The following is a 72,089-nucleotide window of genomic DNA, read 5'->3' as shown; positions in this document are numbered from 1 at the left end:
CGTTGCTCTACCTTTCTCTTTATCTGGGAGGTAGGGGTTCCGAAGCACCTCTACTAGTTGATGCTTGAGAATAAATCCCCCTTTCCCCAAAAGTCCGGTGTAACTCTTGCATGGACAAGGGTTTGACCAGAATCAGATCCCCGCTTAAAATTCCATGTCCGTATCAAGTGAGGGACCAGAATCAAGTATTGAAGATCAATAGAATTGTTTTAATAATATTGATATCGATTTTGTTTATTAGATTGTGAAAATGAAAATAAATATGATTGTTGAAAAATAGGTGATAATAGGAGGTTATGAAAATAGAATTAATCAAAAAATAAAAATTAATTATAAAAATATAAAAATAAAAAATAATAATATTTTATTATTATCGAGAGTGCGATGACTAATATAATGTAGACTTTAAGTTTTGAATGATTAGCTAAAAGTGATAAAATTATATATTAGTCAAAATTTGAAGAGTAAAATAACTAATCCAATGTCAATGCTCAAACGTTTTATTTTTATATTCGTATTTTCATATACCCGACACGTAAAAGAATTGAAATTCAAAAATTTCTGCGCGAAATAGAGCGAAATGAAGGAGCACCCAACTCCCCGGAAGGAACAGGCCCGTTCCTCAGAGCTCTTGGATCGAAGAACCAAGGACTTCTCGTCGAAGAAGATACGAAAGGCACCAAATCTAAGCTCTTATTTTCTAATTTGTGCGTTCCTCTCCGCCGCATCCGATTTCGATTTCTCATTCTTCTTCTTCTTCTTCTTCTCAAGATCGCGAAGAAGAGCTTGAACTCTGCATTTACGTCCCTTTCCGAAGATGTTACAGAATCACCAAAGGAACCCGTGGATTTATTTTCAGTTTCTGAGATCGCCGACTCTGATCACTTTAGAGAAATCTCAGAAGTAAATCCGGATCCAATTTCATTCTGGTTCTATATATATTTATCGCTGTTTGTAATGAGAGTTTTGATGCTTTTAATTTCTCTAAATTATCTCAGAAAATGGCGTTATGTGTTAATTTTTTTTTTTTTTTTAATTTTTGTATTTTTTATTATTAAGTTATTGGTTATCTGCGAAATGAAAGGTGCAAATGTTGTTTAACATACAAAATCATTCTTCTTCCTTCAAAAATTGTATTGATTTTAATCATTGCGAACGATCAATATGCTGATGCAGTATGTAAGCTTTCTTTCAGTCCACATAATGTACTTGATTGATTAAGCAATCTGTTTCTGAATCCTGTCTCTTTTCTTTAGAGCTTCTTGATGGCGGCGGGTCCGGCTCTTTCTGCTTCATCAGAGTCACTGTTTGCTTCTGACCTTACTCCATCCTCCACGGTCACAGCTGAACCAGGTGGTTCGAAGATCAGTTATGTAGAGGTAGAGACTGCAATCAATTTTCTCAAAAGAAGTCGATCTCAGGTCCTGAAGTCTGCAGATACAGATCCTCGATCTAAGAGGATTATGGATGCCCTAATTGAGATTGTTATTGGCGAGTTCTACCCTCATCCAGAAGAGAGAGACCACATTGGCGAACTCATTTTGATGAAAATTCAAATAGTTCTCCTCTGTTTCTTCTTGTGGATCCTTGCAGTTGCAGTAGCTTTCTTCTTCGGTTCAGCGGTCCAAAACTCTTTCCGAGGACCTCTTCCAACCTGAGCCAACAACTACAAGTGGTAAGAGCTTTTGTCATTCAGCATTCTAGGTCTAATTTTTCTCCAATATGAGATGCTTTGCATTTTCATTTTACTCCCGCAATATTTTCTACATAAGAGTGCAAAGAATTGTACAGTCCTCCTGCATTGACCACGGGTGTAATTTGAAGTGATTTGGTTGAGCACCATCTCACAAAATTGAATATTATGATATGCCTCTGTGTGATCAAGAGAATTTACATCGTTTCTAATGGCTTATGCAGTACACATGAAGAAATTTCTAGACGAACTGATCATAAATTATTTTTTTTCATATTGATTCTAAACTCGTTGAACTATTTCTATGGAATTTACAAATTCAAGCTCTATTGCCATGGCCCCCGATGGTGACCTAAACTGGAAATGAACATCTCTAGGTTTTCTTGAAGCAGCTATTTTGCGTGTGGTGTTGAAGCTTGTGTGGATAGTGAGTTGAGATAAGATGAATTGAGATGATTTGTGAATAGTAGTAAAATTATTAGTTAAAATTAGATGAGATGAAATGAAATTAGATGAAATGAGTAGTTACATACAATGGAGGGGAAATTATATCACATGCTCACCAAGAGATATTTGTGGATGTGTGGAAACTGTAGGCCCTTTCTTATTTAAACACCGTAGGCTGTAGCTCCCAAATTTTGTTTGAGAATATGCAATTAAGTTACGAAGAATGGATAATAACACATACACATACACATACACATACACATACAGAAAGCCCTATATCTTAATTTAACCATCTTGATTTGCAAAAATCTGATCGGGTGTATTCTAGAATACCTTGTTCTTTGCGATGTCTCTTTGAGGCTATAAATACTTCTTTAGTCGCCTTTTATCATTAAGATCTTTGATACAGTTTGGATAGTGAAAGTATTTTATCTCATCTTATTATTACAAATTTTTCAAATTCTTATACAAAATATAATAAACAATTCAACTTTTTCAAATTTTAAAACAATAATAATATTAAAAATTAATATTTTAATAATATTTTATTCAACTTTCAACTTTTATCTTTTATCTAAAATATTTTTATCTCATCTCATTATCTAAACCGCACTAGTTTTTCTGGCAGAAAGAAGTATGAAAAAAAAAAACACCTCTATAAGTTAGCTGCCTCAACTAGAAGCCTCTTTTTCACATCTCTTGTAATTGCTCTGCTATCTGTGCTGTCCCGGGCAAGCTTGTATTGGATATATGCTAGCACCCTCTTAATCCTTGAGTTCACCCTTCATAAAAGATGAGCTGTCTAGCATATTGTTACTAAAACAGCTATCTACCTCAACTCTTGTAACTCCACGAAAGTTTCTCCACTTCCCTCTGAGGATGTCCTTTTCCACTTGGCTAAAACAGCTATTTGGAGATGTTTCACCTAGACATTATGTAACCTCAACCATTCCTGGCATCCATTTATTGAGCTTCCTTTTGGGCCACAAATAGGTTTCGGGTGTGTAGTTTGGGAACCGGAATGGGCCGAAATCGAGAATCCAAAGCTGGCCGAAGTTGAAGTGATTTCATTAGGAACTTTCCTGTCCTGACACGTGTCTTGTTGATTTAACTCCTAATGACAAACGTCTACTTTGCTAAAGTGACCTTTTGGCACATCTCCTTTTTAAAGTCAAGTGAAGCTGTATTAAGTCCATTTATATGTTATATCTCGGGAGGCTTGCTGGCAGAGACATGTGAACCACGTTACATTTGTCCGTTACGGATTTGATGATCCCAATCTGGTCAATAATCTGGGTGAGTGCTGTTTCTTATCGTCCAAAAAAAGCTTTGATTCCCGCAAGCAAACCTGCGGCAGAAACTGTCCACAGAGAATTGTAAGCAAAGAGTCTTTATACGTACACATATATATATAAATCACTAGGAAATACTACAATTTAGATTCTGTAATGATTTAGAATATAAATGTTAATTCTATTCATCATCATTTTTCTTATCATCCTCTCATCTCATGATGTGGTATTAAATGATAGGTTTATAAGTGAAATATAATAAATAGTCTCCAATCATCTAATGCCATATTATGAGATGATGAGAGGATGATGAGAATTTAGATGATGAGTAGTATTATTCATTTCTTGAACGCCGAAGTTAAATTCTTTACGAACTAGATTGTGTGATCACCTATAAATGTAATTCAGCATTTAGAGTGGGTGTGATAGTTTCTATCAAAATGGCCATATGATCAACCCCAATTTAAGTGCAAGTACTTCAAATATAGTGACTGAAGAGACAGAGAGATAGAGAGACACAGTTGGCCTCATTTATTTTTACAAAACTTTTCATCTTATTTCTTATAATCATTACAACTTTATTAAATTTTCATATAAAATAAAATAAATAATTCAACTTTTTTAAATTTTAAAATAGAAATAATATTAAAAAAATATATTCTAATAATATTTTATTTAACTTTTAATTTTTATCTAAACTAATTTTATTTTATCTCTAAAAACAAATCAGGTGGTAAATAAATATTATAAAAGTGATTTCTTCATGGTAGTCAATGATCCAAGCAATCCCATCATGTAGAAATGATACATGGTACTGAAAAGATATCATGGTGGTAATTGGTGGCATGTGATGGAAGGTACAGGTAGAAGTAAAAACAGTCAAACCTAAGCTGTCAAGAGACGATTTTGAAGATAAAGAACACTCTAGCTAGGAAAAGGGCCTTTTATTATAGGCTTATTGTAGGGAAGGGAGAAATGCACTAAGAAAACTTCATGGCGGTCCTTTAGGTACATCATCCCAGTCCTTAAAGAGCTCTGGAGCTACCATTTGATTTATCCTTTAGCTGCTAATCACATAACTTTTAATAATGTTTAGAGCACACCAAGCATGTTCTCATAGGCTCTTTCATGGAAGTAGTTACAACTTACAAGATAAGGATGAGAATAACTATGAATGGATAAAGACACGAGGGAAATCTATAGGCTCTCCTCTGAAAGTGGTTCTTTCAAGGACAGATTGGAATCAAAATTGACAGTTAATCCTCAATGGGTCAATAAAAAAAAGGGCATGACATTCACTAGTAGAAATCAGAGAGAGGTGGGTGGTGGGGTAGCCGTAGTTTAAAAGTGAATGAGTTGGTGCATGCAGCCCATTAAAATATTTTAGTTTATGAATAAGTGAGTGAACATTGGGTTCTAGCTGTACTTAAAGGTAGAGGTTTGGTGTAATCCACAAAATTTGTAGCTTTTCAATGAGATTGTGGAACCTAACAAATGTCCTGTATTTGTGAGGGAGAAAAAGAGAGCATGTTGTTCAGGACACATTTACTGTTGTGCAAAACTGAATAAATTTGATGATTTTTAAGCAGTTAAAGGAAAAAAACTCATCCTCTGAAATGGATATTAGTAAAAATTTAAAGCATGGCTTTTGAAATTTATTCATCAATGGTATAAGTCTTCCCCAAGGACATGGCACTTCTAAGTCGAAATAGGCAGATCAGGAGTGAATTATTCTTCTATTCTTGGTCCCTCAAACATAGGAGTTGAGTTTTCAAGAATCTCTAAAACTAATTAGCTAGAGATGGTTTTACAAGGCAATAGGACATTGCAGTTTGCGATTATTTTTCTTTCTTGTTTTGACACATCGCATTTAAACATTCTAACTGGATTTTCAGAGTAATCTTTGAGCCAGAGTCATAGAAACAGGTAAATATTAAATAAAACTCCATTCATTTATATCTGTATGCACAAAACAAATCTCTAGTACCGATTGAATAGTGAGATAAAATGATATGGTTTTATATGAAAATTGAATAAAATATTGTTAGAATATTATTTTTTAATATTATTCTAGTTTTGAGATTTGAAAAAGTTGAATTGTTTATTATATTTTGTATGAAAATTTGAGAAAGTTATAATGATGAGATGAGATAAGATAAAATACTTTTACTATTTAAACGGGGCTTGTTTCACCCTATGTCCCTATGTTTAGGGAGTGCTTAGTAATAAATAATTGATGATTATGATACCACTTTGAATTGGAATTCAAACCCTCAAAAATAAAAAGAGAGAGAGAGAAAACCGTACACATTTGAGTTTTTTTTTTGAAAAATAGTCTTCATTAAAACTCACGAAAGAGTAGCATACACTGGACTAAAAACCAGTTCAGAAGCATCTTCTTCTAACTCTAAAGATGTTCTAGCAAGGTTATGAGCAAAACCATTACAAACTCTTTTAACAAACAGAACACTCCAACTAGGCAAAGATGTTAGTTTCAATTTTATGTCATCGAGGATCATGCCCACCCTATCCCATATGCAGCATCACCTTCAACCCTTCATGATAGTTTTGAAAAGAAAGTTTGTGAGGATGTAATTGTTCTACCTTGACCCCTTAGACTATATTTTGCTAGAAAACTGTCTTGCCAGCTCATTGCCAACCTAGAAAGCACATAGGAAGCACGCACTGCTCCTTTCTTCCACTGTTACTCGAGGTTGTTCATTTACATGCTGTACGTGACTTTGAATTTTGAATGCTAGATATGGGCATATACTAAACTAATGAAAGGCTGGTTCTGTAAGGAAACCTGGATGCTTAGGTCTGCTGTTCATTATGATTAGGCTGCAAATAGCAGTTTAGTGTGGAGTCAATTCTCCCCATGATATGGGTTTGATGTGGTTTGTTAAAAAAACCAAGATCTGGTCCCTTGGTTTGAGCCTTCCTTCATAAAAGAAAGTCAGTTTTGTTCACATTGGAACTAGCTAGATGCAACTATAAACTGCTAACTGTAACATGAAGAGTTCCACTTAGTACTTACCAAAAAGTAAACCCCAGAGTTGTGTTCCTAATTTAATTTGGTCGAACTGGTCAAATTGGTCAACAAAACCTTTTCTTTCGTGGGACCTAATCACCAGCCCTTACTTTTTTGGGTTAAAATATCAAAACTTGGGTGTTTCTTTTGACATCTCAATGGGGAGGATATCCAGGAATGATATCTATATAAATAACATCATACACCACACCACACCACACCACAGTGAAAAAAGGATTGATTGATTCAGTTTCAGATTTATTGAACCACCCAGGCTTATCCCAAACCACCTTCAATCACCCTTCACCGTCCATATGCAATAAGTGATCACACTTTCCGGTGCCCTTTAATGCTCTCTTCCCCCTTTTTTGATACAAAATGTTTATTGTGTCTCGTGTAAGGGAGGCAATTTCCCTTGAGCATCATAATGTCCACTAGCCCAGTAGTGTCTGTCTCAATTTCTTCACAGAATATATATTTTAAGGTTTCTCAGTAGAATGTCCCTATTGATATGCACATGGAGGTGGCAGCATGATTTTTATGTGAATGGGGGATTAGGTTCATGATTAATCACAATTTTTAGGCAAACCACACCAAAAGAACATAATTTATACTCTTTTTTTAATCTCAAAGTCTGGTTGGCAACCCCTCTTTTTGTTCACTTTGACATGCGTGAAGCTTTCTTTTTTGTTGTCTGAACTTTGTCCAATGACCAAAGGGATCTTGCAGCATTGAGCCTGAGGATTTGTGATCAAGTGATGGTTATCATTGGTGTCGAGTGGGGAAAACCATTCTCTCTGCTTAATTGGTTAGTGTCTTGATAATGATGATATAATTAGGGGGTTTGCAGTGGATAAAAAGCATCTGTTGCAGTGGGGGTAGAGAGAGACAGAGAGAGAGCAGGGGGACCCAATATGGCAGAAAATGTGGAGCTGAACTGTCCACACCTCACAAAAGGAGGAAAATTCCAAAACCCCAACAAATAGGAAACAAGAGCTAGGGATAGAGAAAGTGCCAGAGAAACAGCCCACCTTGCACATGCATTTCGGTTTTTTTTTTTTTTTTTTTTTAAATATTTTTGCTTTTATGGATCATCAACCCCCCATGATCATTGCACGGAATGAAAACAAATATTTGTGCGGGACCCTCTCTCCAGTCAATTAGTGGAAGCCAACACCACAGATCGACCCAATTACACCATGACACGTCCGCAATACCCATTTCTTTTTGTTTTCATTTTGTCTTTATGAGAACCTTTTGTTGCTGCTGATTCTGCAAAATTGTTCCCAATTTCCTCTTTTTTTTGTTTTTGTTTTTATGGAGATTTACAAATTGGGGTTAAACTTGGTCGATTAGACGATTCAAACCCATTTTTGTTGGAATTACACTACTGCTATTGATTCCACGTCAACCTATCATACCCTGAAAACTTTTTTTTTTTTTTTTTTTTTGAGAAAAATTTTTAAATTATTGGTTGCATTGTTCATTTGCTCTATCATCTTTACGCGCGTGTGACCGAAGATGAATGTTCGGAACTCACAGTGCGTTATCATGTAAGGAAAAAAAAAAAAAAAAAAGGGCACCACAAGATTGCGGATATTTGTTAAACGCTGCAAATGTAGATCATCATTTAGATTTCATTTCTTATAGAAGTAAGTTTTAAGGATCACTTGTAACACGTGAAATTTGAGATGAATGATATTGAGCTGCCCAGTTTTATATATTTCAATTTTTAAATCCTCTTGTTATATTTTCTTTAATCATATAATATTACAAAGTTTCTAGAGCAACTATTTTTTTTAACTTTGTTACTTATTATCATACACATCATATTTATTTTTAAATTATTTTTGGTCTCTTCATCATCCGTATATCATGCATTTAATAAGAAAAAAATTAAAAATTAAAAAATTATGTGTAATGTACGATACGAGACTAATGAATATAATTTTCTTTTTCTTTTAAAAGAAAGACCTATGGCCAATTATTTTGTCGCTTTGCTCCTTTCCACCTAAGTTTAATACCAACGGAAAGTTCTAAGTTAATGTAACAAGGGTTTAAAAAATCAAATGAAAAAAACAACCCAATCTACCCATCCTTTTCTTTCTTGTTTTGCTTCTCAAGCAACATAACCAACAAAATATTTAAATCTCGTTTGGATGCTAAGATAAAATAAGATGATAAATTTATAAATAATAGTGAAATGATTTATGAATAATAGTAAAATAATTTGTGTTAAGATGTTTTATGAGACTTTAAGAAATGAGAGAGAATAAATTGAATAAAAATGTTATAAAGTTAAAATATTGTTAAAATATAATTTTTTAATATAATTTTTATTTTGACATTTGAAAATGTTAAATTGTTTTTTATGTTTTATTTAGATGTTTGAAAAAATTATAATGATTAGATGAAAATGTTAAGATTTGAAATTAGAAAGTATTTATATTTGAGTGATGTTTTGGATGTTGAGTTGAGATGAGACGAGACCAACTCAACATTCAAACGGAGCCTATAAACTGCTTCTTTTTCGCGGCCTCACGGGAGTTGCAACATAACATTCTGGTTAAAAATGATTGCGATTTATTTCATGTTAAATTTGGAATTGTGAAGCAGCTCAAATGTATAGAGCCAAGGATGTAAAAGAACACAGAAGACGACAGGTTCAAGTAATCCTTCCTAGATGACAACCAATTACTCAAAAATCTGCACCAGGAGGAACTAGAGGAAGCTATTGTTACTGCTCGACTAATATGTCATAGAAGAAATAATGTTATACATGATCAAGGCTTTTCCCACCCAAATTCAATTATCAGTAAGGCAAAAGAGGAGATTCAATTCTTTAAAAATGTGAAGGGAAGCCAACAAACAAATGTAGCTATTGATGCAAATCTGACATGTGTATGGCAGAAACCTCCCGATGGAATCCACAAAGTGAATTGGGATGCTGCCACTAACAATGCTGAAAGGAAAATTTGGTATAGGTGCTATGATAAGGGACTCAAAAGGCAATGTTATTGGTACACTCAGAGCTCCACGAGACCGACCTGTTAATCCCTTTACTGCAGAGTCCTATGCACTAATGATAACAGTTATTTTTAGTCGAGAGACATGGGCATTATACATCTTATAATTGAAGGTGATGCTCTTCAGGTAGTGAATAACCTCAATAAGACTAATACTAACTGGAACCAAGGAGGCCTGTTGATTGATGGTGCTAAGAACATGCTCAACTCCTTTGCTAGACGGTTTGCTCACCACATTAAGAGATGCTAATAAGGCTGCCAATATTTTAGCTAGAGATGCTCTTAACTTAACTGAAGACTTGTATGATTTGGAAGAAATTTCTTCTTGTATTCAGTCCACTATTTTAAGTGAGATGATGTAAGTCCTCTTTGAGCAATAAAATCTCTATTTATCAAAAAAAGAAAAAGAAAAAAAGAACTCAAAAGATACACAAATCGTTTAAAAAATAATGATATTTTGAAGTGTAAAATATAATTTTTCTGATTATAAAAGGTTTAAGTGGCATACCAAAGTTAGAAATCACGGCACAGGGTGTTGTTGGATTTTGTTAAGCGGAGAAATTATTAAAGAGTAATTCTATATAAAATCATGAAGTATGTATACGCCGTGTAATCGTTTTCAAAAATAGTATAATTTATTATTAAAAAATTAATTCTTTTTTTATGTGGATCTCATGTTTTATTCATTTTTTTCAAAACGATTATGCGATAGTTAGACAATTCACAATTATAAATATTTAAACCGTTCTTCATACTCTTCATCTTTGATAAGATATATAATTAATATTAATTACAAGATCCTCAAATTAAGAGTATATTTTTAAAGAAGTTCATAATTTTATATATAATTTTATTTTATTAATATTTTTTAATTTAAAATTTTTAAAATCTTATTTAAATAAAATTATAAAAAATGATAGTTTTTGGTGCTTTAATGCAGGGAGCACAAAACGGAGCGAAGCAAAATGTTAACAAAAAAAATATTAAAAGGAAAAAAATGCAGTCTCTTAGGAAACCAACGCGTGCTATCCTCTGATTGCTTTGCTTTTATAAGCCTCGTTCCCACGGTTTTTCTCTCCCTTCATCCATCTAGAGAATCAGCAAGCGACACCTCACACCCCGTCTCCCCCAACCCCGTTACGCTCTCTCTCTCTCTCTCTCCGTTCCACCATTTTTCTTTTCCCATTACCTCTAAATTACTTATCAAGAGCCTGATACGCAAGAACACAGCTCTCGTATCATTCGAAAGGTAAGAACTCTCCTACACCTTTCCACGATTTCTGTGATCGATTCTTTGTTTTGTTTTCTTTTTCTTTCCTCTCAAAAATATTTATTAGAGTTTGATACCAGAATTGTGTTTCGATATACGATCCTGAACGATTCTAACGGGACTTTTATCTGATTCCAGAATTAAATGAATCAGATTTGATTATCTCAAAATCAGGTTTAGCTTCAGCTTCTCCCCCTCTCTCTTTCTAATAAATCTCTGAATCTTTTCCAGGTGTTCGTCTTCTCCGCAAACGACAGAGAGATATTGAATCCTTTTGTGACAATCGGAGCGGAGATATACGGAATACCTGTGGATCCATACCATACTGTAAAGCGATGGCGTCGACTCTGCTTTCGAACCCGGTAACGAACTCTGATCGGTCAAGAAAGAAGAAGAAGAAGAAAATCCAAGCTAAGGATCAAAATGATCAGGACCACATCAAATGGAAGTCCGACTCTCAACAACAAATCTACTCTTCGAAGCTCCTCCAGGCTCTGAGCCAAGTCCGGCTCAGCAGTCCTCCACCTCCTCCTTCTTCGGCTGACGCGCCCCGCCGTGGAAGAGCCGTGCGCGAGGCGGCCGATACAGTCCTGGCCGTGGCCGCCAAGGGGAAGAGCAGGTGGAGCCGAGCGATTTTGACTAATCGGCTCAAGCTTAAGTTCCAGAAGAAGCACAAGAAGCAGAGAGTGGTGGCGACGGTGTCTGGTTCTAGCCGATCGTCGTCGAAGAAGCCCAAGGTGACTGTATTGAGGCTGAAGGGGAAGAGTCTACCAGCCGTGCAAAGGAAAGTGCGGGTCCTTGGCCGGTTGGTCCCCGGTTGCCGCAAACAACCGTTGCCGGTTATTCTAGAAGAAGCTACTGATTATATAGCAGCGCTAGAGATGCAGGTCCGAGTCATGACCGCCCTCGCTGAGCGGCTCTCCGACTCCGGCGCCGGCTCCAGTTCAGCGCCGCCCAGCTGATGATGACACCCTTTGGCTATTGCCACGTCCCATTTCATTTCCTTTTCCTTTTGTTTTAATCTTAATTTTTAATCCTTCTTTATTTCTCCTTTTTTTTTTCCCCTGTTAAATACATGCCCCTTTCTCTTGCAAGTAAATCTATCTATCTCACACTTACCTTGGAATCTCAGTCTCTGCCCTCTCCTATATTTCACTCCAAGTTCCTTCTTTTTTTTTCCCCTTCATAACCTATTATTTAAAAATTAAAAAAAAAAAAAAAAACAGAAAAAGGGTAACCAATTGGCAACATTATTTTTTAATTATTCTTAAAATGCCCTCTAAATCTCGCATCGAAAAAGGTTCGGTTTCGGACCAAGATTTTCTGCGACTATATATTTTACTACATTTTATGTAATTAAGTTGAGATATATTCAACATTTGTTTAATAGTATTTATGGGCCTTGTAGTTTGTAAGGATTACATTTATTTCTTCTGCGTACCCGTACGATACTCCCAAAATAAATTGTTAATTATTAATTTAAGTTAATTTTTAATTTTATAAATATATATATATATATATATATATATATCTTGATTATGTAGTTTTTCTTTCCCATCTTGATTAAGTAGTTGTTTGGGCATTATCTCTGATTCAATAGAGAAATAAAATGGCATATCTTAACAGAAGTAAAGCTTGTGTTTAAGGAAAAATTTTTCTCATCGGTTACTATTTACTATTTTATATTTTATATTCTATAAAAAAATACTTCTACACCCTATAAAAAAGTTATAATTGTAAGAGTGTGAGAGTGAATAGTAGCTGATGCATAGCATTCTTTTTGTTTAAAACATTAAAGATCAAATATGAAATATTTAATTAAAAGTCCTATATCTTAAATTTTTATTTTAAAAATATTTTAAATTCATTTTATATCATATAGAATCAAGAAAAACCATTAAACATTAAAAGGATATTAATTTTAAAATAAAGATTAATAATATAATTAAATGTATATTTTAATCTTTAAGTTGAACTTAATGACATACATGATTTATTTTTCATTTAATAATAATAATAATAATAATACAATTAAAGAGCAGCTGATGGGGTTTTATAGGAATATATTGAGACAATGAATGGTGTGGTTTAAAACTATATATTTTAAAAATTAAAAATTGAGAAAATACAGATGTTGTACTCAGTTTGAATAGTAAAAATATTTCATCTCATCTTATCATTATAACTTCTTTAAATTTTCATATAAAATATAATAAACAATTCAATTTTTTCAATTCTCAAAATAATAATAATTTAAAAAATAATATTTTAATAATATGTTATTCTACTTTTAACTTTTATCTATAATCATCTGATTTTATTATACAAACCGCACTTACTCTATTTTGAAGGTGTTCGTTCAATTCATTAATGCCTCTCTAAGACAGACATGCTCGGTCGGTCTTTTATTTTGTATTTGGATACGGAACCCGGGACAAATGTCACGGATTTTTATCAAACTAATTTTAAGGAAATTATGAGAATCCCATAAATTCGCATGAAGTTGTTCATAAATTGTGTAGCTATCTTGCATCGCATTCTCTGAAAATGAGGTACTAATAAACTGTCCTAACACTGTTTTTTTCTTTTTTTACCACGTACGGTAGCTGTTTAGGGTGGGGAAAAAGTGAACATATTATCAAGGAACGAAGGGAGAGGAGGCAGAGCACAACATGTGAGTGTGTCATGAATAGGCTTGCCTCCACTGCCTAAAAAAGGTTGCCGAAAGCGCCAAAGTTGTTTATTAGACAAGCTGGGACTGGGGGTTGGGATACAATGTCACATGGATTCTTTGTCCCCCACGTTATGGTCCATTTGCCAGCCTTCGCCCCCTCCAAATTTGGGCACCATGTGATAGAAAGCTGGAGATATATCTGAATCCCCTCAACCATGCAACTCTTTGCAATCTTTTATCATTCACCTACCCTACGAAACGGCGTAATCTCCGGACAGGTCCCTTAGGGAGAGTCACTCTCAAGAGGCCCATCCCCATCCCCCAGTTGGATTAATTCCCTGTTTTTTCCTGCATCTCAGAATCTACCGAGATGCTGCCTCTGTCTTTGGGTTGCATGACCAAACTGAGGCACACGGGTGCTCGAGTTTCATCACTATCAGTGTAATGCATGATGAGTATGTATGAAAATGATAGTGATAGAAACATGTCTACTTTTTAAAATTGTTTGAAAAATATCATGTCAATCTCTACAAATTAGACTTCAGTATCAACATATTAGAAAATATGTCAAAATGGGTATTTGGGTCGGCTGGGAATGGGGGAAAAAGCAGACATGCACATGGGTAGCATTCATTTCGATCAGGCAGGCAAGCAATTACTGCGCAAAACACATGGAACCATGTGGCTGATTTAAACCCTCCATTTTAAAGTTTTCCAAGAGCATCAGTGACTGTAATGGAATCCGAACGAGCACTGTTCGAAGAATTACTGTTCATCACTTCCTTTTCTTTTCTGGGGCTGGGTTGAACTGCTTACTACTAGTGTTTATCTTTTCCGCGTACTCTCTACTCCTAATTATTGTTGTCCAAATGAAATGACAGAGTGATCGAGCAGATTTTTAAAGAAGGCTGCCACTCCTGCCCGCATTTGCTTATCTCACATGTTATGGTCACAATCATTGCACAGAACCTGATGCGATGAAACAGTCTTCATCATGTCCGGACTCCCGATTTATCATGTAAAATGTTATTTACTTATTTGTGTTTTTTTACTTAATAATTAAAAATATGATTATTAGTAAATTGATGTATTTTTTTAATTTTTTAAAAATATTTAAAGACATTTAAAAAATATATATAAAAGAAATACATTTATAATATACAATGCAAGAACACCATTCTCCATCACCTAACATTGATAACGGAATTCTTAACATTTTATAAACAGCGAATTTCTCGTACCAAAGTTATCATAATATCGTGGACTAACTCGACTTAATTACTTACTATGTGAAATATTTTTATTTATTGTATAATATAAATTAAGGTAAAATTACAGTATTATATTATTATATTTTGAAAATACCTAAAAGATTTTCAATAAGTAATTAATCTTTATGACATTCTAAGGAAGAGCCTTTATCAAATTCTCGAAACATACCTTTATGAGATGAGAGCAAAACGTTATTTCATAACTAGAATTTGTTGCTTGCTTGAATTTGTTTAGTTGCTATGAATAGTTAGGAGGTCTCTTGTTCATATGTTAATATTTTCATGAGCAAAAATCATGTCACATGTTTTGGGAGAAAAAATAATCGTTTTCTTTGTCTCATATTAAGATGTTTCTTTGTATATAATTGTCTCGTTATTTACACACCAAAAACATATATGTATCATTCGTTGAGTCGACCATGAGATGAGATGATTAATTGATTATGCTTATAAATTTCAAGTGTCCGGGTATGTGTCTTATACTTCTCATTTCAACCTATCATATTGGTAGAGGTGGCTCGACCACCAACATCATATATAGAGGCGTGTCCAATCACCTCAACCACCATTTTAGTGGCTAGAGGTGGCTTGATTGAGCACCTTTATGGTGAATTGACAACAAATAATCATTTTTACAAGAAATAACTGACAACAAATAAGAAATTTTCTTATAGTGATTATTAGTTCTGACCTGTCGCCCATGTTGAAGTGGCAAATTTAGCCTAGCTATATGTGAGGTCTGGACCAACCTAGAGGGGGTAACTACAAGTGGGATCTACTTCCTCCACCCTCACGTCTATTTTAACCCTTTAATTTAAAAGTAAAGGTAGAGATTTTAATAACTAATTATATTGTAGTTAGAATATTTATAATAGAAAAAAGAAAATAAGAAAGGATCGATCTCAATCGCCTGCATTTTGATGATCATAATCTGCCATCAACTGCTAGCTATGATTATATAAAACTATGATTGGAAGCCAAGAAACATGCTAATCAATTCAATATTTGAACAACAAACATCCTCCATTCAAAAGTTTGATCAAGAGTTTCTGTCATCCCCACCGCACTACCACATTATATATATATATATATATATAATCACTCATCGTATAAAAATTATATAATTGCTACATTTTCGCTAGACCGGAGTAGCAAGCACATTATAATAAAAGGCAATTAAGTACATATATAGTGGCCAAATGGCTTTATTCTGAATTAGGTCCCAATGTTCATTATAGTTTAACACAAGATGTCGACACTCTAAAAACGATGAGGTGTCTTAATTTTTAAGTCCACTTAGCCCTAACGCTACGAAATCTAGTCATAAATTAAATTGAAAGGTACTGTCGGCTCCAAGGGACATCAAATCAATATTGATAGTGCTTAGCCATGTGGCATGCATTCTGTGTTTGGTTCATACGGCCACTCCAGCTTGTTGCTGCTACTTACCGTCAGCCCTTAATTCATATTTCTCATTTTTTTTAAATAAAAAAATATGACATTCACATAAATAAAATTAACTTTTTAATAAGAGATATATATCTTATTATTTATTAAAAAAATATACAACATTTATACAATTCATAACTCTATCTAATATTATTCATAAATAAACTACCATACTTAACAGCATAATTATACTTGTTTAAGCAAAAGTACTTCTATTGTCATAACAACGTAAGTTGGATTGCCCAGCTTTGATCTCTAAAACATATTAAAATAATATTTTATTATAACTCACGTCGTTTAGATTTAAAGATGAGTTAAGATGAATTATAAATAGTAATAAGATGGATTGTGAATAGTAATAAGATTTGTGAGTTAAAGTTAATAAATAGTAATAAAATGAGTTAAGATGAGTTGAAATGAGTTGTAAATCTAACTAACAGAATTCTTTATCCCAAGATAACTGAAACATGGATCATTCCCTATTCTCTTGCTATTTATATATATTATTTCATTTATAAATCAGTGTGTTAAATACATAACTTACATTGAGATCCATTATAATTTATAATAAACAAACATTCAAAGGGAAAATCACCTATTTTTGCTAATTAATTAATTTACTCTTTCAGTTTTTTTACCTTTACCATCGAGTTTTTTTTTTTTTTTTTGAGGGTAAAGTTCCAAAACATTTTTTTTTTTTTTTTTTGTTAAAGCTTTTAAGTAGGCACTCTAAAATAGTTTATTATTCCATCCTTTTGCTTCTTAGCAAGTTTGCCTTTCTCTTGCTGTGCTCGTCTCAGTTGAATGAACAGAAAAGTCAGATAAAGAGGACTAGAGTGGTTACTGTTAATATATTAGACAAGATTCTTATAAGAACATGGTTGTACACAGGAATAAAATCATTAGTTACATGTGAATATGTCGTGGCACGCCCCAAGACCATAGATATTTAGCCCTTTCGAAATATAGAAGTTTTTTTTTTTTAAAGTAATCCTACATACACAACATATTTCATAATACATATTGTAAAATAAGCTGAATATTTTGATAAAATAATGTTATTTTTACAAGTTAATTTATAAAAATATATAATTAAACTTTTTTTTAAAATATTATTGTGTAAAATGTTGTGAAAAGTAAGTGATGTTTTATCATTTTTCTTTTTTCATATGGGTATACACCTTGCATGCATGCGAGTACTACAAAAAGCCAAGAAAAAAGAAAAGAAAAGGACAAGCATTTTAAAGAAAAATTGAATAATTTAACCCTAAAGTTTGTGGAACCACATGGAGGGGTCATGGCCTTTGTCAATTAAGCTCCAGAATTTGTAAAAGGAAAAAGAGAAAATAAAATAAAAAGGTGGTGTAGATGGGGAATCCCATATGGTCACCGGTCACCCTTTATTAATTGAGGGAGAAATTCTTTCATATCATATTAGCAATTGGCTTGTAACGCATGTGGTACATTTGGGGTTCGTCCTCTTCCATCGTGACAAAAACTTTGTAGCTAAAAAAACAAGGAATATTAGGGTTTTGAGGTAGCTATAAGAAAACTGATGAGGGGCCTAGCGACTTACCTTTTGGTTTTCTAGGCAAAAGCAAATGATATGACTATTTCCCCAAATCATTTCCCATGCAGTGCTTTTATAAATATATATATTTATATATTAATTAAATATAATATGTGCCGCTAAATCACAAAACTCCAAATGAGATTTTTTGTTTTTAGTTTGATATTAGCTAGGTTTTCAATCATCCTTTGACCAAATGTATATATTATATTCCTTTGTGAACAAAAGAGTCAAGAAGAATGAGACACTTCATACTATAATCTCGATTGTTTTTATAAATGAAAGGAGATAAAATTAGTTAAAAATTAAATAAAATATTGTTAAAATATATTTTTTTAATATTATTTTTATTTTAAAATTTGAAAATGTTGAATTTTTTATTTTATTTTGTATGATAATTTGATAAAGTTGTAATGATTAGATGAGATTAGATGAGAGAGTTAAGAAGTTTTGAGAAAACAAACGAGGTATTAGTGAGGCTGTCACGTTGTTAATTTGCATTTGCAGCGTCGTTTGCCTCAAAATTAGGATTTTTTTAAAGTTGGGATATGATATATATCTGAAAACTCAATATAAAAGATAAATATTGTAATCTTATTATAATGAGAACCTACCCTAAATCTTAATTAAAACCCATTTTGCTTTCTAGTTCTAAAGAAACTTGTTTCTTCCTCTCCTCTCTTCATCTTCTTTGCCAAAAATCTGTCACCAATTGAAGGCAGAATCCATCTCTCTCTAGTTGTTGAAAGCTTATCTCTCCTTATTTGTCAAACTCTAGTCGAATCACTTTGAAATTGCTCTAGGAAGTAACTCTTTGTGGTTTAGAAAACGGGATGTCTCAATTTTATAGGATGATATATATGTGTGCCTGTGCTTGTGTTTGTTTCTTCTTCTTGCCTTTTAGAATCTACTTTGGGTTTACAAGTTTAGATCAATCACTGTTACGTAAAATCCTCATGAAGTTGTTGGAGGTCCACTACAAATAATATAAGTGCCCTACAGAGCAACTTGATCGACCACCAACCAAAAGAGTAGGGACAAAACCAGAATTTCTTATAAAGTCGAATGCCCGATTATAAAACTACATTAAGATTTTTTAGCCACAGCTAAACTTCCTTAATTAATTCTTCTTATACATGATTTCTTTTATTTATATATATTATGGGTTACTCTCACATGGTTTGACATAGTTTGAATTTAAATATAGAGTCGCCCTGAATTATTAGTATTAGCGGCTTTAAGACTCATTAAATTTGCTAGTGGCCTGGATTAGGGCCTAAAATATTGTAACGACCGGAAAGAAATTTGATAGATGAAGAACTTCTTTAGAACTTAGAAATGCCATGAAATTCCTAAAGAATTTCACGAACCGAGCAGTCAATTAGGTTTTAGTTTGTCAGCATATCACCCTATTCGGATCTCAATCCACTATAGTGACAAAATTGCTTTTCTATTTAATTAAAACACTTAGGAGTAGAATTTATGAAACAAATTGTGCCATTAGACTCGTATGAATATTTAGGACTTTATGATAAAATAAAAAGTTTTGAGTTTTTTAGGTGAATAGTAACCATTTGGGAGAGAGACACGTGACATCTGGTTAAAAAGACTATCAAATCGCCTTGTAGGATATCCAAAAACATTTAGGATCACTAAAAACCTTTCTATTTAGACACATGGTACAATCTTAGCCATCCACATAGAAACCCTAGAACACTTGTCAAGATCAGGAGGACAAAGTGTGTGAGAGATAGAATGTGAATCAAGCTTGTCATCATACTCTCTTACATCAATCACTATTCCATCCAACCAAACACCATTTGGCCAACAAAAAAAAAAAAATAGTTTCCAAACACTAAACATGGCCGGTTGTGACTAAGTATTTTCTCACTTGGTTAAGCACTTCCATATGCAACCAAACACTCAAGTACACATTTTTTACACCCTCACTCACTCTCTTACATCTTGGTAATTGTATTTGACCAAGAAAAATTATGTTTGAACCAAACCCAAATTGAAACCCTAACTATAACCCAAATAAAACCTCCTTCGGTAAGCCCCTTTTTGGTCCAGCTGAAACCACCTTTTTCCTCAAACTTCTTTAACAAGTTTCTCCAACCTTCACCTCATGTCCAGCCCCAAATAGTGCCTTGAAGGCAAGTTAGACAAGCCACACATCAACCTCACCCACTTAACAGCAGCAACAACAGCAAGAAATTAGCTGCACACTTAAGCTTTTCCTCTTCCATTTTCACAAGCCAACCTCACCTCACATGTCACTCACTCACCCACCAAATCAACCTCTTCCTATTACCCCACCCTATTCCATTTGCCTCCCACACTTGCACAATTTTCTTCCTTCTTCCAAGAGAAAACCGAGAGAGGTAAAGAGGAAATTTTTTGGGCATTTTTGCTTGATTCATTCCAACCCCTTTGCGAGTATTTCTTTAGTTCTAATCTCTTCCATTTTATCTAGCATCGAGTCTAGTTTACTTGGGTGTTGATGAAAATGGGTGTTGATGGTGGAAAGGTTCGGTGTTGATAGTTTTTGGTATTTGTGGTGAACTTTGGAAGTTTTGTGAGATTTTGATGAAATGTTGGGTAGATTTTGATTTGATGAAGTGTTAACATGATTATATACAAGTTATGGTTTGATTCAAAGCAAGTTAGGACTTTTAAAAAGAGTTTTGCATGATCTTTGTAGTGTTAGAAACCAATTGGTTCAAAATAGATGTTTATTTGGCTTAGTTTGTGATTTTAGCTCTAGGATCATTGATTCTATGGCTTTGATTTTTACAAATATTGTTCTTGAAACTTTGATATATAGATTTAGAATGAATTTTTGAAAATATATGATTTAGATCTTTGTTGGAATGATGATGAACATGCAAGAGTTAGTCCTAAACTTAATCTAGAGGCTCTTGGGTTTTCAAATGTATTTTGATGAAATGTTTGCTATGACATGCTAGTTTTGAAGCTTAGATCAAGTTAGAACTTGGATATGAGGTATATGGTTGTGTTACTTCAAGACCTATTGCATGAAAATCAAGGATCTATTCACTTTGTTTTTAAGTCTAAAAGCATGCATGCTCGGTTTCTAAGTCAAGCATGCTATTACTTATTTTTTATTTATGAACATGTTAGAAGAGCTATTTATAGACTTTTGGAGTCCTTGGATTTGATATGAAAGTATTGGACTAAACATCAAGAATTGGTTTTATTTGATCTAATCTTGATGTTTTGGATTTTCTTTGATGTAATGAGTCCATATTTTTATGGAATGCATGATTTAGAGTTTTAATATAATTTTAGAACTAAGAATGTGATTTTGAGAATTTTCATTTTTGATTTAAGCATGTTAATTAGAGTGTTAAATGGTCAAGTAGCAACAAAATCCCAGATTTTAGCCTACACATGAATCGACCAAGAGAGAGTTTTCGTGGCTAGGATTAGTTTTAAAACTTTTTAAGTTCATATTTGGATTGAGGATGAAATTTACACGATAAATGTATATTTTGGTAAATTTTGAAATTCGTTTACAAAATCCTTAAGTTTAGGGTCAAATTTGTAATTTTCAATAAGTTGAGGGGTAAATTTACAAATTCGGCCCTAAGTTAGTAAGTTTTGTAATTAGAAAGATTAAGTGAGATATTCTAATAGTAAGTTTTGTAATTAGAAAGATTAAGTGAGATATTCTAACCCTAGAGTGTATCTTATTTTAGCTTACACTCTATTACGTTTTGCTTACATTACGTTACATTTCTGTAAATTAGTTTCTAACTTACTCTCAGTATTTTACGTATGTGTGGTGGTAAGAACTTTATATTCATGTTATTATGCTTATTATAATTTTTTATAATATGACATGACATGTCACATATTATTGTACATAATTATTTATCACATGCCACGAATGCCATGCCATTATACTGTTACGTGTTATTCCATTACATGTCATGAATGTCATGTCATAAGCATTGAGTATATTATGAAATGTTTCTAAGTCAAGCATGAGCTTTTTTATTTTATTATGACTCCAAGTGTTAGGATGAGGAATTATTCCAGTGGAACTTCTTTGTCCACTTTTAAGTGATTAAATTGAATGTGGAATCCCCTAGGATGACGAAGTACATTCAATAGGCTTTGAATAGGACCTAAGTAACTAGTTTCCAAAGCAAAGTAAGGCACCCAATGCCGATGGTGCAAAATTACACGTTTACAAGTTCTGTTATTATGATGTACTCATAGCTGGCGCAGATGCCTATGATGTGATGCGGTACTGGCAGGAACACACGACCTTTGGGGAGTCATGGAGCATCTAAAGTTCATGTAAGCAAACATGTATATGTTTACAAGGTCTTATGTTCACGTAGTTGCGCTATGTTCATGTCAAGTCATGCCACATTTAAGTCAGGTCATGTTATGTTCATGTATACCGTGTTATTTTCAAGTCATGTCATGCATGTTCACGTCTATGTAATTATGCATGTATGTCATATTATTGTCATGCATGCCTATTCATATTGTTGGTAGTTTATGAGGTTTACTTGCTGAGATTTTATAAATCTAACTTGGTAGTTTCAATTACCATTCCCCCCGGAATATTAGACGATGTATCAGGGGATCGTGAATCCGACCAGGTGGACGAGGTCGATTAGACCACAAAGCATGCACAAGGACCTAGTGGAGTCGATCCTCTATTTTCTAGATATATTTTAGAGATCATAGCCGAATTGCAGAAGCTGCTTAGTGACTTAGCTGAGCAGTTTTAGTTCATGTCTGTACTTGTAGAGCGATGTCTTCAATACTTATTTTGATACAGACTTGTTAGATAACTTTTGCGATGTGAGTGTTATGAAATTGTGATTATGTTTTGGGATATAGCATTATGGTACATTGTGTATTACTAAAAAAAATTATTATTCGTTGTGAATACTTCAAACTGGTAGATGTGTACTAGGTGCACTACATTCTTAATTGTCATGAATGTGGTATGTGACCTTGTATTGTATATCCCAATACTTCAAGCTCCTTTGAATCCCAAGCGGAATTTGGGAGTATCACAAGTACTATGGTTTAAATCCGACTAAAGGGATCATTTATGTCTTATCGCCTATAAGTCCCTCCTTCCCGGTTTCTAACGAGTAAGATACTACAATAATCGCGCTCAAGTAGGAGGGGACAAGAGGTCACTTGTGGTTGTCCCCTCCTATCATTTTCATGAAGAAAAAAAACTTTGGGTTGCATATAGAAGCAAAATGGATATTGTTAATTCTTAGGGATCAAACCTCAATTTAATAGAAACCAATCTAATTAATAGCCAAATATATAATTATAAGACATAGTATGAAATAAAATACTTCAAAATAGGGGTCATGGCCACCCGACACCTCTAGCACTAGGTTTTATTTCTAACGCATCCAAGGGAAGACGGTACGTAGATTAATAAGATGTTTCTGTTGAAAAATTCTGGATAATAAATTATATATATACGAACACCTTATAAACTAGAGAATATGTAAAATAACAAGAACAAATTATAAAGAGAGAACCCAATGTTGAGGCACGTTGTAATGAACATTTTCCTTAGAGTAGATTCCCTCTAAATTTAAACATGCACTAGACTTCTTGATAGTCTACTCTTAAGATATAATAACGTTAGTTCTCATTAATCTCTTTGTCAGTACACAAAAAAAAGATTCTCGAACCCGATATAAAATAGTCAAAACTCAAAAAAAGAAAGACAAAAAGAAGGAGGCATTGTTTCTCTAATTTTTGTAGAGAATTTGGAATAAGTAACTTTGTGGGTGAGGCTCCATATTTATAGAGAATGAAATGGCACTTGTGAGAAGTTACAACTTATATAAATGAACGGGTACTTGTGAAAAGTCATAACTTATATAAATGAAATGATACTTATAAAAAGTCACAACTTATACAAATAAAATGATATTTGTGAAAAGCCATGACTAAAATGAAAGAACAATTGTGAGAAGTCACAACTTCTCAAATTGTAGGGAATCTATAGAAAAAAATTTTAATTCACCAAAGCGCACAACCCCTCGTTCGGTGGCCAAGTGATTAAGGCTCCTATCCCCAAGAGGTATGCATTGGTTCAAGTCACCATAACACCTTTTTATTTAAAACTTAATAACTGAACCAACATATTGAACAATAACAATGGTTTGCATTATTTTTTACTTAATAATAAATATTTTAATCATTTCTAATTTTAAAAACCAACAATCTCCCACTTGATTAAAATATTTTAAAAGACAAAATAGAAGAAAATTTTCTTCTGGCTAAGTACTAGGCATAGATAGAGGTAGCTTGCGACATTCACCTAGTGTTAACATGTTTCCATTTGAAAAATTCTTGGTGAACCAAGTCTTGAACTAGAATCTTTTAACTCAGGCTTTTCCATAGCACACACAGAATACCGCATATATTAGGTTCCTTTCAAGTTGGTGCATAAAGGCCGTGCACTGTATCTTAGGTTCATGAGCGCTCTAGAGAATCCACACCACACACATAGAACGTTACATATCAGGTTCCTTATAAGATGGTGCATAAAGGCCATGAACCATATCTTGGATTCATGATTGCTCTAAGTAATAGTCCAATTACCATAGACTGCGACCCCACAATCATACTCACATAAGTGAGTCCTCCAAGGGTACATGCAATTCAATACCTCGTCTTAGTCTTGACTCATTCAAAGCATTTCATTTTTTCTTTGCCATTGCATTTGTAGCACTCACACCCTAGGGATGGACAAATAATATTTTAATAGTGATATCCAGTTACTCAAGTAGCTTGTTCTTCCCATTAAACCTTATTCATGGGATCTTCAGTCAGGAAGGTTGTTTGCTGCTACCGGTGACCTAATTAATGGGTGTCAATCACATCCCCCTTGATATACATATAACCTTCAACTTTGCTAATCCTTTCGCCAAAGGATCTGTTAGGTTATCTGCTAACTTTACACATTCCAAAGTTAGGTATCCATTTTTTATCAGGTCTCTTATCGTAGAATGTCTTATACTCAAATGTCTTATCTTATTATTAAAGTGTTTATTATTATAAACACTTATCACAATCTGATTGTCACAAAAAAAAAGAAATAGTTGGCATTGACTTTTTAACTAATAGAATTTCTGATAATAAATTCTTAAACAACTCTACCACATGTTCGGTAGTATTCAAGGCTATTACTTCAACCTTCATAGTAGATCGTGAAATCACAGTTTGCTTGGAAGATTTCCAAGCAAAAGCTGCTCCAGTAAGAGTGAAAAAATATCCACTCGTTCCCTTACGATCTATAGTGTTAGTTATTCAACTAGCATCACTCTATGCTTTTAATACAGTGGGATACCCAGAATAATGGATACCATACATCATGGTTCCTCTCAAATATTTAAGAATTCTGTCCAATACCTTCCAATGAGAATTATCAGGCCTACTAGTATATCTATTAAGTCTACTCATAGCATATGAAATATCAAAACTAGTAGAATTAGCAACATACAACAACGTACCAATAATCTTGGAATATTTCAGTTGTGATATAGGATCTCCAAAATTCTTACTTAAATGCAAACAATGATCAAAAGGAGTACCAAAATATTTTCATTCAAATCTCTAAAACTTTTTAAGAATTTTTTTAATATAATGAGATTGATTTATTCTGATACCATCACAAGATCTTTTTAACTTAATACCAAGAATTAATTATGCGTCTCCATGCCTTTCATGTCAAAGTTTATACATAGAAAAATTTTAATATCAAGAACAATATCTATATTAGTACCAAAGATGATAATATCATCAACCTAAAGGCATAGCATTACACATGCACTATCAACTATTTTAGCGTATAAACATTTATCACATTCATGTATCTTGAGATCATAAGACAAAATTATTTCATCAAACTTTTGGTGACATTGTTTAAGAATTTGTTTAAAACCATAGAGAGATTTAAAAGTTTACAAACTTTTCTTTCTAGTCCTGGAACTACAAAACCCTCTAGTTGATCCATGTATATTTTTTCTTCTAGATTTCCATTAAGAAAGACAATCTTTACATCCATTTGATGAACCTCAAGTTTATAGATAGCAGGTAGAGCAATTAAGACACGGATTGTGGTTATTATAGTAAGAGGAGAATAAGTATAAAAATAACTGATACCATATCTTTGTGTAAAGCCCTTTGTCAAGCATACCCAATGAATATTGCATATACTGCATTGGGACCTAAAGAAATTAACCTTTGCAAGATAGCCCCAAACTCTAAAAAAATTAATATTGGGTATTCTACCATTCCAAAGTTCATACGGTATCTTATCAAATCCCTTAAATAGTACTCTATTCAAGATAAAATAAGATGCAAGTATTACTTCTTTCCGCCATTATTCAGGTAGGCCGAAACTAGAGAGAATGCATTTGACCATATCTACTAAGATTCTATTTTTTTTTTCTTTCAGCAATATCATTGGATTGAGGAGAATATGGAGTGGTTTCCTCATGTATAATATCATTCTCTTCACAATATTGAACCAATTGATTAGAGGAGTATTTACATCTTCTATCAGACCTGATAATCTTAATATTTCTCTCCAATATGTTTTCAATTTCAATTTTATAGATGACAAATTTATTAAAAAATTCATCTTTTATTTTCATAAAAAACATAACAAAATTTGTACATATCATCTATAAAATTAATGAAGTATTCATTACCATCTTTAGAAGAGACACTATTTAAATAGCAACCATCGCTATGAATAAATTCAAGTTGTGACGAATTTCTTACAATAGATTTTAATAGTTTTCTAGGCTATTCAACAGGAACTTCCGGAATAATTTCTAAATTCATCATTCTTTTAACATTATGATAATTAAAATGGTTTAATCTAGCATGCCATATTGAAGAGAAAAATGTAAAAAATGAAAATTTAATATTAGAATTAAATTTGTTTGCTAAGTTGTTTTGAAAATTTATTACAAACAAACCATCATGCACATAACCATTATCCACAAATGACCCATATTTAGTTATAATAATTTTTTAGAATGAAACAACAATGTGTAGCCACTGTCCCACTAAGTAAATATCCACTAATTAGATTTTCCCTTACCTTTGGCATATAAAACACTTCTTCTAATGGAAGAGTGTTTCCAAATGTTAGTTTGAGTTTAATTTTTCCTACTCCAAATACTTGTGTAGAAGTAGAGTTACCTATCATCACTTTCATGCCGCTTGTATCCTGATACGTTAAAAAAATATTACGGTTATAAGTGACATGTACATTGGCTCATGTGTCTACTATCCAATCAATAGCACTACAAGCCATATAAACTTAGGGACTTATGGTTACATACTGTTCAACGTTTCCAACGAAATTAGTCCCAGAAAGCACCATATGAGCTTGTGGGTTAGGCGATCTTGGTTGTTCATTGTCTTGGATTTTCCTATTCTTATAGCGATAATTTTCGGTCAACTGATATTGTGCTGAAAATATTTGCAAGTGCACAGAATCCTAAAAAGCAGTAAAGTGTTTTAAAAAAAATAGATGTCGAATCATAGAGATTAATTATGCTATTGAGTACTAAAATTTATTAAATTAATTACTATTTGGAAAATTGAAATTTAAAGAATAGATTATCTAAATTAAACTAAAGAAAATAGCGTTAAAATTAAGATTTCAAAGATAATATGAATAGATCTAGAGTGTTTGATTTCACATAGCGAATCCCACACAATTTATTCCTCCTTATTATAGAATTCCAATTATTCCAAGTTGATGATAAAAATTTCTTAACTATTCAATATTTTCTCTTGAAAAATATTAAAAATATTTCCAAATAATAATTTCATATCTATATGTGAATTTAATTAATTGAAGATTCATTAAGTTTTTTGGATTTTTCTTAAAATCACACTAATCGCGGTAAAGTATATCTACTTTCGCTCAACTAATGATGCATAATCCTAGAGATCTAATCACAAATCACCTCTCGGTCTCATTGCGATTCAATAGATTGAACAATAATTAGCTAGAAAATTGCAAGCATTAAGAACAAGAAATAAATACTTAATCGTGGAAATATTGAAAATAAAATAACTTAGCATATAAATTATGTGTTTAATACTATATTATATCAAAGTTCTAGAAACTAAAATTAGTTCACAATGAAATTGAAAAAAATAAAAATAAAACTAGTGTTCTTCGCTGGAGTTGGTTGTGAAGCATGTGACTCTCGCCTCTGGCCTCCAGATCCCCCTCCTCGAAAGAAACTTAAATAATAATTTCTGAACTATTGGACTCTAAAACTCAGACTCTCCCCTATTCATTCCACAAGTCGAGATTAAATAAATGTAAAAATTTAAATCTAGAAATAAGATAAATGTGGCTACAATCCAGCCTAAAGATCTATAAAATAGTTTCTAAAGCTAAATACTAACATAAAAGAAAATTATCCAAAAAATAACAGAATTATCTAAAATGGAAGATTCAGTAATAAGTGGCTTGATTTGTGGGGTTTGGGAGGATTTTGTGGCCAGCAGATTGATTGTGAAACTCAAAAGGTCCGACCGGGTAGATGTCGTGTGTGCTGATTTAACTACTCTCCTCGCCCAATAGCCAAGATGTAAGGTTCCTGACCGAGATGAAAGACTCATCTCGCCAACCTACCGAGCAGTAAAACTGCTTGCCTTTGCTAGTTGTTGCCCATGATATCGTTTAGGTTATCTTTTAAGTTGGTCGTTTAGTTTGGTTGCCCAATCTAGCTGCCCGAAGCCTTGTCGCTAAGTCTTCTCACCAGGTGCAACACCCCACATTTTAGTGTATTTTTACTAAAGAATTATTTTTATTTATTTAAAAATTTATTCTCTTATTTTAAAATTGGTTGGATTTTTAATGAGTTTATTTCTATGATTTAATTTGGTGAAAATTATTTTTATGTGCTTTTTTAATATTTATTTATTGTTATACATTTAAATTGCTTTTAATATTTATTTAATTACTGTGGGATTTAATTATTTCAATTTGACTTTACCATTACGTTTAAATTATTTTATTTAACTTGAGGTTTTGAAATCGTTTCCGTTGGATCATTTTTGTGACCCAAGTTATGAGGATTGGACCTCATTTCTTTTCCCTCTATTTTTCTTTTCCTTTTCTTTTTCTTTTCTTCTTTTCTTTTCTTTCTTTTCTTTTTCTCCTCCCTGATTTCCTTCCTGTGCGCGACACACTCTCTCTCTCTCTCGCCGAGCATTCATCTCTCCCCCAGCCCGCCGCCATGCGCCGGCGGTGGTCGACACCGCCCGGCTCCTCCGCTCCCCCTGTCGCCGGCGATCACCCCCTTCCATTTCCAGCTCCTCCATCGCTGCCGTTAACCACCACGAACCCATTGAAGCCGCGGTGTTCCATGCACCACTGCGCCGCCGTCGCGCCACCTCTGGCCACCATCTTCCTAGCACTTCATCCTCGACCTCTTAGCAACCCATTGGACCCAACCCCAGCTCCGATCCGCCACCGGTGAAGCTCCACCATCTACATTTCCGATTTGGGTATTTTGGTCTTCTACCGCCCATTGCGCCGCCACCCACGGCCAACCTCCACCATCACTAGCTTCACTGACCTCCCTAGGCCCTACCCTATCATTTTTGGGTCTTCGTTTGTCTCCGTTGAAAAGTGGGTATCTGTGACCCATGGCCACAGTGTATTTTACACTATTCGACAGCTATTTTTCCACTTCGAGGTCACCCGTGATCCTCAGAAAATTATTATATAGCATTGTAAGTATTTCTCTAAAGAACTTTCGTAATTTAAATGTATTTTTGCACTAACCCATTTCACTGTATTTTTGGCATGCTGGACTAAGTCCGAGGAGTTCGGGGGTCGGATGGATTTGTGATTGGAGTTGTTTGGTTGGTTTGGTTTATTTGGTTTGGTTGTTGATAAGTTGTTTTGATTGGATTTGTTGGGATTGGTTCTAGATGGATGTTGGATTAGTGTTGGTGCATGTTCATATCATTATTTCATACATGATCATGTTTGTAAAGAAAACTGGGTTTTCGTGTATTGCATTCATGTTCATGTGTTTTTGAAAACTGGATTTTCATGTGAGAATGGATTTTGGGTGCGTGTGTATCACGACCCCAAGCCGAGATGGGGTATTAACTCGGTGGAGCTCTTCTGGTTACTCGGGATCGGAATATACTGAGTAACGTCCCCTGGATTGTCGCCGGGCAACAATGGGATCGGACGAGATGGTCTCGTGCCGACTCCGTGGTCCTTCTGCTGGCAGGGACTAGAGGATGTCTGGCCACGTACGCGTTGGACGCGGAACTGGGCATCGCTCGTTGCGTAGTGTGGGTGCTTGGCCATGTACGCGCTGGGCGCGGAACTGAGCACCGCTACGAAGCCAGGACGTGCGGATGGTCCATAGGGGAGGCCATGGTGGATATGGAATTAATGCATGGTGCATTTGGAATTAATGCACTATTTTCTGGAAAAATAGTGCGAGTTGGATTTCTGGGTAAATCATTTTCTGGAAAAATGTTTTACGGATATTTTGGGCCAAAATGAGATTTTGGGGTGTGTTGGAAAATTATCATTTTCGGGAAAAATGATGTCTTGTGGAAAAAAAGCATATTTCATCATGTGCATGCATGTTAGTTGCATTTAATGCATTTTATATTACGTTGTTATTTGGGGTCATACTTACCTGCGATACCATTTTGTGGTAACGCAGATTTTGATGCAGATGAGGAGGAGGAGGGCGAGCCTGAGGAGACGGCTCCGCCTGAGGAGTGATCTGGGATCACTCGTTTGTTTATCTGAAACTATTGTAATATATTTTATGGATGACTGTATAACTGCTATTTAAATTTTTTATTGATGTTTGATTGTAAATAAATTTTGGTACTTAGTTGACTATCCGTTGCGTTATTTTATTTGTACACTGTTGCATGTACACACATTGACACTTCGTTGGGATGTGTGACCGTGTTGTCACCATCCTGGTGTCTCAATCCCTGTGTATTTATATAAGGGGGATTGGGGGCGCCACACCCGGGAGGTAAAACATCTCGCTCATCGCCTAACTCTTGTCACCAGTTCTGGTCGCCATTGGGTCTCCTCACCTAAATCTCATCGACTCTCTTCAGATCTCGTTGCCTCTCGTTAGTCTGGGTTCGTAGTCTCCTCTTTTGTACCAAAATGGTCTTCCTTCACACTAAATCTTCTTCTTCCTTCAAATCCAAGAAAATAAAGAAAAATATATAGAAATAAAATAAAACTAAATCAATAGAATTGAAGGAAAACTAAAACTTTTCATAAATAAAAGGATAATAAAAATTACATAAAAATCACACTTATCAAATACCCCCAAACTTAAGCTTTGCTTGCCCTCGAGTACAGAAAAAGAGAAAAACAATTAAAACAAGCATTGGTTTGATTCATAAAATTTATTGCTTCAATGATTGCCTAAAGTTTATAATTCAAATGAATCATTCAAGATCAATCAAGTCTAAAAGTTAATTTAAGGGGGGGAGAATGTAACATCCCGCATTTTAGTGTATTTTCACTGAAGGATTATTTTTAATAATTCAGAAATTTATTCTCTTATTTTATAATTATCGGATATTTTAAATGGGTTATTTTATGATCTTTAAATTGTGAAAATTAAATTGTTATGTTTTCTTAATATTTATTTATTGTTGTACATTTAAATTGTTCTTCTTTTAAATTAATTGATTGTGGGATTTAATTATTTTAATTTCATTGTATCATTACGTTTAAATTATTTTAATTGATTTGTTGTTTTAAAATCATTTTCGTTGGATCATTTTTTTTGTGACCCAAGAGGTGAGGATTGGACCTCATTTCTTTTCCCCTTACTTTTCTTTTTCTCTTTTTCTTTTCCCTTTCTTTTCTTTCTTCCCCTTTTCTTTTTCTCCCTCTGCTTTTCTCCTTCCCCGCGCGACGTACTCCCCTCCCTCTTTCCCTTGAGCTTTTCTCTTTCCACCCAACCCACCACCGTCGCGCTGCCGTGCGCGACACCGCCCCTGCTGTTCGCTTCCCCACCGGCCGACGACCACCTCCCTCCATTCTCAGCTCCTATCGCGCCGCCGTTTGCCCCCACGAGCCCCTCCAAGCCGCTGCGCATCTTGAGCTCCAGCGTCGCCGTCGTGCCACCTCCGGCCACCATTTCTTCACCACTTCATCATCGACCTCCTAGCAACCCAATGGACCCAACCCCAGCTCCGATCCGTCACCGGTGAAGCCTATCTATCTCCATTTCTGATTTGGACATCTTTGGCCTAAAACCACCATTTGCGCTGCCACCCACAGCAAACCACCACCACCATTGGCTTCACCGATCTCTCTAGGCCCTACCCTATCAATTTTGGGTCTTGGTTTGTCTCCGTTAAAAAGTGGGTTTTTGAGACCCACGGCCATAGTGTATTTTACACTGTTACGTTGCTGAGCCGTCACTTCTTGCATCTTCGTGATCCTTCGAAAATTATAATATAGCGCTGTAAGTATTTTCCCAAAGAACTTTCGTGATTTAAATGTATTTTTGCACTAACTCATTTTATCTGTGAATTGGTTGGTTCTGCCGGACTGAGTCCGAGGAGTTTGGGGGTCGGATGGATTGTGGACGGAGTTGTTGTGTGTTTGGTTTGCATTGTTGGTTATTGTTATGGCGTTGTTCATGTACATGGCATATTGCACGCATGATCATGTTTGTAAATGAAACTGAGTTTTCGTGTGCATACATTCATGTTCATGTGTTTATTAAAAATTGGGTTTTCATGTGTATGTTTGAAAATTGAATTTTCATGTAAAATGATTCTAAGTGTGTTTGAAACGACTGGATTGACTGGTTTGAGAAAAAGGAAAAGAGACTGTAGGGATGGTGGTAGAGTCCCGCCTGCGATTCCCGCCTACGGTGCACGCGATAGGGATGGTGGTTGTGTCCCTCCTGTGATTCCCACCTACGGTGCACGCGGTAGGGATGATAGTAAGCAGGGATGGTGGTAGTCTCGCCTGTGATTCCCACCTACAGTGCTCTGATAAGTATTCATTGTGTGTGATAAATATTCATTGTGTGGAAAGGAACTATAGGGATGGTGGTAAGCAGGGATGGTGATCGTGTCCCGCCTATGATTCCCGCCTACGGTGCATGCGGTAGGGATGGTGGTAAGCAGGGACGGTGGTAGAGTCCTACCTGCGATTCCCGCCTACAGTGTCCGATAAATGGTTTGTTTTGTGTGAATCATTTTCTAGAAAAATGACGGACTATATTTTTTGGCCAAAATGGGATTTTGGCATATGTTGAAAATAATCATTTTTCTGGGAAAAATGATATTTTATGGCTAAGTGTATTTTGTCATATGAATGCATGTTAGTTGCATTAATATGTTTTTATCCCAAGAGTTGTTTGGTTTATACTTACCTGTGGTACCATTTTATGGTATCGCAGATTTTGATGCAGATGTGGATGACGAGCCTTAAGCTTGGCTCCGTTGGCGGAGTGATCTGGGATTACTCCTGTTTATCGAGATTCGCTTTATCAATTATTTATGTATTTGTTTTGTAATATATTTTGGGATGACTGTATAACTTTTAAAGATGATTTGTTTTGAATATTTGTATTTGAAATTCTGGTACTTAGTAGACTTATTTATATTATCCGCTGCGATTTTTATTGTGCACTCTTACATGTTGCACACACTTGAGCACATTTCGTTGGGATGCGTGACCCGTGTTGTCATCATCCTGACATCACGATTCCCTTATTTTTGTACGTGGGAGTCGGGACGTCACATTTATGCAAACAAGTAAATAAATAATAGATCTCTAAAAACTCCATAGACTTGTTTTTCAAATTACTTTACACTAATGTAGAACAGAAACTATCATCATGGATCAATAGGTCTTTATAAAGCTTGTAATGTAAGGCTAGGGTGAGGGCTACAAAGAAAAGATAGGATTCAAACAAAAAAAAAAAAGAACTTAAGTTTGAACACTTAACAGAACAAAAAAAAAAAAACATTCTCAATTCTAACACAAACATCTCTTCTTAATCTTGTGGATCTCTCAACATACCTCTCTTTATTGTACTTTCAAGGATCTCTCTCTTTAACCCTCTATTCGGCAGGCCGACTTTTTTTTTTTTAAATAAACTATACCTTTTTTATTGCCTTTGTGGATGACTCTCGTCGGCCTTATCTTGTCGGTCACATTGTAGATGAATTGATTTTTCTTACTCTCAAACTTATGATTTTGATAATATGGCTATAATTAACTTTACTTGTAGACATTATACCTCTCTTGCCTTTACGCTCTTGTGTTTCGGTAACTTTGTGTAAACTTAGTTCTCTTGAAAGGTAAGGAAATCAATGTTTAATCTCAAATAGGGTAAGGAATATGAAGTTTACAAGAAAAAAATATATAAGGCCAAAATATAATTCAATCAAACTCAAAGAGGTGACTAGGGATAAAGATAATAAATAGGTAAGCTTGAAAGGATCAATTGGTCCAAAGAATGTCTTAGGCTGTGTTTGGCAAGTGAGAGTACTGAGGTACTCTCACTACTATTCTTTACTTTATTATTACTTTTCACATATTTTTCTACTATTCATTACTTTTCACCTATTTTTTAATATTTTATTATTACTTTTTCATTACTTTTTCACTACTATTCACAAACATTCTCAACACTTCTCAGGTATTTTCACTACCCAAACGAAGCCCTAATCATTTCTCCAGTAATATTCTGTCTAGGATTTCACCTCGAGTGTAATCAAATAAATTCTAGAGTTAGTTGAGACCATACAAATTCACAAAATTTGTATAAAATTTCTTTAGGTATGCAAAACGATTAATGATCATTATAAGCATTCATTGAACATAAAAAATATCAAATTAAGCAAGATCAAGTAAAGAATTAACAACTACACTTAAGCAATGATAATTTTTCCTAAAAATTATAATCAATTTCAATCATATTCTTATCATAGGCTTTTAGTCATCAATCATGTTTTTTCATAAATCTTTTGATACATAAATCCTTTCATAAAATCATGAATTTTCATAAAAAATTTAATGCATAATTCTTTACGAAAAATCATGGATTTTCGTAATTTTATCATGACTTGGGTACGTAAAAAGGGGCTTCCAATGGAGGGCATATATGAATAATATTTTTATAAAAAGACATGCCGTTTACGATACATACGTGTAAGGGTATGATCACGCTACTTACCTTGCACGCTAATCCACTATTTTCGGAGTGTAATCGGTTGCTGTGAGCTAGGTAGTGCAACGTGAGGCTGGGTTGCACTCAACGGTGGCAAGCGCGGTGGCGACTACGACAACTGGTGACGATGCAACTGTGAGAGAGAGAGAGAGAGAGAGATTTCGGGAAGGAAGATGAGCTCGGTGTGAGGGAGGGTGACGGAAAGAAACTTTGGGGGAGTTTGACGTGGCTTACTGAGACGAAGACGACAAACTTGGAGTGGCGTGCAGCATCCGGCAATGCTCTCTGTGTAGGTGGCGATGACATGGAGGAGGCTAATGCCGTGGGGTGGCTGGTTTGCATGGCTCACGGTGGAGATCACACACTTAGTTTTTGGTGAGGAAAAATAGAGGCTTTTGGTGGTGGTGCAAGAAGGTTTGCAGCATTGGTGTTGGGCAGTGCTAGGCAGAGGCTTGAGTGCACATTGAGGTGGCCTCTGTTCAGGGTGGTTGTGTTGTTTGCCGTGGCAGAGGTTTATGGAAGAAAGCCAATGTTTCTGCTTAACTTGGGGCTGGGCAATGCTATCACACGAGTTTTCTATCGTGCAAGTGGTTACGTTGGCATGGCCTAGGCAGTGGCGTCGGTTTTAAGTGGAGGGCTCACTCATGGCAGTGGGTGGTGGCAATGTACATTACGTTTCCTGGACATGGAGGTGTGTAGGTGTTGGCTGCTGGTGGCTTGAATTATTCTCACGAAGGATCAGTAGGTATATATATACTATTGGTTTAAGAACGTGAAGAGGGCTCTATATATAGACCAATGGAAAATGAAGAAAGAGAGACGTACATGCATGGTATTGGTCGTGGAACTAGTTTCGTGCATGGTTGAAATTTGTGGAAGGAAATCCGGTAGCTAGGAGTTTTATTATGAAAACGAAAGCACAATGGTAATAGTGTTTGGAGTCTAACACTCATGAGCTTGGAGTTTAAAAAAAAATACTACCGGAACCTTAACTCTAGGTTCAAATAAATATAACTTATCCGATAAGTTCTTTTATGGGCTTTAACTCATTTATTGAGACTAATAAAATTATCCATAATTTATCCCTAAAAATATAGGATCGGGTTCTTACACCTCAAGTGGTAGCTTTGGAAATTCAACTCCATAAATCTGGTCAGTCATGACTACGTCTCGGTCGCTTATTTGAAAACAAGAATGCACCTTGGAAAGAAATTTCATAGATTTAAATACATTAAAAGTGATATGCTCCTCGCCGACTCTCAAAATGAGTTTCCCTTGCTGAACACCAATTAAGGTTCTCCTCGTCGCAAGAAAATGTCAGCCTAGTATCAAAGGGATTTCCTCGTCCTCCTCCATATCGAGCACAATGAAGTCGGCCAGGAAGATGAACTTATCAACTTTCACCAGTACGTCCTCAATGAGTCATCTCGAGTATTTAATAGATCTATAAGCTAACTGTAGAGAGATGGTGGTCGGCTTTGCTTCTTCATGACCTAGTTTCTTGAAAACAGAGAGGGGCATTAGATTAATACTTGCCCTTAAGTTGCATAAAACTTTATCAAAATAGGAGTTTCCTATAGTGCAAGGGGTTGTGAAACTCTCCGAATCTTTCAACTTAGGCAGCAACTTATTTTGTAAAATTGCACTGCTTTCCTCAGTCAGCATTACAATCTCATGCTCCTCTAACATCTGCTTGTTTGATAATATATCCTTCAAAAAGTTTGCATATTTAGGTATTTGCTCTAAAGCTTCAATGAAATGAATATTAATATGCAGTTGCTTAAATATACTAAAAGGTTTAGAGAACTGATTATCAATCTTATTTTTTCTTAATCTTTGCAGAAAAGGAATTGGTGGATCATCTATTGAAGGAGAATAAGTTTCAGATATAAACTCCCTGGATTTCTTGGGTTTTGAAGCCCCTTTATTCTCCTTAGTATTCTCAGCTTGTTGGTTGGCCGCATCCTGCTCTGCTTCTTTCACTTTGGATTTAGCTTCCTTCATCTCAAACTCCATGTTTTTGGTTGCTTCTACATCTCGCTCCGTACTTACTATTTGCAGCTGGTTATATGACCGGTCACTTCTCAATGTTATGACTTTGACATGTTCTTTCGGATTGGTCACAGTGTTGCTCGGCAAAGTCTCTGCTATCCTCACGGTAAGCATGTTTGAGAGCTGACCGATTTGTGCCTCAAGATTGCAGATTGAAGCCGAGTTGTTTTGGATCACCATATCAGTCTTTTGCATGTACTGCAGAAACATATCCTCAAGTGTCGATTTCTTCTCTTGCTGTGGAAACTGTTGAGGTGGTCTAGTCGGCCCTTGATTATTGCTCCATGAAAAGTTTGGGTGATTTCTCCATCCAGGATTGAACGTGTTTGATAAGGATTGTTTTGACATTGAAAATTGGACACGTAATGGACTTGTTTATAACTCGGTTGGGCAAAAGGATTCCCAACTTGACAATCTACACTTGAATGATTTCCTGCACAATGATCACAAACCAGATTAGTTTGAATAGCATTAGCGTTCATCTTAGCTAGTTGTTTGGATATATTTGCCAACTGGGCCGCAATTGCGAACATAGAGTCAAGCTCAACAACGCTAGCCACCTTCCTTGGCATTGCTCTCTCTGCGGCCCACTGATAGTTGTTAGACACCAACTCTTCCAGAAGTTCATATGCGGCATCATGGGTTTTACTCATTAATGCTCCTCCCACGGCCGCATCAATCATAAATCGATTTGTGGGTTCCAAACCATTGTAAAATGTCTGTACTTGAAGCCAGGTTGGGAGGTCGTGATGTAGACACTTGCGCAATAAGTCCTTGTATCTCTCTCATGCCTTATATAATGATTCACCCTCAAATTAGATTAAAGTAGTAATATCATTCATTAACTTTGCTATCTTGGTCGGAAGGAAATATTTTACTAAGAATTTTTGTGCAAACTCCTCCCAGGTAGTGATGATGCTGGGCAGCAAAGAGTTCAACTAAGATTTTGCTTTTTCCCTAAGTGGAAAGGAAAAGGTTTCAATTGAATCACATCATCTGTCACTCCGTTGTGTTTAAAAGTATCACAAATTTTTAGAAAATTTGCAATATAAACATTAGGATCCTCTTATGATAGCCCCCAAACTGGACGGTTTGTTGAATCATTTGAATGATGGCCAGACTGATCTCAAAGTTATTGACTTATATAGTTGGTCGCCTTATACTAGATGTCGCCCCATTGACTGTGGGCATAGCATAGTCTCTCAAAGCTTTATTATCTTGGTCGGCCATGGTGAATGCAGATGTAGTAGCCTCTTACTTCTTCTTTTTATTGATTCTACATAAAGTTCTTTCAATCTCGGGATCAAGAAGTGTATACTCTAATGGTTTAGATCGGGGCATACACTTCTAAATCATGAAATAAAAATAGAAGAAAAGCAAAGCTGAGCTCTATTTAAACAACTTTTAACAATAAAAATAAAATAAAATCCAAATTAATAACAATCTAGCTAGTATCAATATCAATAACAAATAATTAATCCCCAGCAACGGCCCAAAAATTTGTTGTGCTGAAAATATTTACAAGTGCATAGAATCATAATAAGTAATAAAATGTTATAAAGAAAATGGATGTCGAACCCACATAGATAATTTATGTTATTGAGTACTGAAATTTACTAAATTAATTACTCTTTAGAAAACCAAAATTTAAAGAATAGATTATCTAAATTCAACATAAGAAAAGAACGCTAAAATTAAAATTTCAAAGATAATAAGAATAGATCTAGAGCGTTTGATTTTACCTAGTGAATCACACACAATTTATTCTTCCATGTTATAGAATTCTAATTATTCTAAGTTGATTATAAGAATCCCTTAACGATTCAATATTTTTTCTCGAATAATACTAAAAATATTTCCAATTAATAATTTCATATCTCTATGTGAATTTAATTAATTGGAGATTCATTAAGGTTTTTGGATTTTTCTTAAAAATGACACTAATCGCAGTAAAATATCTCTACTTTCGCTCAACTAATGGTACTTAATCCTAGAGCTCTAATCACAAATTACCTCTCGATCTCATTGCGATTCAATAGATCGAATAATAATTAACTAGAAAACTGCAAGCATTAAGAACAATGAATAAATACTTAATAATGAAAATATTGAAAATAAAATAACTTAGAATATAAATTGTGTGTTCAATGCTTAGCTACATCAAAGCTCAAGAAAATAAAATTAGCTCATAATGAAATTGAAAAGAAAAAGAATAAAACTAGTGTTCTTAATTGGAGTCAATTGATGAAGTATGTGGCTCTCGCCTCTGCCCTCTAGATCTACCTCCTCTAAAGAAGATAAATGCGGATGAAATAGATGTCAAAACTCAAATTCGAAGACAAGATAAATACGGCTACAATCTAGCCTAAAGATTTGAAACATAATTTCTAAAGATAAATATTAACATGAAAAATTATCCCAAGAATAATGAAATTATCTAAAATGGAAGATTCAGTAATAAGTCGCTTGATTTGCGGAGTTCGAGAGGATTTGGTGGTTAGCAGATTGATTACGAAACTCGGAAGGGTTCTGCCAGGTAGATGTTGTGTACGATGAATATAACTGATCTCCTTGCCTAATAGCCAAGATTTAAGGTTCCTGACCGAGATGAAAGACTCCTCTCGCCAACCTACCGAGCGGTAAAACTGCTTGTCTTTGCTAGTTGTTGCCCACGATGTCGTTTAGGTTATTTTTTAAGTTGGTCGTTTAGACTGATCACCCAATCTAACCGCTCGGAGCCTTGTCACCAAGTCTTCTTGTCCAAGAGGTAAAACATCTCGCTCACCGCCTAACTCTTGTTGCCAATTCTAGTCGTCATTGGGTGTCCTCGCCTAAATCTCCTCGACTCTCTTCAGATCTCGTCGCCTCTAGTCGGTCTGGACATGTAGTCACCTCTTTTGTATCAAAATGCTCTCCCTTCACACTAAATCTTCTCATTCCTTCAAATCCAAGAAAATAAAGAAAAATATATAGAAATAAAACAAAATCAATAGAATTGAAGGAAAAATAACACTTTTTATAAATAAAAGAGTAATACAAATCACACTTATTGACTATCTGGTTTGTTACAATTAAAACAAATGGGTCTCTTATCATGCTTGTTGATATAGGACTTTGGTTTCAAATTGTGCCTATAACTAGTTTTACCCTTATTGAATTTGGCTTCTATTGTAATGGGTTTCTATATTCTATGGCCTTCTACAATATTTGCTCTAGACTGGAAATAAAAAACCAATGGTGGGATAGGATCATTTTTCAAGTGCGGTTCTTGGATCCTAATGGCATAGATCAAGGTTTTCATGGTCATATCTTCAATCTTATGTTTAAGAGATGGGCCAAAATTCTTCCACAAATGAGGCAACTTGTCTATTGTACAAGCAACTTGGAGACATTTGGCAATACCTATTCCCCGTTGGCCCTAATTCATGGTAAATAATAGTTAACTCATGGGCTTGCTCTACGATAGATTTGGAACCATCCATCTTAAAACTAACAAATTTGCTTGTGATGTAATTATCCATTTCGGCATCTTGTATACCATATTTCTTATACAGAGCATTCCAAATCTCTTTGGCAGATTTAATGTCTAGGTGAACATAAAAAAATGTATCACTTAAATGATTTAGAATCCTACATCTACACACACTCTCAGTTTCTTTGTTGGTTTGCAATTCAACAGTACGTGCGGGTTCATGAAAATAGTTAAAAGGCAGATCATTAACAATAACAAAATATAATCCAAGCATTGTAAGAAAGATTTTCATCTTTACTTGCCTATGCTTTAAATTGACTCCTCAAAATTCTTCGGATGCAGTAGGTTCGTTAGAAGTCATGGTGACAACCAAATAATTAACAATACTACTTTAGTTTAACAAAAGAGAAGATCTATTCTAAGATTGTTGGGAAATTTTGGATAATAAATTATATATATGTGCAAACGCTTTATAAAATAGAGAATATGTAAAATAACAAGAACAAATTAGAAAGAGAGAACCCGATATTGAGGCATGTTGTGATGGACGATTTCCTTAGAATAGATTTTGCCACCTCCAAATCTAAACACGCACTAGGCCTTTTGATAATCTACTCTCAGGATATAATAACTTCGATTCCCATTAATCTCCTTGTCGGTACATACAAAAGAAGATCCTAAGACCTAATATAAAATAGTCAAAGCTAAAGAAAGAAAGACAAAGAGAATAAGGAAATGTTTATCTAATTCTTGTAGAGAATTTGAAGTACATAAATTTGTGGGAGGGGTTCCCTATTTATAGAAATTGAAAGAGCACTTGTGAAAAGTCATAACTTATATAAATGAAATGGTATTTGTAAAAATTTACAACTAAAATGAAATAGCACTTATGAGAAGTCACAACTTCTCAAATTGTAGATAATAAATTGAAAAAATTTCCAATTCACTAAAGGGCACAACCCATTATTTGGTGGCTAAGCAATTGAGTCTCTTATCCCCCCGAAAGGTATGCATTGATTCAAGTCACCATAACACTTTTTCATTTAAAGTTTGACAACTAAATCAACACATTGAACAATAACAATGGTTCACATTATTTTTTACTTTAACAGTAAATATTTTAATAATTTATAAGTCTAAAAACCAGCATTTTCTCCATCGGAGCATCAGCCACCTTAATTTAACATCTTCGATTCCAACACCTGCTAACAAATTCATCTTCAAACCCGTTCTAACTCGTCTACATACATATTTTGGTATTTATTTCTTTTATGCAGCTAGACTAGTAGTCTTTTGGTTTTTGGGTCCATAATTATAATGGGATGTGTTAATATTTTTAATGGACACTTGAGAAAGTCTATACTCTTCTCAAATAAATAGAATAGGCTCGTTTAATTATTTAGTAATTTTGTGCTCTGGTAAGGTCAATAAAAGTCATCTCCTGCGTGGAACTGTAGAGGTATATATATGCGGGGTCTAGCTCATCAATAAACTGACTTAACAATTGGGTACAAAATTAATTAACAAACTAAGTAAAACACATAGTAAAATATATAATACAAACTAAGTAAAATACACGATAAAAGATACAAGTGACACGTGTTGTGATACTCCCGCTCAAGATGGAGAGTAAATGGAATGAACTCTCATCTTGGTGATTAGCTAAAAATGTTGATGTCTAAGGGCTTTAGTGAGAGCATCAGCTAGTCGATATTGTGAGGCAAGATGAAAGGTCTTGATAACTCCATTGTATATCTTCTCCCGTATAAAGTGACAGTCCAGCTCAATGTGTTTGGTGCGGAATTGTAGAGGTATATATATGCGGGGTCTAGCTCATCAATAAACTGACTTAACAATTTGGTACAAAATTAATTAACAAACTAAGTAAAACACATAGTAAAATATGTAATACAAACTAAGTAAAATACACGATAAAAGATACAAGTGACACGTGTTGTGATACTCCCGCTCAAGATGGAGAGTAAATGGAATGAACTCTCATCTTGGTGATTAGCTAAAAATGTTGATGTTTAAGGGCTTTAGTGAGAGCATCAGCTAGTTGATATTGTGAGGCAAGATGAAAGGTCTTGATAACTCCATCGTATATCTTCTCTCGTATAAAGTGACAGTCCAGCTCAATGTGTTTGGTGCGGAATTGTAGAGGTATATATATGTGGGGTCTAGCTCATCAATAAACTGACTTAACAATTGGGTACAAAATTAATTAACAAACTAAGTAAAACACATAGTAAAATATATAATACAAACTAAGTAAAATACACAATAAAAGATACAAGTGACACGTGTTGTGATACTCCCGCTCAAGATGGAGAGTAAATGGAATGAACTCTCATCTTGGTGATTAGCTAAAAATGTTGTTGTCTAAGGACTTTAGTGAGAGCATCAGCTAGTCGATACTGTGAGGCAAGATGAAAGGTCTTGATAACTCCATCGTATATCTTCTCCCATATAAAGTGACAGTCCAGCTCAATGTGTTTGGTGAGTTTGTAAAACACAAGGTTGGCAGCAATATGTAAGGCAACTTGACTGTCACAAAATAATTGAGCACTTTGAGTACGAGATATATGGAAATCAGTTGTAGATGCCATGGATCTATATTCTACATCAGTTGTGGATCGAGACACAATTGGTTTTTTTTTTTTTCCCAAGAAACTAAAGAATCACCATGAAACACACAATAACCACTTGTGGACTGATGGCTATCAGAATAAGAAGCCCATCTGAATATGCAAAAGCTTTAATAGTTAATGAGCTGGAGTATTCTTAACATATTGCAAAATGCGGTAAGCTACTATCAAATGAGATTGTTTGGGCTTATCGATATATTGACTTAGGCGATGAACTGAGTAAGAAAGATATGGCCTTGTAATAGTGAGATACAAAAGCCTACCAATGAGCCTGTGAAACATTGTTGGATCTGCCAGTAATTCCCCATCATCTTTGGTAAGTCTGGGATTCTGCTCCATAGGAAATGAACTTGTTTTGGCACCAAGAAAACCAACATCTTCAAGGATTTCAAGACCATATTTTCTTTGACACAAAGAAATTCCTTGTGGAGATCTAGCAACCTCCAAACTAAGAAAATATTTAAGCTGCTGGAGATCCTTGAGTTTGAATTTATCATCAAATAAAATTTTCAAATGCTCCACAGATTGTAAATAATTACTTGCTATCACAATATCATCAACATAAACAAAAAAAGCAATGAAGGAAGAGGCTTGAGATTTGGTAAAAATGGAGTAATCAGCTTGGGATTGCAAAAAACCCATGTCAATGAGAGTATTAGAATAATTTTGAGAACCATTGGCGTGAAGCCTATTTTAGACCATATAAAGATTTGGTCCATTTGCAAACTTTAGACTTCCCCTTAATATGAAAACTAGAAGGTAGCTTCATATATACTTCTTCCAACAAATTCCCATGCAGAAAAGCATTGATCACATCAAGTTGAACTAAATACCAATTCTGGACAACAGCTATAGCAAGTTCTAATAGTAACTATCTTAGCCACTAGGGAAAAAGTTTCAAAATAATCCAAACCTTTCTTTTGGGTGTAACCCTTGATGACAAGCCTAGCCTTATATCTTTAAATGGAGCCATCAATACGATATTTAATTTTATAAACCCATTTATATCCTATGGGTTGTTTTCTAGGGTATAAAGTGTTAACAGTCTAGGTATTATAGGCTTCCAAAGTTGCAATCTCAGCAAACATAGCATCTCTCAAATGAGAGTATTGAACTGCTTGATAAAACTCAAGTTCAATGTCAGCAGTAATGGCTAATGCAAAATATTTATGACTAGAAGACAAATGATGATAAGAGAGAAAGTTAGAGAGATCATACTGTGTGCTTAGAGAAGTCGGACCTGCTCTAAAATCTTATGTAGACTATGCAGTAGAAGAGTTGCAATAAAAATTCTGCAAATAACCAGAAGCCCCTCTTATTCTGTTGGATCTCCGAGGATGAACATATGGGAGAAATCTTTCTTGAGGATTAGAGTTGTGAGAAGAATCTAGTATGGAACTATGAGTGTTAAGAGACAATTCTCCAAGGGAAACATCATCCTAAGAAGATGTTGTTGAAGGCATAATGAGAAAATCTACTATTGAAGATGCAACATGTAGAGGTAAAGAAATGTTTGATTTGGATGATGATATGTCAGAAGAAAGAGGTGAGGAATGGAAAGATTTATAAGGAAAAACATGTTCAAGGAAAACAACATGTCGAGAGATAAAAAAAACTGATTAGTGGCAATGTTTAAGAGCTTATACCCTTTGATATTGAAAGGGTAGCCAAGAAATATACATTTACGAGCTTTAAGGTCAAATTTGGTTCGAGATATGTGTAGTGTAGAAGCAAAACACAGACAACCAAAAGTCCTCAAATGAACATAAGAAGGAGATGACTGAAATAATAGCTCAAAAGGAGACTTGTGTTTCAAGATAGGGTTGGAAGTCTATTTACAATGTGAGTGGCTGTGAGGATAGCATCACTCCAAAATTTAAAAGGCAGATGAAACTAAAACATTAGGGCTTGATCTGTATTCAAAATGTGTTTTCACCGACTAAGGGCTGTGTGATAAGAACAACTCCAAGATTGTCACTCGGATGTAGAAAAGATGGACTGGTAGCATCATTAGAAAGATTGGACTGAGGAGATGAAGACGACGCCATGGAAGTCTAGGTGTGGACTTGAGAGATTTTGATTAGGGCAAACTTGAAAAAATCTGATACCATAACAATAGATAAGTGACAGGAAACTTCTCGTATATTGCCAAAATGAAAAAACTGTAACGTGTGTGGGTGGCTGGGTGGGTGGGGGTCCAGCTCATCAATAAACCAACTTAACAATTGGGTACAAAATTAATTCACAAAATAATTAAGTAAGACATATGGTAAAATACACAATACAAACTAAGTAAAATACATGATAAAATATACATGATTGACACGTGTTGTGATAAAGAATCTTCTTACGTTTTTTTTTTTTTTTTTTTCCAAGGAATCACCAAAACATATATTAATATAGATTGATCAATGGCACATATATATAATAGAGATGTACGTTCCCGCAGTCATTTTCCTCATATATACATATATATATATATATATAGAGAGAGAGAGAGAGAGAGAGAGAGAGAGAGAGAGAAAGCACATTATTCAGCTATATATCATGGTGTGGATTCGACTCATGATCAACAACAATAAAGAAGAGATATATAACAAAACATGCACGTACGTACCATGCATGGAACATTAAATTAACAAAGATTCACTGCCAACATGCATTCATTGCCAACATGCATTGCAATTTGCAACCAGACTTGCTAGACCACCTGGATTTATATATATATATATAAACTTGTGGATAAAGGAAGAACAAACAATATATATATATATATATATATATATATAAACTTGTGGATAAAGGAAGAACAAACAGAAGCAAGCAGCAAGGGCGGTGATCGGGAATCTGAATAGATGGTGATCATCTACCAACTACGTGTACGATGTGGTTATGGGAGTGGAAAGCCTAACCACCATGATGATCATTGATATCAGTTCATGTAGAAGAAATTTGAATGTGCATTGAACTTGAAAAAGAATAGGCCAAGGAGTGTTTGGATGCGATAAAATCATAAACGTGTAGCAGAAGCAGCACTTCATAATGTTCAGCATTGATTCTGGGTCCAACATTTTAATTTTTATACACTCCATATTTTTGTAGTGCTTATGGACGAAAAAGGGCCCATGAATGAAAGTACTCCATGGACTTCCATCGGCCTCCCCTTCGTGGGCTTGCTACAAGTTTATCGGACCCAACTTGAGGCCGTCTTAATTTTGCCCCGCATTTAAAACGTCGACGTGCGCTTCATGTTGCCGAAAGCACGAAAACGCCTTGACGTGTTCTTCTACCCTGGCGCCCGCCCTCTTCTCTTCGAAACCACTGTGTAGTGCTACAGCGTCTCCAAGATTCTCTCTCTCTCTTCTCTGAGGTTTTGTAGGAGTTATGGCTTCGTCTACTCCAGGGGTCCCGGAACGAAGAGGAATACCAGGTGCTGAATTCGTTGAAGACGTTCAGACCTATCTCACTCAATCAGGTCTCAATGTCAACTCCGCCCTCGCTTTCCTCCTTGAAAGGTCACCCTACTTCAATTTCAATCTCTCTCCTTCTCTCTCAAACCACACTAATAGTTTCTTTTCTTCTTTCTTTCATTCTTTTTTTCTTTTTCTTTTTCTTTTTAAGTTTACCTTGCGAGTGACGGAATAGTACTCGACATATATGAAACCTTAAAAATCTGTTGAGTCCTGTTATTTTTTTCTCTTTCTTTCCGCAAATTTTAATCTTTTGTTTCTTCAAATGTATGCAATGCACTAATCTCTTGCAGACTACAGCAGTATAAGTTGGTTGAGATGCGACTTCTCGCACAGCAAAGGAATATTCAGGTGTTTTTATTGAATTTCCTTCGTTCTACATTGTCTAGCCTGCGTCTTACACTGTTTTTAGTTTTTCTTCAAATGATATGAGGACTCGCATTCGACTTGACTTGTTGAGTTCCATGTTTTCGTGTTCATTTTTTTTTTTTTAGTGTTAAAATGGAAGAGAATTCACTGGCCTATGTTAACCTTAATGCTGCATTTGTGCTAAATAACTGGAGTTTATTTGTTGTCCACCATTTAAGGGAACTGCACTGTGGAGCCATATATTTAATAAGATAGTCGATCGCGTCATCTCATTATTTGCCACATCTAGAGGATCTGTTAACTTTCTTTTTTTGAAAATAAAAATAAAAATCTCACTAATTTGTATGGTAAAGTGATAATGTGAACTTTTTAAATGAGAATAATGGTTAGAATTTTAAGAATCTCCCACACATTCTGATTTGCGGATTCTTGTTTTATACATTAATATTTTCCATTAGACATGGAAATCTTTCTAACCTCTCACCAAGTCGTTGCTCTGCACAGATGTATCATATGTGCGTTTATGGTGGAAGGATTTGGGAAATTTTTATGAAAAATGTAACTTGTTAATATCAATTACCATTGAACTGGTATAACACAAAACCTTGGGCATGAATGTTGATCAACATATCAGTTACAAAAATGTGGAGTCGTTTGACCATGGGTTCTAAAATCTGTCCTCTACCATCTTTCTTATTTCTAATTCCTCTCTTTGTGGTTAAACCCGATGTAAATTAAATATTTACCACTTGTTCAACACCTTCATGCTAAATTTTGGATTTATGATGGTCTTGGGTAACACTTTATTTCTAGCTGTCGTAGGCAAAGATCCCTGACATTGAGAAGTGCTTAGACATGGTTGCCACTTTACAAACTGAGAAGGGTACTGGTGAGGTTCGTTTTCTCACTATTACGTGATGTATCCATATGTGATTTGTTTATTCACTGAGATTATCTGATAAAAGAGGACTATAATGGTTTGTATGTTTGTGTGGGTGCTGGTTTCGCTATTCTATACATGCAAGTCTCGTCTTACTTGCACGATCCGGATTATATGAGAAAAAGGTCAAAGTTTGACATTGATTTTTGAAATTTTAGAAAAATTCTACTCATCATCCTTACACTACAACACCACACATAATTTTTTAATTTTTTTTTTCTCTTAACAAATGTGTGGTGTATAGATGATAAGTAGAAGAACTCAATTAGTTTAGGAAGAATAAAACTAAAAAAAATTAAAAATAAATAAAAACAAGTGTGGTGTGTGATGTGTGCGGATGATGAGCTTTGCTGCTCATCATCCCCACACATCACATTTTATTTAAATGATTCATAGTCAAACTAGGGCTGAAACAGATGCCCTTCTTGTAACCTCTAATCTTCCTAGAATATTATCACATGCATGGAGTTATATAATTTTAGAAGAAGCTACAAATGGATACCAACATTTACAGACTTCATCTGCAACCTGTGCCTTCATTTTAAATTGACCAAGAAGAGTTCAAAAAAGCAATTAACTTAGCTAAATGGATACTTGCTAACCAGAAGTGTTTTTTCTTAGAGGAGTCCTGTTTAAGTGCTTTATTAATGATTATTAGATTATCGATTTACTCATTGTTCTTGATTAAGGGCTTTTGTTTGGCTGTGCTATGAACTCAGGCACGTATTACTGATTTTGAAGTCTCTGAAGGCATATATTATTGTGCTCGCATTGAGGATAATGACTCAGTATGTTTATGGCTGGGAGCAAACGTCATGTTAGAGTATTCATATGAAGAGGTTCATTGCTTTCAAATCTTTGATGCTGTTTAGTTAGCGTCTTCTGCACTAAGGATTCAAGATGAGTGCTTGTTGGTCTTTTTGGTGCAGGCCACTGCTCTTCTTCAAAAAAATTTGGATAATGCTAAAGCCAGTTTAGAAGTTGTTGATGCCGATCTACAGTTCTTGAGAGATCAAGCGACCATTACACAGGTAGTATTTGTGTGAATATGAAAAGGTTACCCTCTCTGTGTGCATGGTAATTAAATGAGTTAGTTGTGCCAAAGGGTACTAGTTTGCTGTGAATCTTGCACATGCTGGCACTAAAAGACAATATTAAGTTTAAAGCTGGTTAATATAGCACGAGGGTCAGGAGTGAGAGCCTGGGAGGCGTTAGTGTTTTAATCTGTGAGCTTTATTGTGAACTTGAGAGATGTGATGATCCCATGTAAGTCTAGGCATGCTTAACTTACTATTGATTCTTGACAGTTTGACAACCATTGAGCAGGTCACCATTGCTCGTGTGTATAATTGGGATGTTCATCAGCACATAATACGACAAGCTGCTGCTGGAAAAGACTCGTGAAATTAAAACGATCCACGCAGATTCAGAGGTGACAAAATATGTTTTCATTGTAAGAGCATGGTCCTGGTCTCTCTTTAATGGCTTGACTTTGGTATCTGGATTCTCTTCTTTTATCTTCGCGGATTAATCATCTATTTCCCGGTTTATCTGTTTTGCAGGGAAATGCTATATTACTAGGACCACTAATGGGCTTGAGCTGTAACATTTGTTTTGCCCGTGAATTTTTGGTTGATGGAAATGTTTTTTTTTTTTTTTCTTAATGAAACTCGGTGATATAGTTTAGAGATAAACTAAACCCGTGGTTTAAGTTTTAGTTCTGCTTTAGTGGGGTTGGGGGGGAGAATGATGGGACGCAGGAAGCTCCAATTCGAAGGTAATGTGTGGAATGAAGCTAAGGAGTCAAGATTGCCGGGTCTGAAATGATGTCAGCCCAATCTTATCCTTCCTAAAAAGGGCCGTAGATCTGGATGGTTTCTCATATAATATCCGTGACTGGTCAGAAGTTACATGATGTTAACTTTGATGTATACTTTAGTCAACTAACCTAATGATACTCTTACTGGAAGATTTTATTCCTTTTTTTTTTTTTTTTTTTAAAAAAAAAAAAAAAAAAGGAGGCCTCTATATCTGCCTTTTAAGAAAAGAAAAGCATCCAACGGTTAGGAATTCTTAAATTAACAACTATATGTGACTTGTGCTAATGTTTTGGAATCTGATACAGGAGGCAGAAACGGCTGCACAAACTTTCTCGTTTCAGTCGCTATTTTTATTAGCTTGGCATGAAGTTGAATTGTAATGGGCCTGCATTATCACACACATACATAGTCCAGACCTTATAAACCAGGATTATTCCCAAACCTCCCCTACTGCTGCTACCTTATTTTTGGAATGCCCAGACTTTTTAGGGCAATACTTGTTTCCTTGAGCCCAACTTTTCCTAGGACCGGAACTCTCATACCTGAATCTGGGATATGCCTAATTTGATTGAGACTGTCTAACATTATATTTTTCATAATTGCAAAGCATATAGAACAGTTTTCATGAGACTGTATATCATTAAAATCTGATTGAAAGCTGTAGGACCTTAGAATTGGATGGTTGGGTTGACTGGACTACCCCCAATTTCTATTGGTAAAAGATTTAATAAAATGGCTCTTTTGAATAAAAGTCTCCACTTTTTATCTGTTAAATTATTTTATTTTAAATTTATCCTTCAACCTGCCCCCACCAAAGAAGAGACGTCTTAATATATATATATATATATATATATATATATATATATATATATATATATATATATATATTTATTGCTGAATCTGAAAGAGGGCCCTACCACAGCTTTTTCATGTGGGCCAGGAAGTTGTTGAAGTGGCGGGCCACAAAGTTGTTCTAGTGGACCATCAGAAAGCTGCTTCTGAAGATGGATCTGATCGTCGTGGTCAAGACTCAAAGAGTGTGATGGAGAACCAACTATAGTCTAATTTCACGCACGCACAGTTGACTCTTGAAACGGGCCCCCAGTAATTAAACGCAAAAAAGAATAGAAGAAATTTATCGAATATGCTTTTATGAGTTTGACACTTGAACTAAACGCAAATTAAGCACAAATCTTCCTGTCTTCCACCTCTCATTCTGACATTCTGTTCTATGATGTAGTTTATATTATATACATATATATAAATATATATATATTTATTTATTTATAGGTATGAGTGGCTTTACAGTGCCAATCTGATGGCACTGTAATGTGATTGAAAAATGAGGTAACTCGAGTGACATTTTTTAATTAACCTTGTGATTGTGATGGTAGGGTTGACCACTGCAGCCTGGAAATCTGCCTTCAAGTCACGGGTTTAGGTTTTTATATAAAAGAAAAAAACTGAAATTGTGGACAAAATGGTCATTTTATAAATTAGGAGTTGGGATAAGATCGATCTAGGACACAATCTCCCAACATCATCACTCTTGAGATCAGCTGTAAATGTCAATAAGCTATGAACTCATTGGAATGGGAAAATTGAGTGATAAAAGACTATTGGTGATCGGTATTTGGTCTTTATATATATGTAAAGTGAATCTTAAACTCAATTGTGAGGATGCAAGATTTAAAAATTTGGATAAAAAAAGGAATTCTAGAATGAAAATGCAAATTACCCAAAATGTTGCCTCATTTTGGAAGGACCGATGCATTTCCACAATTCCATAATCGTGTGTGTGTGTGTGTATATATATATATATATGTATGTATGTATGTATGTATTTATATTATAGATTATTGTTTCAACTCTTTTTGTTTGTTGATCAATCTTCTATTCTCCTATTCTTATCACTTACCATGTTGTGTCTATTTCTTGTCTCCGTTGGCATCACCTTATAAGTCATAAAATGTATTCCCATAACTGAACAATGAGGCCCATCGAGCCAGAGAGCGTTAGGGCAAGAGAGGTAAAGGGTTGGTTAAGGTATGTGTTACGAACTGGAACAGTGATTTGGAAGAAAATATGATGAGTGTTAACCTTAGTATTTTGGACGGATTAATATACTCCAGATCCAGTTTAGCTATTGATATTATTAATGAGGAAGATTGTCCTGTTGAAGAATTTGATTGTCCTAATTTCAATAAATGGAGTATTCCAAAAGATTGATGCTAAGGCTATTTATAAATTAGTTGGATTCAGTCTTCCTTCAAGACTGAGTTTAATGTTAAGACTGTTGAATAGACTTATACTATTTTCAAAACCAATGAAAATGCTGCTTGTTTAATCGAAAATCTATCCACGATTTTGTTATTAAAGTTATAAGTTCTTGCATATGTATAATATATATATCGGCTTTGTTCAAGTTGTCGTTAAGCCTCTTACCCACAAGGGAATTCATGCTTCTGTGCTTTTGTGCTTAACAGAAGCTAGATTCAAAAAATTTGAACTAATATACTCGGTATGGTTTAGTCATCTTTCTTTAATGATTTTGTACATGTTGATTGTTTTTCTGATCTAACCCTTACTTTGGATGATCCTAATATCCTTGTTTTAACTTTAAATATTTTGACATCTAGTTATGATATTGATGAAGGGAGTAGACTCTTTATTATTTTTTATCATATTTATTACAGAGTATTGAAAACTAATTTGAATCCTAAAGCTGTTTTAAAAAGCTCAGGTGATAAAACTTTGCAAATACAAAGTTTTACTCCTGATGCTAAGATCGAAATTTCAAAAATGATTCATTGGAAAGATATCACTCTTCCTAATGAATGGTTATTGGAACATGAATCTCAGTTTGTTAAGTTTGTTTCTGGTGAGATTAATCTTGATTATATTCAGTAATATTGTGATGGAACTGTTAGAATAAGTTTTGATACTAAGGTTGATAAACCTCTATTGATCAATGAAAGAATAAATTATCTCGTTGTATCTACTACTTCAGAAAATCTAGTAATGAGAGATCAAGATCTCAATGATTTTATAGAAAGTACTGTTAAGCCTAAGGTAAAGCTAAAAGGAATTGCTAGTAATGCCTCCAAGGTTAGCACGACTTATTATACTACCAAAAATGCATATTTATCTAAAAAAAGATTAATTTGTTAAAGAAGAAGAAGAAGAAGAAGAGACATCTTCCATGTCGCATACTGCTTCTAATTTTGCTACTCCTATTATTCACAACTAGTTATCTATTATAAATAGAGCTTTTGAAATTTATTTAACTTCTTTACATGCTAAGTATATTTCTGTTAAAAACAAAGAAAAAAAGAAAATGCTATCATGCTACTTTTGGTGAAAAAGAAAAACTACGGGTTAAAAAGAAATGAAAAGAAAAAATGCATGATATGAAAAAACATATATTATTTTTCGATTTTGTTAAAAACTATTATGTTTCAAAAAATATTTCTGAGAATACTTTAAATAAGGTTAAAAAATCAATTTTGTCACTGCCTCTTGAGACGACTATTAACTATTAAGGAGCAAAGGTTAAGACTTCTTTTAAAATCCCAGTTGTTAATCTTAATGTTTCTACTTCTGTTGAAACAAAAGAAGATTATTAAATAAAATAATTTTGACAATAACTCTTTGCCTGTTATTGGCCAACAATTAGACTGTATTGAGGGAAAAGTTGAAAAACTTCTTTCTTATGTTAAGATTGAAAAATCTTTGATCAACTTACCTGAAACAAGGCAAGGTCTAAGTCTCAAGACTAATTAAGCCAAAACTATTGAAAAAATTGACCAAATGTTTTTTGATTTACAAAAAGTAAAAACTGAGAATACCAAAGCTTTTAATAAGGGCATTACATGTACTATCCCTAGTAAAGGTAAGAAGGTAATCTCTTATAAAGATTCAGAAACTAAATCTTCTGATTCTTCTATTGATTGAGATATTATTTTACTTGAAGAAAATTTTGGAAACTTTGATTTAGTAAAACTCGAGATAAAAAGGTTTTCTCGAAAATCTAATCCCATGAGCTTTAAAAAAAATTGGTATTCCAATCGTACTCCTCCTGATTTACACTTTGAAGAACGATTTTTTCAAACACAGTTTCTCTTTCTGCTGATAAGTTGTATGAATGAAAAATTGATGGATTATCTTAATAAGAAATCCTTAATAAGATGAATAATATATCTATGGTACTTATGTTACTAATCATAATCTCATATTGAAATTGCTGATCTATTAGCTATTCAATTTTTTGGTACTTTTCATCATTGGTGGGATAAAAATCTTACTAATAATTCAAGAGAAGCCATCAGAAATGTTGTTAGGCATAATAATGATGGTGTAATACCCTGCTCTCCCATGGTTAAGAATAAAGTCAATTTTAGAATTTCTCGGGAATCGAAATGTTATTATTGAACTTGACTTAAAAATATTTTCTTTTATTCTAAAGGAAGCACCAAGTACAAAAGATTCAATAAAATAAAAAAAATCATTTTATATTAAAATACTAAAATCATAAATGAGAGTTTGCGGAAGCATTTATAAAAAAAATTTCAAAGTTCGTGCCATGAAAATCATAACTTAAAATCTCTATACATGATCTAGGTCACTGTCACACCTCCCTGGACTAAGTCTCGTCCTTTAACTCTTCCTTCATAAATATTCTTACCTAGGTGGGTTAAAAACATAAAATAACTCAAATGAGTCGATGACTCAATAAGAAACCTATCATAACGTAAATGTACTTAATATAAGATTTTTCATAAAATATTTTATGCTGAGAACTTCAAATCATGATTGTTCATACGTAAGCTATGACTTGTCTTGATTTATCTTACTTATATGACTTATCATACTTATCTTGCTGGCACACACACTTAACCCTGTGTGTAAGGTTGTGCACCGGCCCCACATCCCACGACCATAAGGGGAGCCGCTAATAGTATTTTAGTATATTTTAGTGGACCACGCTTAGCTCTGTGGCTTGCACATTCACCCACAAATCACATTGATACTATGCATTTAAATGATCATCTGATTAATTCTTCTAAACTTATCTTACACTTAATATTATGAAACCATATGTGTCTTATGCAATATGAGATGCATAATATATATATAACTATAATATGCGGAGTGAAACGTGATAAATGATGTGCTTGCAAATATCATAACATGGATGGTACGTAAACACTGACTTCCAAAGCACTAGCTTTAATAATATATATATATATAACTAGCTAACGTATACTAATCCTAATTTATGATCAAGTTACTTACCTCGCAGCGTTAATCCAACATTTTTGGCATGAAATCAATCATGTAAACTAGAAGGAGAGAGAAAACGCTAGGGATGTTATGAGAGGAATGAGGCAGTCGGCTATTACCGTGGTGAACGTGGGACACGCACAGTGCTGGACTGGGTATATGAGGTTCGACCACTGCATTTATGGAGGTTTATGGTTTTTTTCCAAATAACACAGAATGGAGATATTTATAGATAAATTTGGGAAAGGGTGCCGACAAGTTCGAGTTCGAGTTGGACTCAGTCGCGATCATTCAAGAAGAAAGTTTGAATTTAAAAATAAGATCTAGTAGTTCATTCAATGTAGGATTGGCAGGGATGACTTTAAATTGAAATAAATTTTGAATGGTCAATCTTTAAATTTGAAAACGAGTTTAACTCGTTCAATAAAGAATAAGTGGGATTTAATATAGTTATTAAACCCAATTAAAACTCCTAACCAAATTCAATAATTTATCACTCGTGGGCTTATCCAATATTCCCATTAAATATAATTTAGGTCTAATAAAAATTATCAAATTCCAACCTTAGAATTATTGAGCCGGGTCGTTACAGATGGTATGCCTATTTTTTACACTACTATTGGCCAGGGTATCCCTAATGGTGTTAATATTTTGTTCTTCTAATGTTACGACTTGTATTAGTGATTATTTGAATAATTTACGATGTCCTATTATGTCTGATTATAGATGGCATCAATATGTTTTCATTTCCAGAGTTATGTTCCGAGAAGATAGTTTGAAACCTTATTGGAAAGAGAAATTTATTGACGGACTGCCTCACTTGTTTGCTCATAAGGTTAAAGTTGAACTTACTGATACTGTTGGTTTGATTAATTACGATAATGTCACTTATAGTGATATTATCAATATTATTAAAAAAGATGGGTATCACCATGTGTAATGAAAAAAAATGTTACGTCAACAGTTGAAAAATACTAAAAATGAAAATATGAAATGAGAAACTTCTGTGAACAATTTGGCTTACCTCCTGTTGCCCGTTCTAGGCAAAAAAAGGAAAAACCTTGTTTACAAAAACCATTATAAATTTTATAAATCCAAAAAACTCATGTCTAAAAATCGTGATGATTTTTACAAAAAAAAAAAAAAAAACCTATTGACAACAAATATTTTTCTCAAAACCCTACTAAAGGAAAATGTTTTAATTGTGGGAAGTATGGTCATTTTAGTAAAGACTATACTAATAAATCTAGTAGGATGAAAAGTAGCATTAATCAGTTAGACGTTGATAAAAATGTTAAAGAAAAGTTGATTCGCATTAAGGAATTGAAATCTTCTTAATCATCTTATATCAATGAATTCAATTCAAGTGATTCTGATTATCATTTTACTATTGAACTATCTGATTCTTCTAATATTAAAATTGGTTCCAATGATTCTTGCTATAAAACCGTTAATGTTTTGACAAAATGTGACAAACAAGAAAATCTTTTGATTACCCTTATAGGACAATCACCAATCCTAAGCTTAAGGAGGGATCTGATATGAATTGTATTTGAAAAGGTATAATACCTAATAAATACAACAAAAAAATCTACTGAAAGATTATGTTCTGCTAATGGTTCTCAAATGAAAATCAAATATGAACTAAATAATGCCAATGTTTGTCAAGATAATATCTGTTTCAAGATTCCTTCTATTTTTGTTAAAAATATGATTGATAAAGTGATTCTTGGTATTCCTTTTATTTCTACTACACCCATTTCGTACTGAGAATGATGGTATTACTACTGACCCTTTTGGCCAGAAAATAAAATTCAGATCTGCTTCAAAGTTTGATATTGACACTAATGATTGTTTAAATGCTTTGATCTCTGATAAGACTAAACATTTGAATTTTCTAAAGCAGGAAATCAAATACAAAAAAATTACTGAAGCGTTATTTGATAAACTGTTATAGACAAAAATTGATAATTTCAACAAAAAAAAAAAAAAAAAACTTATTGATGATATCTGTTTTGACTTTCTAAATACTTTTTGACCTAGGAAGAAACATATTGTTACTTTACCTAATGTTAAATATCTTTTAGAGAAAAATATCCCTACTATTAGGCATAATAAGTCACCCTGATTGTGTTTTGCTTTCTATGTTCAAAAAAATGTTGAGATTGAGAAAGGAACATCTCGCTTAGTCATCAATTACTAACCTCTAAACAAAGTGTTAGAATGCATTAGGTACCTCATTCCCAATAATAATAACTTGATCCATAGGTTAAGTGATGCTACAATGTTTTCTAAGTTTAATGTGAAGTCTAGTTTCTGGCAAGTCTAGATTGGCGAGACTGATAGGTATAAGACTGTTTTCACCACTTCTTTTGGTCATTATGAGTAAAATGTTATTCCCTTTTGTCTTAAGAATGTGCTTGGTGAATTCCAGAATATTATAAATAACATTTTCAATTCATTAAGCCACTTTACCATTGTTTACGTTAATGATGTCCTCATCCATTTTAAATCTATTGATGAACACTAGAAACACTAGTATTCATTTCTAGAAATTATTAAAAGAAATGGTCTTGTTGTCTCGGCTAAGACAATCATATTATCTTAAATCATGATTCGTTTTCTTGGTTATGATAAAATCTAGACATGATGTCATCACTGATAAAATCTAGTTATATACGAAAGTTTCTTAAGTCATTAAATTATGCTACTGAGTTTTACAATGACCTAAGGAATCACTGTAAATCGTTATTTGAGCTATTACTGTCTAATCCACATCCTTGGTCTGATATTCATACTTCTTGTTGAACAGATTAAAACACGTGTCAAGACACTGCCCTGTCTTTGTATTTCTACTATTAATTCATTCAAAATTGTTGAAACTGATGCCTCATGTTAACGTCGTGTTTTACAAACCTTTGGACCAAGCCCTGACAACTTAGGTCTTCATTAGTGGGCTTGCAAAAGATGGAGAGAAGTGCGACTTGGAGAATGCATCCTAAGGGCCGAGTAACCTCCGGTGCTAAAGTTAGTAAATATTCTTTGAGGATTGCAAATAAGTCAGGGAGTCTAGGGATCATAGAGATTTTTGGAACATGGAATCGGCTATTTATACCGTGGCTTAGGAAAGGTGTCAAATAGTATTCTCCTTCACAAAGTCTGTGCCATCTTTCCTGTGTCTGCAGTCAGATCTCCTTTAATGTGGTGTGGCTCTGCGCTGGTTTCATAAATGTGGCGTGGTTTCTTGGTTATGTCCAAACCATGCATGCCGTAGATGATCCGACATCAATAGATCAAAGGCTCTCTGCGTTTTTTGCCATTCTTTGTGCAGGTCCCTGGGTTCTGAAGTCGCTGGTGGAGTGTCAGGCTGATCAGTCTTGTCGCCTATACAGCACCCCTCCTTGGTAGACCCCCTATTCCCTATGCATATTGGGGCATCCTTGGGCCGGGTTGAATAAGGGCCAAAGTCCAATGGGCCTTTCTAGGCAAGAAAATCTCCTTACAGTTACCCCGCCAATTCCTCCCAGGCAAGTTTGGAGAGAATTCTTTTTATTCATTTTCTGCCAACTTCCCAGTCCTCCTTGTCGCTCGCTAAGCGACCCCTCGCATCTCGTATAGATGGCAACATGACGTCGATTACGTTGCTGCATTGAATGGTGTCCCTTCAATTTCTGCTTGAGAACTTTGCATTTCGCACCCATTAATTTCGCACATCGTATCAGCATATATGCTCTGCAGCGGTTGTGTTAATTGAAAGATTCTGGTACTTGAGAGAGACACGTGAATATATGCAGAGTTATGACATCTCGGGAGGGCGATCGTCAACCTCGCCTATATAAGGATTCCCTTTCATGTTGAGAAGCCCATTATATTCATTTTGCCTGCATCATGTCATTCTGCGATTTCTTTTTCTTTCTTTTCTTCCGAAGTTTATTTCCATTTCTTTCTATCCTTTATGGCTCCAAGGAAATCCTCATGTTCTTTTGAACGGGTCAGGCCCTTAGGCGCTGTTCATGCTGCCGCAGGCCATGGCAACTCCATTCTAGATGACTTTGCTAGATTTTCATGGCGGTCAGTGGTTACCTCCGCCGAATTGGAGGAGTTGAATGCAACCTCCCGGATCCCCTCGAAGGTGAAGCTCGTAATGCCTTCATCTATTGACGGATACGTGGATTCTAAGGGTTATGGTACTAAAGAGCCACCATGTTCTCATATGGCCTCGGGTTGCTATTTTGCCAACCAAACGTGAAGTGCTAAGTTTCTTTGATTAGGTGCCCGCTCAACTTCCTCGCCTAGCATGTAGGATTCTGGTCTCGTGCTGTGTAATTGGCGTCGCGCTTTGGAGGAGGCTGGAGCGGATTTCCCTGACCTCATGGCCCGTGAGTTCTTTATTACTCATAACCTAGTGCGGAAAGGCCAGCACATCTTTAGTTTCCAACCGGTTCAAGGACTGGTCCGGGTAGAGGAGCGGCATATGGTTGTGATGGGATACACTCGAAGGTTCTTCCTTTTGTCGGGTGACTGATGGGAGTATCCGACTGGGCATACCGTTAAGCGCCTGTTTTACGTACGTGCCAACTAAGGTATTGTAAATGATTACTCGATCAGCCGCCATGAGCCAAGCCTTGCTAAGAAGTTGAAACTGGGGGGGTCATTCGAGCATGGGTGAAGGCACATCCAGGCAACGTTCCTTACGGGGCCCCTCTTGTTAATTTGCACTCCAATGCAGGTATTCCAATGAACCTGGTTATTCCATTCGTTTGCAGTCGTTCCCCGAGTTTGCCAATTGAGGGAAGGGGGAAAAGACCTCGTAGGGCCTCACCCGTTTCCGTCGACTATGATAATGTCCCCATTCCTTCTGGGGGTCATCCGTTTTGGAGCTTCGGATCCCGACACCCCTAAGAGTGCCAGAAAAGACGGTGTCAATAGCTAATCCTCCTCGCACTGTGGTGCCGGCTCAATGAGTTGCAGTCGATGCTGCCCCTGCGGCTGAACCCATTCTTTTGGGTGAGGGTATCGCGGCACTTGATATGCCCGACAATGGAGTGGGCATGGGAACCGTTGAAGGAGTTATGGCGGACCCTCGGATGATCGCGTTACATGGCCGTGCCAACCATCTCCACAAATTGGAGGGGAGAATCTGGAGGCTATTTGCGAGGGTAAAACTTGCTTGCCAGTTCCTTAGACTCTCTCTCCCTCTTTTCTCTCCTTCTCCCTTTCTTCGTTCCTTTTTTTTTTTTTTTTTTTTTTGACTAGGCTTTTTTCGGTAAGGGTTGGAGTGTCTAGCAACCTTCATTGTGGACAGCCAAGTGAAGCTGAGGAACTTGAACCAAGGCCTTTGTTTGATGGTTCAGGTGGCCTTGGACTGTGCAGCCTCTGAACGGAAGCAGAAGGAGGCTGCTGAAGAAACCCTAGCCGACCTAGTCAAATCCCAAGGGGAAGTTAGCGAGGTTCGCATTAAGGCCTCACTTGCTTGCGAGGTGAGGGACACGCTAAGCAATCTCTAGACCAGTGCCCATCGGAGCTAGAGCGATTGCAAGGTGATATTCGAGAACTGCGCCAGCAGCGGGACACAAATGGTCGATCGATCAAATGGCTCGAGACCCAAGTGCAAAACCTTAACGAGTCAGCGATGACAAGGAGGAAGACCATGGAGGAGGAAAGGCAGCAAAGGAAAGATGTGGAGGCTACCCTAGAAGTGAATAAGTTGGTCCTCGAAGGTCGCGAAGTTGTTCTTCAAAGCTTCCAGGATGAGCTATCTTATGTTCGTGTGGTCCGCGACAATATGTGGAAATTCGACTATACGGAAGGCTTGGAGTCGATGAAGACCGTCATTCCTCAGAACCCCCAGTTTGACTTCTTGGCTATGAGCATGGGGGTTTTTTCCCTGCACGAAGAGTCCCTACGGCGGCTCGACATTCTTGAGAAGGGTTTGATTCTGAGCAGCCTTGATGATAGTCTTGCAGGGAACGAACCCGCTTGTTGAGCGCGGGTTTTCCAGGAAAATCTCCTTGTCAGTCCTCCGTTGTTGGGATCTCGGATACCTTGTTCTCGTTCTCTCCTTTTTGCTTATTGTGTCTTACTAGTTCTCTCCCATTTTCTTATGGAGCTCAACTTCGAAGCCGTTCTCCATAGTCGACAGGCTATTTTAGGGGCTTCTCAAATGACACAATCACCATACGACTCAATTAGTTGTCTCATTACATCTCTGTCGATGTTTTGAGGTAACCTCGAGCGTTATTGACATGTCGTAATGGTGGAGACCTTTGCCCGTTGCTTTGCATGGAAGAGTGATTCGATCAGGCTTGGTTACAATGGTGAACTGCCTTCATCTAGTAAATGGTTCTCAATGTGGAAATCAACTCCGAATGTTTCGATGATTGACAGTATCTTTTTCGTTGTTGGAGAATTTTGGCTTATCCTGTTTTACATTGGTCCGAGAGCAGTGTGGTCTTATGGTCTTTCTAGGTTAACCCTGGCCGTTTTACTGTCTAGGTCTACGGTCGGGCACTGAGACTTGTTTTGTTGAATACATGAGCTTTATGATGTAACTTCTTCCTTGTAGTCCTGTGGCTTTATAGTCTTTTATGATGTAACTTGTTTCTTGTAGTACTCAATAATCAATAAAATTATTTTTCATTGATCGTAAATGGTTGTGTGGTTTTTGTCCTCTTCTCGCTGTATGCCTTTCTTCTTGGGTAGAGTTTGGCTGTGAAGGTTCGTCTTGTGGCATTTCTCACGATCCACCCTGCTAGCGCCCGATCGCAGTTGACGACCCTGCCAATTGTGGCCTTTTGGCTTGAATTCTCTCTGTCGGCCTCATCTATGGCGCTATAGTTTTTCACATTTTGCTTGTCATATTTTTGTTCTTCACGTTGTTGCTAGGAGACAATGGTGGCCTTATGTTTGCCTTCTCTTCATAGGAATTAGTGTTACAAACCTGAGCTTCCCGTACCACCGTTGTATGTGGTGATGATGTCCTCCTTCCTTACTTTCTTGTTCGGGCAGCCCGTAGGCTTGGCCCACTCTCCATTGGGGAGAGATTGAAATGTCTCATGACAAACCGCCTCTTTCACCCCTAGGGAGGTAATTTGGACACCAATTTAATTGGTCTGCTCCTTTGCCACGGCGGGGGTCGGCATAAATATCTGGGTAGCCTTGGGGCTGGACCCGCTCTCCGCTACAGGAGTGATAAAGCAACCTTCAGGCCTACATATCCCTATAACATCCCTCAGGTTGGTAAGTTGTTTGGGTGGTCTATTACTGGCAGGGTCGTTGATCCAGCTCTCCACTGCGGGAGGGATAAGGCTACCTTGTAGGTCTAGCTTTCCCTATGGTGTCCCGTAGGGCGCCTACCTTTCCCTCTATTGTCCCACGAGGAGGTAGTACGGACCGCAATGTAGTTAATCCACTCGTTCACCCTGATGGGGATTAGGGTAAGTTATTAGGGCTATCTCAAGGCTGGTCCTGAGCTCCAAGATGAGGAGGTAAAGCCTTCTACTCGCCTATCATCTTTCATGGGGAGGTAAGTAGTTTGGACAGTTTTTCTGGACCCACTCCTGCCCGTTGGGCAATTTTCCCAAAATGCTATCCTTGATTTTTTAACTCGTGAATTTCTACTAAACACCAATGATAAGCAAAAGATCCTACAATACTACTACTCCATTTTCTTAGTAATAGCTTTTGGCTATTACTAATTGGTCAATCAGCCCGGGATGAGCTATCTTGTATTGCTCAGGCAATATAGCAACCTACTTCATATGATAAATTTGAGTAAATATTCTTAAGTCCAAGAAGAACAATGTTCTCCAAGGACTGAAGAAAAAAGATTTAATTTATCTGTTAAAGAAGTCCCTTCAGGATGATGAAGACAATTCTGATAATGAGTCAAAAGCATCCTTTGAAGCCTTTGTTGATAAGACTAATCCTATAAGGATATATTCGGACATGGCCTAGAAACCACTCCAATGATATATATAGTTTGATCTCCCATTTTGATGATGAAATCATTGACGTTGGTACCAACCAACAAAAACTATTACAATTATTGCTAAAAAAAACCCATGATTCTCGCTTCTAGTTCCGACAAATTTAGAAATCTCCGATACTTTACCCCTACTTTCAGTAGCTTGTCTTGGTCAAATGAATAGTAAAACAATCAAAATTATTGTTCATAATTATTCATCTCGAGAATTATTGTACTAGTAAGCTGTTCTTTGCCTATATAAGGGGGCTTGGCTTTGTTGAAAGGGAGGATCTTATTACTAGAACCCTTAGCAGTTTTAGAACCTAAGAGCCATTCTCTTCTCCTACTTTCTTGTTCACCCCTTGTAATTCCTAAATATTTTCCATGTATTGTTGTTCATATCATATGAAGAACAACCACAATTGTTTTAATGATAAGTTGTGAGTATTTTGAATATTTTTTGTTTATTTACTTACTTGCACATTACTCCAGTCATCTAGTCCCTTTGGACTTCAGTCATCTGGTCCCTTTAAACTCCAATTATCTACTTTCTTGTATACTTAATTTATTTCTTATTGGATGGTTCTATCGCCTACTAATTTTATTGTGCTTCCAACCCCTTTTAGTAATATATACACATACATATATAAACATACATATATACATACATATATATATAAATATATTGTTTATACAATTTTTCAACGGGATCATAGGCCTAGAGCACGATCGTATGGCCCAAGATGATAGCTTTGATATTCATCCGATGCTCATAAGCTGATCCATGTACTAAATAAAATATAAAGCGCATAAGATATAAGTAAAGAGAGGGACACAACAATTTAAGTTATTTCACGTAAAACTTACGTCTACGAGTCATTTGAGAATGACCCATAGACGTATTGCTAATTGGCTGGTTCTATCGCCTACTAATTTTATTATGCTTCCACCCCCTTGTACTAATATATACATATATATATATACACATGCATATATATATTCATACATACATATATATATATATTGTTGATACAATTTTTCAACATGATCAGAGGCAAAGAGCACAATCTTATGGCCCAAGATGATAGCTTTGATATTCATTCGATGCTCATAAGCTGATCCATGTACTAAATAAAATATAAAGCGCATAAGATATAAGTAAAGAGAGGGACACAAAGGTTTACGTAGTTTAATATAAAACCTATATCCACGAGTCATTTGAGAATGAAATTTACTATGATTGGTGATTTTACAGTTTCTTGTAATCTCACATAACCCTCAATACAATAGAAAAAAATCACATAACTCTCAATACAATAGAGAAAATAGGGTTAAGGAAAGATTGAAGAAGATGCTATCCTTTTGGAGAGAGTATCAATCAAGGTATTACACATTTGTAAATTGTAAAGATCCCCCTTTTTTTATAGAGGTATTCTTCATTCTTTAGAGTAGTTGAGTTTTGCTTTATATCTCACTTTTTTGTATGTCAGTCAATGTCTTTTGACTTTATTTGTTCCATTCATTCTTGACAATGGATTTCCAATACCCTGTTGTGACTAATTATTTTGGTCATCTTCCCAAGAAGTAGCATGCCCATATATAAAGGACACCAAAAACTAAGGAATATTGTTCCATCCATGTACAACGACATATTACTAGGAAATTATTGAAGCAAATTCGGACCATTAACGGTATATAATGGTATCGCATAATTTTTTGAAGGGTAAGTTAGATTTAAAATTACACGTAACAAAGGATATAAATAAATAAAAAATGGTGCCACATACAGATTGACGTATAATGATAATGAGTAGAGTGGTGCAAAACTTCGGGCGACTTAGACTCCAGTCGACACCCGCATTGACTCCAATGGAGTTAGAAAATTTCGAGTTCAGAGTCAAAACCGATGTAAGCTTCGACATCCAAACTCCAACTCCAATATTTAGACTAAATATATTTAATGTTGTAATATAAGTAATAGGTAATTGAGTGGTCTAACGGTGCAGGCATGTGTTTTGCAAATAGCTTACCCACATTCAAGCCCCCCCGCGTATGAGACAATGTATTTTGCAAACCTTTTTTTTAGAAACTCTTAAAACGACGTTGTTTACACCTCCTATATATTCATCTCTTCATTTCAACCAAAACCATACTTTGTTTCTCTCTTCCTCCATTTTTTCATAAACTTTGTTTTCTCTCTTGTCCTCAGCGGACAGCTTTCTCTTTTCCCCCCTATTATCTCTATTCCTCTATTGGAATCTGAAACTCTAGAATGTAAGAATTCTTAGTAGCAACTAGCAAGATAGTTACAAGAATGAGGAAGCATAGTGCTTAGGCTGCCCAAGTTGGGTGTTAGCAATTCAGAGAACATCGTTGGCAAGTCCAATCGACTGCTGTTGTGATCTGTTTGTTATAATTTTTGTTATTTGTTGTTCTTTGTTGTTAAAACCAGTAGAAATCATAGTGCACCTGAGGTGCTTGAAGGAATGCTTCAAAGAAACCTTATGTCTGAAAAAAATATATTTCCAGTGTATTCAATATTTCTTCAATACAATGATCCTCATATTTATAGAAGAAATATATAGTTTACAAGGGATTCTAGAAGAGTCTACAATATTCCATATTGAGCAGAATTGGTTTAGCATTATGTTGAGACTAAGCTACGGATGGAATGGAGGTGGCTTTATGTTGAGAACATGCAGAGGATGCAATGTACGTGACTTGTGAGGTGTTATCCTCAAAGGCAGGTTCACAAGCTCTAATATCCCCTCACATTTCAAGTGGCACCGGTAGGATGGTGAAACTTGAACATAGGAGTGCTGATCACGTCGAGGAGAGTGGCTTAGTGAAAATATATGCAATTTGTTCCTTACTTGAGACAAAGGAGACAATGAGAGTTTTGTTAGCAACACGATCACGTACAAAATGATAATCAAGATCCACATGTTTAGTCCGTGAGTGTAAAACAGGATTAGCCGAAAGATAAGTTTCACCAATATTATCAGCTAACAAATGTGGTGCTTCAGAAATAAAATTTCCAATTCTATAAACAAAGCTTGTATCAACAGAAGTTCACAAGCAGTATTTGCAATAGATTTATATTCTACTTTAGTCGAAGATCTAGCTATTGTCGGTTGTTTCTTGGAACTCCAAGACACTAAGTGAGACCCAAAATAGACAAAAAAACCACATGTCGATTTCTGATCATCCGGGCAACTAGTCCAATCAACATTTGAAAATACTGTTAGTTTAAGGTTGAGGCAGAAGAGAAAAATAAACCAAAGGAGGTGGTGAGTTTGAGATAACGCAATATGCGTTTGACAGCTTGCCAATGAGAGTTATGAGGACAGTGCATATACTTGCAGACTTTATGAACTACAAACGAGATATCTAGATGAGTGAATGAAAGGTACTAGAGATTACCAACAACACTTCGATAAAGGTGAGGATCCTCAAAGGAGGACCCATCAAGGGCTCAAAGGTTATCAAATGTAGACATGGGTGTTGACACAATTTTGGACTCATGCATATTAGTCTTCTTCAATAGATCAGAGATGTAACGAGACTGAGATAAAAATAGACCTTTAGTCGTGCGATAGACATGAATCCCCAAGATGAAATGAAGTGAACCTAGGTCTTTGACCAGGAAAGATATGGATAGACATGAATCCCCAAGATGAAATGAAGTGAACATAGGTCTTTGACCAGGAAAGATATGGACAGAGAGGATATAAAATCAATAATGAGAGAAGAATCTGAGGCAGGAATAACTATGTCATCGACGTAAATTAGAACAAACATAGAAGCAGTAACAGATGTAACTATAAAAAGGGATGAATCAGAAATGGAAGCATGAAAACTGAGTGCTAGTAATTTCAAACTAGGTTTTGCAAACCAAGCCCTAAGGGCTTGTTCCAAGCCATAGATAGATTTTCTTCAATTTACAAACAAAATGAGGAAAATCAGAATGAACAAACCCAGTTGATTGCTGCATAAAGGCATCTTCTTCCAAGTCCCCGTGCAAGAATGCATTCTTTATATCCAAATGATGAATCGGTTATTTTCAAGACATTGCAGTAGCAATCAAAAGCCATATGGTAACTGGCTTAACTACTGGGCTAAAATTCTCTGAGTAGTCTAGCCCGACTTGTTGATGGAACCCTTTGGCAATGAGACAAGCCTTGCGCCGCTTAATGGTTCCATCGACGTTTGGTCGTAAGGACCCATTTTGAACCAAGAAGATTTTGACAAGGAGGGGGAGGAACTAGAGTCCATGTATTGTTTCTAAAGAGAGCTTCAACTCACTGGCCATGGCAGTATGCCAGACAGGGAATTTGCAAGCCTCCGTGTAGGAGGTGGGCTCGTCAGGGATGGAAGAATGGGTGGTGAGGGAGGCACTGTGTTTCGGTGGTGGCCATGGAATGGTGCCATCTTGTCGATGAAGGGGATGGGTGATGAGGACTTTGGACCGAGTAGTCATGTGATGAATCTTTGTGCAAGAAAGGATGGAGGAAGAAGAAGTAGCAGGATGCGGAAGGGAGGTAGGGTTGAAGGAAAAAGCACAATAGGAGTATTTTCGGGAGGATGAGAAGAATCTGAAGATTGAGTAGGCTTTGTAATTATGGGCTCATGGGCTGGAGTGTTAGATAAGAGATCAAGTGAGGGAGCTGTGGAGGGAGCTGAAGAGATGGGTTCGGATGGGTTGTGCTAGAAGGAAGATTGATTAATTGGAGAGGATGCCTGAATTAGTAAGGAAGGAAGAAAAGAATTCGGTGAAGTGGGCATTGAAGGATTAGGGGCTAAAGAGGGGGCCTGAGTAGAATTATAATTAGTAGGTGCGAATGGGAAAAGAGTTTCATTAAAGCTTACATCACGTGAAATATAAATTCTACCAAATGGAATATGCAAGCAAGTATACCCTTTGTGATCAAGGGTATATCCTAAAAAGACACAGCTGAGATCGCATGTCTAATTTATGATGATTAAAATGACGAATGTTAGGCCAATAGGCTGAGCCTAAAATACATAAAAAATTATAATCAGGTGGAGAATTAAAAAGAGCCTGAAAGGGAGAAATATGATGAAGGATAGGTGTTGGTATTCTATTTATAAGAAAAACAGCTGTTTGGAAAACATCAACCCAATATTTGGTAGGTGTTGAAAACTGGGCTAAAAGAAAGAATCAAGATTCAACAATATGGCGATGATGTTGTTCAATGCTGCTATTTTGTACATGAGAATAAGGACAAATGATTCTATGAGAAATGCCAAGATTTTGCAAGATAGCATGAAAGGGACAGAATTCACCGCCCCAGTCAAATTGAAATGCTATAATATTTTTAGAAAAAGTATTTCGTACATATTTAACGAAGTTTAGAAAAAGAGGACAAACATCAAATTTTGCACATAAAGAAAGAAACCAAATATATTTTGTAAAGTAATCAACAATAGAAAAATAAAATATAAAACCACTAGAGGTTAGCACAGGTGCAAGTCCCCAGAAATCTGAAAATAACAATTGAAAAGGAAAATTCGATTGAGAAGGTGAGAGTGAGTGAGGGAGAGCATGTGATTTGGCTTGAAAGCATGCTGAGTAGGGAGATGAACTGGACGTGAAAGTGACTAGAAGATTGTGATGCCGTATGGTAAAGGTAGTGATCCGAGGAGAAGGGTGACCAAAACGAGCATGCCAAGTGTTTTATGAGATTCTTTCGCCAATGAAAGCATGTCATGAGGGAAGAGTGACATTCTTATCATTAGTTGGAAGGACGTACAAGCCATTCTTAACGGGGCCTTGAAGAAGTACCATCTAGGAATGTAAATCCTTCACACACACAAAAAAAAAAAAAAAAAAAAATCAGATGAATTAAATTCAAAGAAAACTGAATTATCCAAACAAAATTGTCTAACAGATAATAAATTTTGAGAAATTAAAGGAACATGAAGTAATTGGTGGAGAAGAAAATTGCCAGAAGGTGTCGGAAGTAAGCCGGAGCCAGAATTTTGAATAGCAAGGGATGATCCATCTCCAATAGTTACTTGGTCCGGCCCCTGATAGGGAGTGGACTCCAGATTAAGTTTAGAAAAATCAGAAGTGAAGTGAGTAGAGGCAGCAGTATCAGGAAACCAATTAGGAGATGCAGTGGACATATTCGAAAACTTAGTGGAAATAGCTAAAAGAGAAGGGGGAGGAGAAGACTGATATGCATGATCAAACCGATGATAACAAGAAATGATCGTGTGACCAAGGCGATTACAGAGCTGGCATGTCGGTTGATTGGTCTGAGAAGAGGAAAATAAATTCGAAAGAGACGAAGAAAGTTTCGACCACCCTGTCCACGCCGAAAGCCACGGCCACGACTTCGGTTAGGAGAAGTAAAAGAGCCTCATGTAATGGTGGAGTTAGCATTAAATGAATTGTTTGAGAGAAGAGATAGGGTTTGATGAGCAAGTTGAGATTCATGATTTACCAGAAAGCTATAGACCTAAGAAATAGAGAGAGGATTGAGACGCGTAGTGATGGAAGACACTACGGACTCGAAGTCAGATCCTAAACCAGTTAGAAAATAGATGATGAACTCAGACTCAGGGAGAGGATGGCCTGCGGTATTGAGGGATGCAGACAGGGCCTTGGCTTTGTGAAAAGAGATAGAGATTGAATCAGATCCTTTTTTAAGAGTTGTAAGCTGAAATTTCGTGAGCATGAGATGGGTTGTGGTCTGAGCATAGTAAAGGCTATGAAGGGTTTTCCAGATTTGTTGGGAAGTGGAGCAATCAAGAACATGGGAGAGAACAGTATCGGTGAGAGAGGAATAGATTGCTGACATTATGAGTTGATCTTGGAGAAGCCAAGAGGTATAGTTCAGGTTGGATGCACCGTTGATGGTGGTGGGAGACATGGGAGTGGATCCATCAACATATCCAAAAAGTTGGTTGCCGCAAAGGAATGTGGTAATTTTGGCATGCCAGAGTAGGTAGTTATCTGTAGAGGGTTTGATGATGATGAGATGTGCGACTGAATTGGTGGTGGAGGGATTCGGAGAAATGGGTTCGGGTGTTGTCATGATGATCAGAGAATGAAAGAGTGGGCATTGGCCCTATCGAGGTCTTGATACCATGTCAAAACCAGTAGAAAACAGAGTGCACCAGAGGTGCTTGAAGGAATGCATCAAAGAAACCTTATGTCTAAACAAATATATTTCCAGTGTATTCAATACTTCCTCAATACAATGATTCTCATATTTATAGAAGAAATATATAGTTCACAAGGGAATCATTCTAGAAGAGTCTACAATATTTCATATTGAGCAGAGTTGGTTTTAGCATTCTGTTGAGAGTAAGCTACGGATGGAATGGAGGTGGCTTTCTATTGAGAACATACAGATGATGCATTAGACGTGGCTTGTGAGGTGTTATCTTTTAAGGCAAGTACACATGCTCTAATATTTGTTATTAAAAAAAATAAAAAAGAGCAAGTTGTTCTATGTTATAACTTTTGTGACATGTTCTTTATTGGGAGATCATGTTGCAAGAGAGAAAACAAGTTGTGAAATGTTTTTTTGTTGGGCGATGTCCCTATTTTCTTTTCTACTTTTTTTCTTCTTTCCTTCAACTCCGATCTCCGACTTCAAATCCAACAACTCCTGTTAAAGTTAAAATCTGCCCCGAATCAAAGTCGGAGTCCAACTTGACCTCCGGGTTTAGTCGGAGTTGGATGTCAAGTACTTGGACTTTCCGAGAGCCCCGCCCTAATAATGAGCCTGACCCTAGTCGAAGGGACCACTGCGTGAGGAAGAGGACGGACGTACCCTCTTGCTTTCATGCAATCACGGCTAGAAAGTGTGGAGAACGATAGAATCACCAAGTGTTTTCGTAGACGTGCACGAAACCGAATGCTCTCGTTGTCCTCGTTGCCTAGTAAATTGAGCCCACCTTGTTCGCTTGTGTTATAACGCCATTTTTGGCGTTACAATAACAAAATATATATATATTATATATTCTCTCTCTAGAGAGAGAGAAAGGTGAGAATATTTGACTTTGACTCATGATGTATGTCATGATTTGTAGCTCGACCTCAAGATGTAGTCCCAAGAATAATAATGTATGAGGACTTGGGTCTCGCTTTTCATTGTTATGTATAAAAGGAATCTGTTAAGATTACTGGAGTAACTTCTAAATACCGCAATCATCGGTACTGGTTTGGTTGTATTCGTTTGTCAAACTTATATAAATATATATATATATATATATATATATAGAGAGAGAGAGAGAGAGAGAGAGATGATTAATTTGTCAACAGAGTTCACCTAAAACAAATCGCATGAATTCTGAATCATGTGGGGCTCTTAGTCATTCAATCTAATCTGAGCCAAGTTTCGCATGCATAATCTTCGTAAAAATGAGAGACCTACCACACTTATCAATGTGCAAAGAATCTTATATATGCCTCGCCAAACATTGTACCTTATCTTATAATTATTACTTTTCACATGTCATTGATCTCTAGTTTGTAGGATTGAGTAGGGTAATATATATACATATATATATATATATATATATATATATATATTATGGGTGCTTGATAAAAGAACAGAAACGTGTTAGCCCAAAAAGCCAACCCAATTAAAGATATTTGGGTTGATTGATTCTCTAATCAATGATATCAATGAGATATGGTTCGGTTTTGAGTTGAATTTGGTGGAATCTGATCTTAATTTTTTCTAGAACCAGAACAATTATTCAAGCCAAGTTCAACACCTGTAGTCATATACTTTGAACACGTAGAGTCGTAGACATAGTGAGATATATTACATATATGTAATCTATGAAATTAAGAAACCTCCCTGAATTGTTCTTAATTTTCTATAACGTCCAGACCACCTTGTTAATTAGAATAATAACAACGTTTTCAAACTGTTTTAAGCCTAACTTAATTGATTGGGTCCAAATAATTACACTCCCGTGGACTAGTTCTGCTGGTCAAATTAAGGTGCTTGGGTTGACTGTGAGGCCAATAAACTATACAGTTTTAAAGAAGGGGAGAGAGAGAGAGAGAGAGAGAGAGAGAGAG

General features: G+C 35.5%; 3 protein-coding genes, 1 long non-coding RNA gene and 1 other non-coding gene across 6 annotated transcripts in view; all 5 read left to right on the top strand.

Annotated features, from left to right (window-relative positions):
• The window catches only part of LOC121247179, a 4,603-nt gene extending 4,215 nt beyond the window's left edge, over window positions 1–388 (top strand). The window contains exon 3 of the long non-coding RNA XR_005937227.1: window positions 379–388. This is a non-coding gene — a long non-coding RNA (uncharacterized LOC121247179). The remainder of the gene's footprint in view (window positions 1–378) is intronic.
• A 192-nt stretch (window positions 389–580) lies between these two features.
• On the top strand, window positions 581–1,658 carry LOC121247367 (protein SINE3). The gene is made up of 3 exons (XM_041145729.1): window positions 581–676; window positions 772–903; window positions 1,257–1,658. The coding sequence occupies exons 1-3, from the start codon at window positions 581–583 to the stop codon at window positions 1,656–1,658; spliced, it is 630 nt and encodes a 209-aa protein (XP_041001663.1).
• An 8,885-nt stretch (window positions 1,659–10,543) lies between these two features.
• LOC121247178 (transcription factor bHLH147-like) lies at window positions 10,544–11,882 on the top strand. The gene is made up of 2 exons (XM_041145524.1): window positions 10,544–10,738; window positions 10,991–11,882. The coding sequence occupies exon 2, from the start codon at window positions 11,095–11,097 to the stop codon at window positions 11,719–11,721; it is 627 nt and encodes a 208-aa protein (XP_041001458.1). The 5' UTR covers window positions 10,544–10,738; window positions 10,991–11,094; the 3' UTR covers window positions 11,722–11,882.
• A 25,910-nt stretch (window positions 11,883–37,792) lies between these two features.
• On the top strand, window positions 37,793–37,899 carry LOC121247967. Its single transcript, XR_005937367.1, has one exon. It is a non-coding gene; the product is annotated as a small nucleolar RNA R71 (small nucleolar RNA).
• Window positions 37,900–46,459: 8,560 nt separating this feature from the next.
• On the top strand, window positions 46,460–49,919 carry LOC121244490 (probable prefoldin subunit 3). Of its 2 annotated transcripts, none has more exons than XM_041142576.1 (6): window positions 46,460–46,686; window positions 46,935–46,992; window positions 47,833–47,904; window positions 48,670–48,789; window positions 48,880–48,981; window positions 49,513–49,919. In XM_041142576.1, the coding sequence occupies exons 1-6, from the start codon at window positions 46,556–46,558 to the stop codon at window positions 49,612–49,614; spliced, it is 585 nt and encodes a 194-aa protein (XP_040998510.1). In that variant the 5' UTR covers window positions 46,460–46,555; the 3' UTR covers window positions 49,615–49,919. The 2 variants fall into 2 exon arrangements, with proteins under 2 accessions (XP_040998510.1, XP_040998518.1); XM_041142584.1 differs by lacking the exon at window positions 49,513–49,919 and adding an exon at window positions 49,277–49,354 and having other exon boundaries at window positions 46,543–46,686.
• The last annotated feature ends 22,170 nt before the right edge of the window (window positions 49,920–72,089 follow it).

Source organism: Juglans microcarpa x Juglans regia, chromosome 1S (genome assembly GCF_004785595.1).
Source record: "Juglans microcarpa x Juglans regia isolate MS1-56 chromosome 1S, Jm3101_v1.0, whole genome shotgun sequence".
Classification (NCBI taxonomy): Eukaryota; Viridiplantae; Streptophyta; class Magnoliopsida; order Fagales; family Juglandaceae; genus Juglans; species Juglans microcarpa x Juglans regia.
The sequence above is the reverse complement of the archived record's forward strand: the minus strand, read 5'-3'. Positions and strand labels throughout refer to the sequence as shown.

Coding starts and splice junctions, on each gene's coding strand:
- LOC121247178 (XM_041145524.1), top strand. CDS start 11,095: ATGGCGTCGACTCTGCTTTCGAACCCGGTAACGAACTCTGATCGGTCA.
- LOC121244490 (XM_041142576.1), top strand. CDS start 46,556: ATGGCTTCGTCTACTCCAGGGGTCCCGGAACGAAGAGGAATACCAGGT. Junction 46,993..47,832: donor CACAGCAAAGGAATATTCAG/GTGTTTTTATTG, acceptor TAGCTGTCGTAG/GCAAAGATCCCTGACATTGA. Junction 48,790..48,879: donor TAGAGTATTCATATGAAGAG/GTTCATTGCTTT, acceptor TTTTTGGTGCAG/GCCACTGCTCTTCTTCAAAA.
- LOC121247367 (XM_041145729.1), top strand. CDS start 581: ATGAAGGAGCACCCAACTCCCCGGAAGGAACAGGCCCGTTCCTCAGAG. Junction 677..771: donor CGTCGAAGAAGATACGAAAG/GCACCAAATCTA, acceptor CTTCTTCTCAAG/ATCGCGAAGAAGAGCTTGAA. Junction 904..1,256: donor ACTTTAGAGAAATCTCAGAA/GTAAATCCGGAT, acceptor TCTTTTCTTTAG/AGCTTCTTGATGGCGGCGGG.